The following is a 72,089-nucleotide window of genomic DNA, read 5'->3' as shown; positions in this document are numbered from 1 at the left end:
TATACCAGTGCGGCAGGCAAATAAATAATAAATGCCTTCATACATGAGCTGCTCCACGGCTAAGCGCAAGGCTCCGTTCGTGTAGTACCCGATAAAAAACGCGACAGCGAATAAAGCATAACAGCACACCATCGATTAAGCCAGCGGTGTTTCCGTCCCAAAGGGCACCACTTGGAGCTCCTTGCGCACAAATGCGCGCTTGGGCGAATTTATATAGTAAACGTGATGTTATCAACAAAAAAGGAAGAATAACATTTATTAATAACTGTTACCTGTCTTTAGTATGATGATTACATGGTGACAATTTCTTTGCTATATTCACGTATCTTGTTCTGTTGCTTTTGGATGAGTGGTGCTGTTGTATTATCAATTGTCAATGAAAATAGAAGAATATTGTGATTGATGGTAAAAAAAAATTGTGCTTCATTTGTGAGATATAAAAAGACGGCGGACTATTATTTTTTGTGCTGTGAAACAGTTTCTTTGCATTTCACAAAAAAAAAACATAACATGTTTCTCCCTTTTGAAACTCGCTCATGGATTGGAATGATACATTCCTGATTTTAAGTTGTGGAGAAGGTATGAAACATGATAAATCTCATAACAACGATGAGAATTTTTAAAGGTTAGTAAAATTTTTAATTTTATATTTAAAATGTTTGCAAAATGTCAACAAACTAAGTAAAGCCAAGTTTTTAATTATGTGGGCAGAACGAAGGAAATCGCATTTCTGAGGGTCTGAAATTCTAAACTTTTCCATGTGGCAAGCCTGTGCGTATTTTATGAAAGGGCTAAGCAAATATGTATTCTGTTGTCACCACCCAAACTAATGTGAAATCTAGGTAGTTAATTTTACAATGCCTGGTTAGCAATTTTGTTTAGATGTGGAAAACGATGAAATTGCACAGGACATTCTTATTGAGCATAGAACAGGACTTTAGATCAAAACTGTAAAACTAAATAACGGCAGGTAAGATATAGAACACCTAATGCTATTGCAAAAGATCAAAACATCAACTCAGAGTAAATTTGTTTTATTTTTTTATGAACCAGATGCAAAGATAACTTTGTGCACCTTGTCACCGTCCACCTTGCAGTAGGTGAAGAATTGTGTAGCCTTGTTCCTTTTTTGAATGTTACGAATGATTTGTTGGTCAACCTTGTGAAAAGAAAGTAATGTCTTGTTAAATTTATTCGGTTTTTTCTAATGGCTAGTATAAATCATTTACAAAAGAAAACGCAATTGTCAAAGTCTACTGTCGGTTTGTTTCTGTTAAGGCTTGGACATTGGTTACGTCCTAAAGCTTAGATTTCTTTATTCACCTTATATAGAAACCATACTATAAAAAATTCCCTCAAATTGAAACGGTAAAAACATAGGAAGGTCACAGACTTTCATTTCACTTACTTATCAGTATAAAAAATGATGGAAACGCGTTATGTCGTATTACGGTTTTGTACGAAATAAAGGCTGGAATGAAACAGATTTAGTTATTGCAACCTATGAAAATGCACTAGTTATGAAAGAGATCACTACAGCACCAGTTTGCTTAATTGTCAGTTTTATCGATACCAGAGAAAACAGCTGTAAAAAATGCATTATTCCCTTTTTTAAAATAACCAATATATTTTTTCATAAAAATAATATGCATGGCTTATGAGGAGAGAATACGCCCTCCCCAATAATTTCATGAGGGATGAGCGCTCAAAAAATGGTTTAGGTTTTGAAGATCTATTACTTACTGATATTGTAATAGATTGCGTAGCAAGCAATTAGCATCTTAAATTATTATGATTACTAGGTAAATTCCTTATTTTGTCTAATATACAGATTGTTTTACAAAGGAAGAATGTTTCAGGTGTCATGTTTGTACGGGAATCGAAAGTCTTTAAGCGCTAAATAGCCTCCAAACGATGAAAGAACAAAGTTGAGTTCAATAAATGGTGGAATTTGCTCGCACCTAAAAAAATTTATTCTGCTATTACACACACGCCTATGTCTTCAAAGCTCAAAGTTTATTTTATGACCAACATTTCAAAGTCAATTACAAAATCTTTGTTTACTGCTGATATGGAGGGGGCCCGGTATAGCAAAGAAACGTTTACATAACAATATATAACCCCGAACAATATATGTGCCCTCTAGGCAGTGCTCCCCCTCCAGGGGCGGATTTAGAGTATGTCAAATCCGTCGAGCGACTGATGTTAGAAATTCAAAAATTACCTATTCATATTAATTAGAAATTCATTAATTATTCTTACTTTATTATCGCATTAACTTCGTGATAAAAATCCAGCTTTATTGAATATTGAAAACTAATGATCAATGCAATGAATATCTCGTTGGTAACCAGATCAGTTGAATTTTAGTTGACCTGGAATAACCGACTGATAAGTGGGGTGGCTTGACTGGTTCGACGGATAAAGGAGTCTATGAACGCCAAAAACGCTTATTTTATTAGACAATGGCCAGATCAGTGGACAGTCTGGAATGGTCTCGACTGATAATAGGGGTGGCCGGACGTATAAGGGAGTCCAATTGCTATCTTACAATTGGTTCATTTGATTTTTTGTTTTATTGTGATTGGTTTGACGGATTTCGACTGATAGCCAACTGAACTAACATAGTCAAGTTCACTGTCTGAATTGAATGTTTGATCGTTTCATAGTAACTTTTATAACCATGATAGAAAATAAACTACAATCAGATGGAATTTATGGAAATCTTTTACAAATTGATATATTGACATGAATGCTGCTGTCCAAACTGTGAATTTTTTCAAGAGGGTGAAAAATTTATGGATAAATTGTAAATGCTTGGCAAAGATGATCTCGCGAGCGACATTTCAGTCATTGATATTCAAAAGAAAGCCAACATTGTTTTGAGTTTTATCAGCAGAAATTTACATCAAAAATCGTAAGTAAAGGACAAGTGAAGTGTATGCATGAATGTAATATATCAAAGTCAATTATGCGAGTGTGTGATGCGATTTATGTCAATATGGCGTATGGTAAGCAGATTGATGCTTCTAAAATTGTTGTTGATGAAGGACTTTTAGCTATGATTTCTTTAGTGCTTGGGGAATCGTGGCCGTTATATGGCAGCAAAATCCTACATTCCTGCAAATATATTTAAATGTACAAAAAATATGTAGCCATAAGGCGCCATAGTATTATTTACTTTATCATAAACAAATGTTTGGTGCTTTTCAGTTTATGATCATTGATCATTCAATCATTGGACAGTTATACTACATATTGTTTAAGATTTGAGAAAAATTACATTGATTACATGAGAAGCTGTTTACTATAACCTGTGATTTTGAGTATTATGATCCATGAAGCTTTTTATTTTGACAATTTGACTGGAATGGTATTAAACCTGAGTATTTCACATACATGAAATGTTGTCCCATGTCACATATTGTCCCTTTTCTAACTGAACACTTCATGTAGAGATGTAAAGATGTGTTAATCTACGGCTCATACCAGATTGTTTGCCATAAATTCCAAAGGGCTATTGATGTATGAAAAGCATTTTCTATAATATAGAAATGTCTTTCTATGTATGGAGACAAACCTTGAAATTTGGGGAATGCTATAACCAGGGCGATGATCGGGGACGCGCCTATTAACTTCCTGGTCAGCGGCGAAAGCCTTGACATAATAATCGCTATAAGTACAATATGTTTCTAGTATAAAATTTCATAACACAAATCAACACAAAGTATACAGCACAGCGCCCACATTGTATTATATGTTCATTTGGCTTTTAAAAAATATGAGCAAATTATAGATTTTATTTAATTGACAAAAACATTAAACTAGACAAAAAATAAAACTAGACAAAAACATTAAAGTCGTGATTAATTTGTTGGAATTATCCATAAAATCAATCTGACATTTGTAATGTTAAAAAGTGTGTGCTTGTTTACTATACCATAAGTAAAATGTGTAAAATTTATTTTATTAGGAGAAATAGTTTGGTATGCAAGATTTGCAAGATAGATGATGGTGAAGACTGGTTGGGATTTGATTCATGTGGGCAGTACTTTCATGCAATTGTTTGAATGTTGACTTTGGACAAACTCTGACAGAGTACTTTGCTTGCCCATAATCAGACATGACAATCGTATAATAATACAAAACAAAAATTGTAAGATTTAAAAGTGCCGAATAAAAAAGACTTACCGATTAGAATACTTTTGAGCATCATCAATATCTTTTAGAACATATTAGAAGCAAGCTCAATAACAAAGAATAATGCGATGCGCGTTTGCAGTAACATTCGTTATAAAAAAGACAAAAGACAACACAATTGTATTATATGTTCATTTGGCTTTTACGCATATTTTCTAAAAGCCAAATGAACATATAATACAATTGTGTTGATTTGTGTTATGAAATTTTATACATGAAACATATTGTACTTCTAGCGATTATTATGTCAAGGCTTTTGCCGCTGACCAGGAAGTTAATAGGCGCGTCCCCGATCATCGCCCGTGTTATAGCATTCCCTTTGAAATTTGGCAAAACAGCAAAATATTTTTCATGATCACGAGGCAATTTTTCTGATGATCATTATAATTTCTAAACTAAATTATTTCAGATTTACATTTAAACGAGCTTTGATCATATGAAAAGATATTTATCATAATCAGTAAGCTTGACACATGAACCAATTTTAACAATCATGTAATTATATAATTAAAGACAAGTTGGTTACATTCTGTTTGTATTTGATAATACAATGCTACTAGTGATTGCTATATAGCACACCTTGCATATACTTACAGGCGATAATAGTCTAGTGAAATGCCTAATAAACATTTATGGCATTAAGCTGTCCTTAACTGCAAATTTTCACTCTAATAATTTTTGCTTAATCTTTGGCAGAAACGTTTTGAGTTTTTTCTCATAAGGTGAATTTGCTGGCACTGATGTGGAGATGGGTAAAGGGTTACAATAAACTTGCATGGTTTGAAGTCTGAGCTTTTCTATATATATGAACTGTCACTTGTAGTACCAAATTTCTAACTTGTAGTACCATTACATAGAGGTTTGAATGGGGATCTCTAGGAGGGTCTATGCCTGACAACTTTGTAGAAATTTTTAAAGACTATATCTGTTTTTGAATAGCATTATTGTAAAATAAATTTTACGTTCCTAGACATGGTAATGAGCCATATATTTGGCATGATAATGAGCCTAAATATTTGGCAAAACATTCAAGTATTGTTCACTTCATTTATTTTTTGAAAAAAACAATAAGCAAAATGTGTTGTTTTTACGATAAAAGATGCCCACAAAATACTTTATGTATTGCTCTAAAAAACGCTAAAAATGGAATTTTAACTGCTCTGAAATACGAAATTTCTCAGTGGAGAATGCCTCAGACCCACCCCCCCCTAGGTATGGGTCTGAGGCATTCTCCACTGAAATCAGAGAAGCTTTTTTTGCTGGAGTGTTACAAATTTTGGAAGTCCTGCATTTCTCAATATATTATTACATTAATGTTCTTAGTTTCAACGATGCACGTCTTTCATTAATTACATCCAGCAGTACAAATAGAACATACTCACAAATGGTGTACGTCTTGTTTTTTGTATAGTGTGATTGACCTTCAGAAGTGTATTAATTAATATTTATTGACGTACAAAACGGACGTTTGGTTTACATGTATTATATTTTCAAATATTTTCGTAAATTGTACATTTTCCTACAGAAGCACGCTCAAAAGACTAAGATAAAGATAGAACAAACCTTAACAGATCATATAGTTGCGTTGATCTCTGCACATACAGCTTGAACTTTGAGTGTTAATATTTTATAAAGGCAATACAGTTATCTGCGTCAGAGCGATTAATTTTAACTAGATCAATATCACTCTGCAAATGAATTAATTTATTCTTTGATAAACAAAATAAAAGTTACCCATAATCAAACACGAATGTTTTACTTTTTCATGTCCTTAAATTACTGGTAAATTGAGACACGTATCTTTTTCAATAAAAGGCTATTAGCAAAATTTAAAGCATTCCCAATTTGCAGACGAAACGGAAAGTTTGTATACATAAGCGCACTGATGCTTATAAAAACGGCAGTGAGGACAAGAACATTTGGAGAGTAAGAGACGACAGAGACAACATATCAAGAAAGCATTGCATATGATATGAAATTTACAAAGGTAATATTATTTGCACAAATATTTTTTCACTACACAATATTGCGCTAGTATGTATAAATTTGCCGAATTATTTTGCAAAATATTTAATGGATGGTTTACCACATAAATTGTAAACTATTTTTTGCATAATTCTTATAAACAACTATTAAACCACATCGAAATACCTTTATCTTGTCTGTCACTGTGTTTTGAGCTTTTTTTCATCTCCAGCAATTCAATTTGTATTAACGAAGAGATTGTCAGTTAAAACGTCTCTCATTTTCCAATTCTAAAACATATTGAGGAGTCTTTCAGTTTTAAGATTTCATAAACATGTCTAATAGAAAATCCTGAACAGTTAGAAAAAACGTCTCTAAAATGATCAGCAGACTAGATCTGCAAGAACGTTTAGTGGATTAGTTAGTTGAATTTCTAATAGCTTGTCTGACGGTAAATTTTGTCAAATGAATAAATGTCTCTCATCAAAACAATATTTTCAATGCTCGTTTGCCATATTTTCTCACTGAACACATAATTATGCAGTGTGCACATGTAAATATGTCCACATGTATATATGTCGCACGCATTGTGCATTTTTGTAGTCAGGCTACGTCAGTATTTATCGATATAAATCTACTTTCTTTTTCAGCTACTTAGCGTTAAATATGCCTTAGGAATTTCTTACCAATAGCATTGTTAAAAACGAATTTAAATTTGAATTAAGATCCTCTAACAAAGGACGTCTAGGTTTGATACTTGCAAAGGAATAATGACTACTTATATTTGTAAAATTTCGGTGTTTGGAATTGAATTTTCGACGTTCTTTGTGAGATTTTAAAAATAAGGTTTCAATGAAATTTAAATAATTTTTTAGCTGAATAACAGATTTTGGAAAACCTTATGATTTTTCTGATTTTAAAAGGAGATTGTTTCGGGAATTGAAACTACCGAAATATTAATTTCCTTTGGTTTATTTTGAATTGTTTCATTACCTTACATCTCTGATGCAATTGATAAATTTAAGACTATTCATTTTATTTATTTCATCAATTTTAATGGAATAAATTTCTTAGTAAAAACTATTTCATCCTCATTTGCGACAGTGACGCCGGAACAACGATAATAGAATGGATATAGCTTCTATATGTGGCAAAAGTGAAGCTTAGCTATATATGCAAAATTTACTTTCGGGTACCACAATCGATACAAATTACTGTAGAAATTTATTGAGGATAACGTTTAAATACAGGGATTTTCTTATAATATTACATACAAACAATGGCTGTGAAATGTTGTATAAAAGTAAAACTGACTTAAGTATCTCTTTTTTAAGTATGTAAAACTCACAATACGACGACGATCTCGTTCTTATAACACTGTTTCTGTTTCATTAAACTTTCATGGCCAGAAACATATGCCGATGTTGTGGGAAACAAAGTCATCCTTATCAAAATGCTTAAAGCAAACTTTGAAAGACGACGAAGGTTCCAATTTTTTTTGCTATTTTTTCACAAAATCAAACCAAGCCTTTTTACGTTTATTAGCTTCTGGTCTGTGTTATTTGCATATGGGATTCTAAGGAGAGAAAACTCTTTCTTTGAGTTTAGTGGTTTGAACATGTGAGCACGACACATCTGTGGGGCATCTTATGGGAAAAAAATTTTTAGCACGATGGTCAGTAAATGAACGCGCTCGCCCCATGGCCGGTATTAAGTATTAACAAAGACATACTGCCATGCATTAACACGCCCTAACATACTTACTTTAATCTCATATTATTAATGTGTTTATGCAATTTGATTAGCGTCTTTTTGTATGTAAGTGTGATTTTTGTAAGCCACCTTTAAAATAAGTTAATCTCGCGCTGTTCGTTTATTTTAACATCACTTTGATGTAATTTTACATTATAGTGTATAGAAATTTTTAAAACGTTTTCCTGACATAACAGTAATTTATCTATCGTATAAAACGAAGCATTTAAACTCATTCTTCCTACGGATAAACATTCATATGAAATATTTTTTCTTGATTCTCTTCATCGACTTCTTATGTCTACCTGATGTTATCTTTGTGAATGGCAATGTTCAAAATTATGCTCGCCATGCATCGCTGCTATCAAACTTCCTTATGAGAAACATCAGTACTTCAAAGATTGATGAATGTCTAGAACCATGTTAAAAAGATTGTTCGTGTTTATATTTTCAGCAAGTTTGATGTTTACATCATCATCATCATCATCATCATCACATATATAATAAAATTTTTTTTTAGCCAATTTAATGTGTTTAGAGTTGAATTTTTTGATATGTTTGGACTTGAGTTGTCTGATGTGTTTACAGTTAAATTGTCTGATTTGTTTGCAGTTGAATTGACTGCTGTGTTTGCAGTTGACCCTTCTGATTCTGGTGTACAAAACAAGCTCAAATCCATTTTATAAAACAAACTTAACAAATATATGACACGTTAGTCCTTCAATGCATACAATTTCAAGCATGCAATAGATGATTATTTTACAAAAAATAACAAATTTCTTATAAATTTTGTTATTCATGTAAAAAAATATTTTTTTTATAAAAACCAAAATCATTAAGAAAATTAGAAATAAATCAAAAAAACATTGATTTATAGTGTATACAATTTGTAAACATACATTGATACTTCTGTATACTAGACATTTTTCCATCAATCTGTTTTTACATGAAAAGAGTAAGTTATATAAATACACATTTTCAACCTACTTAGCTAAATAAACTATTATTTTTTCAACATTACTGTTCATAATTATTTCATTTGTTCAAAATGTTGATGGTTATCATCATTTTTATCGAAATATTTTTTTATACTTTAATAAATACTTCAATAATGATTTTTGTTCCAATATATATTGATTTTCATATGCGTCAAAAATCATGCTTAAACTAATTTCTTGACATTCATCAATAACTTCAAACACCCCATATTGCTTTTCCAACTCAAAATGACATCTCAAGACAGAAACACTTTATTCAAAGTTTCATCATCATCAGTTATGAATATTGTAGTTGTACTACGCCAATCTGCCATTATCACCAGCAAAAAACGATACTATACATTTAACACTCAAATGTCAATCAGACTTTATCTTCTAGATCATTATTTATATATATATTATGGAAAACTGAAGCGATCTGGTTGTCACTTGATAATTGCGATAGTATATATAATACTTTATCCATCTTAAATTTGCATTTGAAAACCGCATCCATTTTTCCGAAATTTCAGCAATTAATACAATATTTCTGTACAAAACAACCATATTACCAGTAGGAAATAATATTATGCAATATCCAATACTTTTTCCATCTTTTATAGGTATCATATTGTTACTATTACAATTTTTTCAATAATATTTTTATAAAATAAAATATTTTAATTAAATCCAATTGTGAAATATGTATATAATTTTCTTTTTCATCATGATAATAAAAGAAGTCATTCATTTTTTCTATAACTATGTCAATACTATCTTTTTCAGTGATTATCATCCCTTCATCGTGTAATTTGAAATAAAATTTTCTTCCTTCTTCAATTTCTTAATTAAAAATAATCATTCCACCACCATGAATAAAATTAGATATATATTCTGATTTCATAATAATTTCACTTAAATCTTTTTATTATAAAAAATAAAAGTAATACTTTAAAAAAATAAAAGTAATAAAAGTAATACTTTAATAAAAGTAATACTTTGATTTGAAGATTTTCCCATCATCAATTAGACAGCAAAACAGTCAAATTAAAAATAATCTTTTATTGAAGATTTAACATTATCATTGGCAAAAAAATGTAAGAAATTCGAATTTCTTTAAAAAATAAAAAATAAGAAATATGATTAAAAAAGTAAGAAATTAGATTTTTTTATAAAAAAATAAGAAATATGTTTTTTTAAAATAAAAGATGAGAAATGTTAATTTTTATTAATTATTTACTACAAATGTAATATATAAATCCTTAATATCATTGTAGGGGAAGATAAGCATATTGGTATTAAATAAAGAAAGATGGGAAAATATGATACGAATGAAATGCATGACTCTTACAAAAATATAGGCGGATTATTTGTAAATCCGTCATTTGGAAAGTCGACATTTCGTAAATTTAATAATTTTACTTCACATCATCATCTTTCTCGTCTAAAATGATGTAAGCAATCATTATGTACAAAATGTATCTATTGTGAATTTGAATCTTCTTTAGAATCAAAAGTTTTTTTCTAAAATTAACAAAATAATGCCAATAATAGATGGAGAAATTACAAAATGGGAGAAAAACTTGCAAAGAAAATTGATGAATTTATAAATCTTTTAAGAATGGAATTTGACTTTAATATTGAAGAAATGTATGAGAAATTAGAAAAAGATATAAAATAAGATTTTTTTATTAATTTGAAATAAAATTATTACAAAATAATTATATGGAGTTGGTACTTGTAAAAAAATATTCCTTGTGACGCTTGCTTTCATGGTATTAGTTAATGATGATAAAGAAACTGAAAAATGCATCAAGACGCAATAAAAAACAGTTAAACAAAAACGTGAACTGTATTAACTATTTTGATTGGCATTATGAGAAATTTGCTAATGCAAAATGTTATTGCAAGAAGGATGCCTTAATAGGTTATTTTCTTTGGAGGGGAATATCGTTAATTGGTTACAAAATCAAAAAGAAAGAACTCAAAACCAGCATCTTTCGTTTAGCGAAAACGAACATTATCCACATCCATATATATCGCCAACAAGAGGTGATGTTGTTTGTTGGACTCCTAAATCTTTTTAATAATCGTTGATGCAAGAAGAAGATCATTATAATGATGTTTGCAGTCGTTTGCAGTCGTTTTTTAAGAAATAACTCAACGCAATAATCAACTGATAATAGTCAAAGTTTTAGTAATATCATATCAAAGAAACTGATAAATACATCAAGAAGCAATTTTCATGGAAGCGATAAAAACCCACTTTACATGATTAACTATTGTAAAATTCATAATAGGAAAGTTCCTAATAAAAAATGTGATTGTAAAAACTTCTGGTTATATGATGATTTTCGTTGTAGGGGAAATATTGTTCCTTGGTTGCAAAATCGAAAAGAAAGAGCTCAACGCAATCAATTGTTATTGCGTGAAGAAGATTATATTCATGTTTGCAGTCGTTTACCTTTTGAAATTTTTTAAGGGTGAAATTATTTTTATTTCTTATTTCCTTTACCCTTCTCGGTATGACGGCAATATTATACAAGTACTGACGTTATATGATATTTATAGTCCTTTTTTAAAAAATGACTCATTGCACTAATCAAAAAAAGTGGTAAAATCATAGTAATAGCTCATAAAAATAATCATTATGTACTGCTGGTCACCGGAGGTGTGTGGTAATCGTGTGAAGTGGAACAATACACATTGTGTATGTTTACAAATAAGGAAATGGCTTTATTTTTTTTTTATCAAGATTCTATTACGGAAGACGACTGGTATTTTAGATTTTTTAACAACACATTGCTATATTCAAATTAATATCATCGATAAATCCCTCAAGACATTGAAGTCATTTTTTAAAAAAATAACTCAACGCTTTTGGTATCAATATATTCATAATTAATTATACACCGAAGAGAAAAGTTAATTTGCCTTAACAATTTGAAGAAGACAATTCACCACCAAGAAGAAAAACAAAATATATTAGTTAACTACTACGCCTGGTTCAGAAAATCCTCCACTGGGAGACTATTCGGGGATTTGACTAATGAAATTGACGAAGGTGAGCACATTACTGAAATTGTCTGTGGAGATCCTAAAAATTATGCTTATACAGTTAGTAATGGTAAACAACATTGTAAAATAAGAGGTTTCACATTGAATTTTAAAAATAGCTTGCTTTTAAACTTTGATACGTTAAAAGAAGTGATTTATAACTATGTAGAAAAACCTTCAACTGTAGAAATGGAAGAATGTAAAGTAATCATAGAAAATTGGTCACACAAACCTGTAAATAGAAATCACATTAAAAAAATAGTATGTTGTCCTTGACAAACGAATAATAATAGACGAAGGTGCCGATACCATTCCTATGGTTATCATTGGTTTCCGAAACTTGAAAGTTCACACCATCAGACTTGTCCAACACACGATGCGGTGACGGATGATATTTTGTTTACATCCGTTCATCAAATTGTGCAAGAAAGGACTATTTGAAAGTCTATGACATGTAGATGGACGTCATTAATTGGGCTTCTGAAGTTAGACACTACTTTCGAACTTTTTACGACGCCATTATGACACTTGTGACGTAATAGTTCAACACGTCAGTTTCCGTCAATATAATAATGATACTATCACAGGTGTTTTTTGTCGATTTTCTTGTTTACAAACAAATAAATACACAAATTTTGATAAGATACAAAAAACCAACAAGAAAAAGTTTTATGAAGACTAATATCTTCAAATCATTGCTCAGATAATTTGCAATCAATGTCTGAACCTGTTTCTAGCTCGGAATCCGTGGGTTATTTATTTAATATATCGAGCAATCATATAACTTTGCGTACAACCCATCGCAGAAGCTGGTGATGAAGTACGCACTGCAGGCGATGCTAATGTAATTCTGCCTTTAACATTAGAGGAACCAATCGACGGTATAATTCTACTCAATGAATGGCGAGTTGTTGTTTATTTTACATATACTCTATTACTTCTTGTTTCTTCCTATTTATAAGATACCTAAGGTCATAGGCGTACGGGTACAAAAATTGGGGATGCTGTCATATTTTGCCCGACGGAAACAAAAAATGCCCGACAGAAAATTATCATATGACAATGTGCGTCTTAATCAGAAACCGACTATATATTTAAATACTTAGCTCACGCATATTATTGAAATAAATAACAACGCTACACTGTTCGAATACTTTCTTACCTATACATGAATTATGCTGTAGTTCATACATTTACAGTAGACATAATATAACATAACAAAAGCTTAAAATAACAATACTTATACTGACATTGGATTGTAAGAGCAACTTTAATGACTGTCGACAGTTTTACGGGCGCTTTTTCCTGGACAAATTTACAAAGCTCCTCTTATGTATTTTTTAAATTTTATACTTATTTTATACTTAATTTAATACTTATTTTCTTTCATACGCGATGTAAATCCCTTATGAACACGCTAATATTAGCAGCTCCATCAAAGCATTCTCCCCACGATATGTTCTGTTTTTAATTTTAGATTTTGAATTTGATTCTTTACAAACTGAAAAGAACTTCCCCTTTAGTGAAAGGCGTTGTGAAAAAAAACAAATGTCTCCAGAGTTTTCACCTCGAATACATACCTCAAACATAAGAATAACCGCTCTGATTTACTGATGTCTGACGTCTCATCGGCAATAATACTGAAGTGCCCACTGCTTATGATATTGTTGGTAATCCTCTTTGTAACCATAGCTGTAACAATTTTGATTATCTCATTTTGAATCCTTGGAGATGTCAACTGGGCGTGATCTTTATGTTTACTTTGAAAGGCGTCCTTCAACCATGGTAAATCTTTACAGCGAAGGTGAAGAAGCTCAAGAAAAATTTGGTTTTGGACAATTCCCAGAGATTATTTCTACATTCTTTATGAGCTCTTAGTGGTGTACTCTGTTGGACGTTGTGCATGAGGCATTGTATTATGATTCTTAGATACTTACGATTAAGGTCAACTTGCTCCTTGTGGACTGAATTAAGTTTTTGCAGCACTGACGTATCACGTGAGTGGTTACCTTTAAAAAAGCCCTCTTTATTAAAGGAAATGGTTTGAACCCGGGTGTATCGTTACATGTTTGTAAATGTAGATCTTCCAGGTTGGCATAGTCCTGAGAAGGAGTGTTTTTGTGGTTGTTGACTGACGTTTCAACAACCTTAGCGGTAGTCATCTTCAGAGGCAAATGAGGAGTAAACGTCAGGTTAGCCGTGTTTGTTATCTGGTTGTCACGTCATTGTATTGTGTGTACAGGAAATGTGTATTGTCATTGAGAATTAGTTTGAAGTGAAATATTTTTAGTTGTGATTTGTGATTTAGGTGTGATGTTTTTAGTTGTAATGTGTGGGTGTCAATTGTGTATTGTCATTCACAATCACAATACAATGACGTAAGAACGAGATAACAAATACGGCTAACCTTATGTTTACTCCTCATATGACTCTGAAGATGACTACCGCTAAGTTTGTCGAAACGTCAGTCAACAACAGCAAAAACAGTCCTTCTCAGGAATATACCAACCTGGACGATCGGCATTTACAAACATATAAAGCCCTTTTTGTCATTGCTCTAATGTGTTTCTCTGATTTTCCATGTTTTTGATGTCTTTTCGGTTTTCGCAAGTTACTATAGACAAGGAATGATCATTTTCAAACTTCCTCCAAGGAAAGCACACGCAGTGATCAAAATTACTTTGATAGCTAAGACAGTAGTACCTAGTACACCGATTAGGACAGAATTTCTGGTGAAATGACGCCGTCCCAAACGTTTTCGATGGGTACTCAAAAAGTATTGGTTTGCTTGGTTCATCAAAATCATTCCCAGACATCACTGGCAGCACTTCAACCTTTGAAACATTTGCAATGTCTCAGCTACCTAAAAGTCAATAACTCTGTACTTGTCTCTCCATCAGACATTTCCTTAGGATTGTCATTATACATCGTCCCATATTCAACAGTTCTTAGGTGTGCGCATGCATATTCGACCACACCTAAAGATATTTGCCATAACTTATTGCCTACTTCTGCATTTAACCTCGTTTGGTCTTCACTACAGTTCTGAGAAATGTCCATTGTATTACTAACATTGGAATTGGAGTGAATTAAGGCTCTTTCGATAATTTTGGTGGAGTTGTTTTCTTCATTAACGTTACAGCGACTTATCTCGGGCAGGAATTCTTCACCTTACTCCGTTTTGACAAAAACGTGGTGCAGTTGTGACTGCGAGCTTTCCACCACATGAGTGAACATCATCTTCTTACCACCATGGATATCTCTCGTGTGAGTTTTAGCATGGTCTATATTCAGCTCTTTCAGACAATCATAACATTCGAGTCGATGGAAACGATAAGCTCGTTTGCGACTTCCAGATTTAGAAGACATGACTTTTGTTAATTCTTACATTAATTGAAAAAATTAGGCATAAAAATGAAAGACCATGCAATTTACATAATATATAGTCATTTTAGTACCATTTTTACTTGACCATTTCAGTCTTAAGTGTTACTCGCACAATTTTCAAGCCATTTTCCTCATTCATTTTATTTTTGGAAAGTTTCTATTCCTTATTTACATAGAATTTCTGTTTCTCGCCGTGTTACTGGTTAGCGACAAGCTAGGAAGAAATGTTTGGCATCAGATTTCAAAATGAATTGACTAACAGTACTATGGACTTACTTAAATTAATAAAATCGGAATGATAGTAATTGTAACTGGTTAATATTGTTTGCATATCATGTTAAAAATTCGAGGGTAGTTATAAAATAACTTTGCTGTTTTGCATTATCTCCATCATAAGCAGTGAGACTTTTCATTTACATTATAAAAAAAGGGCTACATTTTCGTTAAATATTTATGTGCGCTTCATTCTCATAGATAAAATAAAGCTTGAAAATTTGAAGCTAGGAAGCTTTATCGATGTTACAATAATTGTTATTTCCACAACTACTGAAGTGTAAAATTAAATAAAATTTCTTGGACTGCATCATTAAAAGATCGTGTAACTTGTAAATTTGCATCGTTTATAATTTAACAATATTCAAACATTGTCAATAACAACACATCATGAGACACAAACCCTTTTTTCCATATGAAAATCACAAATCACACCATTTTAGTGAATATTATTAGAACGTTCACTCCTCTAACAGTTTAAAAATAGATGGCATGTATACTGTGTATACTGTGTCCAATTTTTAAAGTAGAATACCACAATCTCAATGCTCTACCCACTCTATGCCATATTGAGATTGAGTGGTCCATGTTTGTAAATGTAGATCGTCCAGGTTGGTATAGTCCTGAGAAGGGATGTTTTTGTTGTTGTTGACTGACATTTCGACAACCTTTGCGGTAGTCATCTTCAGAGTCAAATGAGGACAATACCAACGTGGACGATCTACATTTACAAACACCACGATACTCCCGGGCTCAAACCATTTACTTTATTGAGTGGTCCCTGAAACAGAGTGTGCAAAATCAAAATTGATTTCAAGTTTCGTACATAGAATGTCATCCAGGTACTAATATTTCCATAATTTCGTAAAAGCACTATTGCCAATGCACATTTAATATAAACGACAAGTTTTTTGAAAATAGACATGTTTCGACATCTCATGATGCCATCTTCAGTATGAGTGAAATAATAGGTGCAACAAGGCTTATAAAAAAATAATATGATACATAAATTACAACAATAAAAAAGAAATAAGATAAACTAATTGGGAGCGTCCGAGCGTATTATAAACTAAATATGTATTGAATTTAAAAAACTTGAACATTGAGGTCAGGGTTAGTTTTCTTAGTGTGGAGTGTTTCTTTGATTTTAAGGGCGAATGAAGTGTCGGCAGTGTGGATGATTTTGAAGCAAGAGGGTGAATAGTTAATTTCACATGAGTGATATTTAAGAAGGTGTAGGTAGATATGAGAGTTCTTTGTTCGTTGTGGTAAGTTCCTTGATTCTGGTAGATAAATGGCGCGAAGTTTCGCCAATGTATCGGGAATTACATCACGCGCAATTGAATTCATTTACCACCATAGATTTAATTGAATCAGGGATTGGGTTTTTGAATGAGAAAAGGTTTTTGATTTGAAATCACATCATTCAAAGAAGCACTCCACATTAACAAAACTAATCCTGACTTCAATGTTCAAGTTTTTAAATTCAATACAATATTTGGTTTATAATACGCTCGGATGCTCCCCATTAATTTATCTTATTTCTTTTTTATTGTTGTAATTTATGTATCATATTACATTTATATAAACCTTGTATCACCTATTATTTCACTCATACTGAAGATGGCAACATGAGATGTCGAAACATGTCTATTTTCAAAAAACTTGTCGTTTATATTAAATGAACTAATATTTCATATCAATACTTTATTGTCGATTTCAGTTAACTTTTCAAATGGCGGTTGCCAAGTTACTTTCTATTGTTGCCAATTACATTTCCAAATATGGAATGTTCGTTTAGAACTTGTCAACTTAAATTCACAAGTTGTGTACTCGAGTACTGAAGTTGTGAACTAAAGTGGCGAAGTACTAGCAAACGCGAAAGTTCTATGTACCCTGTAGACATTTGACAATGAATCCGTTCAGTAAGCAAGGAAAAGCTTTAGCAATTGTAATCCGTTTGAAGGCACTCTAATAGTGCCACATTATGTAATAAATTTACAGTAAATGCGGCACTAGAAGCGCATCGTTCGATTTCAAATACAGGAGTACCCTGCATACTGTGCCTCGACGACTGTTGCCACTCGTAACAACTACAGACGACTCATCAAACAAATGCATTCGGCTGCAATCAATCAATGAAATATTTGCTACGTAAGCTTCTCTACTTCTCCATAACGCCCGGCCGTTCTTTCTCTCGAGTAATTTGACTTATTATCTTGTAAGTGTAACCAAGATCTTTATTCAAAATTCTATTAATGTATGACCTGCTTAGTATGTTTGCTGGAAGGCAAACTTTGTTATTTTCTAGGCGTTGCTGAATCTCTTTTGCGTAAATGGATGGTTTATTAATTTTAAGAAATTCTGTGTATACAATAATGTCATCTGTACACGCGGTTCGAACATCACGTTCGCTCTGGCGAGGTGCAATAGAACCAGTGTTTACCCATAGATGTATTATATTTGATATAGTCTTATACGGTAGGTTTAGTTGTTTCGAAATGTTTGTCAAACGCTCGTTATTTAACCACATTTCAATTGTTTCATTTCTTACTTCTATTGGCAAAGCTTTTCCTTGCTTAATGAACGGATCATTGTCAAATGTCTACAGGGTACAAAGACCTTTCGCGTTTGCTAGTACTTCGCAACTTTAGTTCACAACTTCAGTACTCAAGTACACAACTTGTGAACTTAAGTTGAGAAGCTCATAACAATTATTCCATATTTGGAAATGTAATTGTCAACATTAGAAAGTAACTTGGCAAAGCCAATTGAAAAGTTAACTGAAATCGACAATAAATACATGCTCTTTTGCAAGTATTTGCGCATGATCGTGACTAAAACACCACACGAGTACATACGAGTACATACGAGTAACATACGAGTACATACGAGTGACATACGAGTACATACGAGTAACATACAAGTACATACGAGTAACATACGAGTACATACGAGTGACATACGACTATTTTCTGGTCAACAAATGAGAAACAACACAATTTCTTCAATACATTGTTATTTGCGTTTATTTTTCCTTGTATTTGCGTGGACCTTGGGGCAACCATTTGATGGATTTAAATGCTGAAAAGGTATTTTACTTTAATACTACATTCATTTGTATGTTTTAGTTGAATTTGTTATAGATATTTTGTCGATGCGATTTGCCAGTATTTGAGCGCTTTTTGACACACTTCCTCCTAGGAAATACATATTTATGAAAGCGATTAAATTAACAACGTATAAATAATGCTTTCAAAACGTGCTATATGAAATAAATGTACATTATATATATTTGGATTAAATGAGAGTTGCAGTGTGTTACGTATATATATCATATTATGCGTACAATTTCAGCTTACTTTTAATGTTTTTAAAGTTCTAGCTGATATAATTCAGTCTTTTAACTGCAAAATCAGTATCTTAAAGACCAAAATGAATGTATAATTGCTTTCATAAATATGTATTTCCTAGGTGGAAGTGTGTCAAAAAGCGCTCAAATACTGGCAAATCGCATCGACAAAATATCCATAACAAATTCAACTAAAACATACAAATGAATGTAGTATGAAAATAAAATACCTTTTCAGCATTTAAATCCATCAATTGGTTGCCCCAAAGTTCACACAAATACAAGGAAAAATAAACGCAAATATCAATGTATTGAAGAAATTGTGTTGTTTCTCATTTGTTGACCAGAAAATAGTCGTATGTCACTCGTATGTACTCGTATGTTACTCGTATGTACTTGTATGTTACTCGTATGTACTCGTATGTCACTCGTATGTACTCGTATGTCACTCGTATCTACTCGTATGTACTCGTATGTACTCGTGTGGTGTTTTAGTCACGATCTTTGCGCATACGATAGAAATCACAATTAAGTAATAAGTGGAAATCAAATTTTTGCGTACGCCGTTTTGGCTGCCACCAAAGTTCACGAAATATTTGAAACTGGCTTTAAGTTACAACGGGAAGAAGGAAACGTCAAAAAGTTATATCTGCTAATGAGTGTAACTGATGTTATGAATTTGGTAAATAATATTCTATTTGTTTTTCTTTCACCTTCTTAACTGCTTTTACCAATCACATGCTTGGGTATTGATCATGTAAAGGATTGCGAGTTAAAGCAGCATAGCAATTGGTTTGGTACGATTTTATATATGTTGCAGTTTAGCACATACTTTGTAGAAATAGTATAAATATATTTTGACTCTGAAGATAACTACCGCTAAGGTTTTCAACAAAAACAGTCCTTCTCAGGACTATACTAACCTGGACGATCTATATCTACAAACATGTAACGATACTCTCGGGCTCAACCAATTTACTTTATTACGATCATTTGGACGACAGAGCTAACTACTTGCTAACGACTACATACGTTTTGCAAGCAACGTCAGACTCATACGCCAACAACTCTGGTTCAACCACCGCTGCAAGGATTTTGGTCTCGTACAAGCAGGACTTAGAATTAAGTCGCCGTTGAACACACAAGAGGCTATTTGGATTGTCAAATCCACTAGCAAACAATACACAATTGACACCCACACGTTTCTTGTACACAAAATACAATGACGTAAGAACCAGATAACAAATGCGGCTAACCTCACGTTTACTCCTCATTTGACTCTGAAGATGACTACCGCTAAGGTTGTCGAAACGTCAGTCAAAAACAACAAAAGCAGTCCTTCTCAGGACTATACCAACCTGGACGATCTACATCTACAAACATGTAACATTCTTCATTTGTAACTAAAATTACCGAGCACTTTAGAATTTGTCTTTCTGGCCATGAATGAATGATGAAAGCTGTGCATAAGTGCAAGGCACAACGAAAGCATCTTCCTCTGGCCAATTGTCATAAATGAAATTTTGCTAAGCTATAGCTCTCGTGTGCGACATAAGTCATAGTATTTTTTTTTGAAGATTTCGCGCGATGCAAATCGACTATAAGTTTTTTTATCTATGTTTTATCATAACCATGAATGTTTATTTGCTCACTATTAGCGTGCTATACTTTGCATTTTCGACACGGACGAATGCATATTGACAAAGGTGTCATTCGCCTTACCTAATTTTGCACTACTCGGAGAACCAAATACCCAAATAATCGCTTGAACAAGATGGTTGCAGACGCAAATTGACAAACAGTTTGACACAAAATGGTAAGTCATTCGAAATTGTATCGTCAAATTGCTATATTTATCAAAAAACTTTCTTTGTTACTCTCGCAGAGCATAATATTAAATAACGATTGAAATATTTACGACAATTACTTTCACCACGCAACGGAATGTTCATTAAAATACAGCAGTATTTTCTCGTATGTAACTGCATACAACAATTTATGTCTATTTTCATCTTAATTTCTATTCAGTATACCAAAAAACGTTTTTTTCATATTAATTTGTCGTCAATGATACTTATCAAACATTTTATGCGACGTGCGTGTATAACATTACCCTGTTCACTTACGACACACAAGTGACACGTTGCTTATGCCTGTTTCAAACGTCGCATTTTACATGAGACGAATGCATTTAAAGTGCTACTGAAGTTAAATTTTCATACTTCGTTTTTTCACATAAACATTTTCTTTGTATTTACTGATCATTTTGAGTTATTGCACACTGAATTTGATTTAGGGGAACGCATTGAAATTTGTGTTCAAACATGGCACTTTAATGCGAATTTGCTTTGAGCGCGTGACGTCATTTAAAGGACGGAGTTCTATTTTAAAGCTATCACTTAATAAAAATATATACGAACCAGAATATTTCCAGCATGAGTTTTACATTTTTTATAACTTTTTTCTCCAAGAATCAAGTATAGCTGGTAAAAAATGAGTAATACCAATAAGAATACAGCATATACAACCATTATAGTTTTATTAACTTCTACAATAAACTTATATTTCTCGATGAACTGGGTACTGTTTCCCTGTCAACAACAGCGAGATTACACATAATATAAATATTAACACGGTTTATTTTACCGTCACATGAAAACATGTGACTTGGACGAGATTTGAACTCGCACCTTTGGGATACTAGTCCGCCGCTCTACCTGTTGAGCTACCAAGCCCACAGGGATTGGAGACGAGTCAAATATTTTAAAACTACGTATGGACGAAAACTAAAATGGCGGAAAATAGTAATACAAACATTGTTGATCAAATTCTGCCAAATTTAAACGAACATTCTTCAAGAATCTCGCCTCAAACAAGTGCAGAAACAAAGCTAAAGTAAGTCACATTTTCAATTCTAATACAGGTAGACGGCGGTCTACATCAGTTGTACCAACTACGAACACTACCGAACAAAATGTGCCGAGGAGGAGTTTTGTCACGACGCGAAATTTTACTTCACAGCGCCCGTCTGCTTCTAAGCGAAGAAGGATTAGGGAATCTAAAAAAAGGCATGGTGCTATAGATAATAGACCATTCTTATGCGAGCTTATTTTGCTGGGAGGACCGAATGCTTCTGTCGTTTCTCGTCATAGAGCATGCCTTGCTCTGATGGAACGGAGTCACATGATGTCAGGCTGCAGATTCACCAAGGCAATGAACGCTGCACAAGTGGAAATTGCCATAATGGAAGCTTTTGTTGACAAAACTCCAGCTGGTGTGGATATCGAAATATTAATGTCAATGCACACATCTCTTGTTGTGCCATTTTTGGCTCATGGTCAGATTGGCATTGATGGAGCAATTTTGCAACGGCTCTTTCAGAGTAAACCAGTTTAGGTGTGACCAAACAAACAGATCATAACTGAGCATCATGTATGAGTTTCTGTTGTCCTCTTCCGTGGTTTAAAAGCTGCATCAACTGTTTTACTTGCACATGTGTATGTTAATGCACCATATTTCAGCATCTTGATTGGAAAAACGAAATAATTGACAATATTATACTCATCATATATAAATTAAATATGCAGTCAATGTGGAAAAATGTGTAATTTAATATAATACACATCACAGGAATAGTTTGTGAAGTCCCTGTTATATTTTTAAATAATGATTTGTTTGGTGATGTGCACATTTCCAGAAGCTCTACTGATGCCAATCATAAGCCATTGGCTTTGCCTCGAGATACAGCACAATCTCTATTATCACTGCCTCCAGAGACAGCACACACGCTTCTTTACAATCAACCACTGACCTTCATACAATTGGTGTACAGGATACATCAGGTTAGTTACATTAAATATTATATTGCCACCATGCTTTATCTTATTGCTAAATTATATTATTTTTTTTACAGCACAACCTCCGTTTTCATTGCCTTAAGAGACAGCACAAGCTTCTTTTCAATCTACTACTGATCTTCATGCAGTTTGTGTACAGGATACATCACATTATTGCCACCATGCTTTATCTTATCGCTAAGTCAATCTAAAGATGGTGGATTCTCAGGTTAGCAGTCCGATAGATGCGTGAGTCGGAATCGTATAGATTATAAGTAAATAATTTTTTCTTCGATCTAGTAAATAATGATATAGTGTAAAGAACAAATGTGCAGTTTAACAGTATACCAAACGAAAATACATGAACTCACTTCTTTGCCGGGTCCTCACGATCTACATTAATTTCAATACAGGTTAGCCGATATAATAAAGTAATACAATGATGAAGCTTTCGCCCTGGTTAGCATGTGGTAACTGTCAGCTGCACTATAGACTCAAATCCCTTTTATCCCAATGAATATTGCGCGTCAAATTACGCGTCAGTTAAAACATGCATAAATTAAACTCCAGTGCTAAATAATTATATCCGTGCAGTTTGTCAGCAATCCATCCTCCCCGATAAAGAAACATTACTTATCAGTTTATTTCTTCTGCTGCTTGAATCACAGCGATCTTGGTGATTGGTCTCGAGTACTCCCCTGAACTTGTTTTGACCTTTACGTTTCGTACCTTTCCATCCTCTCCCGGGTACCCTTCTACTATCCGTCCTACTGTCCACTTTCCTCGTACAGCATTTCCGTCAGCCACTATTACCACATCATCGACTCGCACATTTCTTTTCCTGATTCCATTTTTCCTGGGGACAAGTAATGGAAATGTGTCTCTTGTCCATCGTTTCCAAAACGAGTCCACGATCTTTTGCACAAACTCCACCATTCTTCTGGGGTTTTTGGTTTCTTGAAATGGACCTTGTGGTACTTGAACAGATGCTCTACCCAGGAGCATATCATTGGGGCACAAATATGAGTCGTCATCGGGATCATTCGGAGGTCGTCCAATTGGGCGTTGATTTACTAAGTTCGCTACTTCCAGTAAACAAGTATACAGCTCAAACGGAGTAAGTATGTGTTCTCCAATCGCTCTCTTCAGGGCTCGTTTGCAGCTTTTCACCATCGCCTCTGCACATCCGTTTTGATGTGGTGCCGCTGGGGTGCTAAGCTTCCATTGTACTCCCTTTTCCGCGCAGTAGTCTTGAAGTAGCCTTTTGTCAGCTCCTTGGATCATTTTGCGCAGATTGGTCAATGCACCAACAAACTGCGTACCGTTATCACTCAAGATTTCTGCTGGGTATCCCCGAATTGAGAAGAATCTTCGCAGAGTCTGGATAAATTCCATCGCTGAACAGTCGGTGGCGATTTCTAGGTGGACTGCTCGAGTATTTAGGCACGTAAAGATTACTCCGTAATGTTTCGTTCTCTTGTTTCTTCCCACTTTGACAGTCAGTGGTCCAAAGTAGTCGCATGCTGTGTAGTGGAACGGTGGGGAATGGGGTTGAAGTCGCTGTGGTGGTAAGTTGGCCATTATCTGTGATTCAGTTTTTTGGGTTTGCTGCTCGACATGTGACACACTTTGCCTTGATGCTCTTTGCTAAATCGTGTGCTCGAATGATCCAATACATTCTTCTGATTTTTGCTACCGTAGTTGCCACCCCGTGGTGACCTTTTTTGTGAAACTCTTCCACTATCAATTTGGAGATTCGGTGATTATAGGGCAAGAGAGCAGGATGCTTGGTTTCGTAAGAGACTAATGAGTTATCAATTCTTCCGCCAACTCTAACAGTGCCTTCTTCATCGGTAAAAGGGCTCAGAGATCTTAATTCGTTAGATTTCAATTGTGCACGAATCTTTGTTTAAGCTCTTTTAATCCAGAATGTCCTACTTCTTTCGAGTTCTGCCGGTGTTAAGCAATCTCCTCTTGCTGTGTCCTTCGCTGTCGACCGTACCTTTGCTAATAATGTTTACTTAGCTCTCAAAACCCAAGCAGTAACTCGTACGAGCTTTCTCCAACTTGAAAACCTTTCACTGTCAATTACGTTTACTGACGTTGTGACTGCACCTACCAATTTTCAACTTCTACATTCCCTTTCAACTTCTTTTGCATCGGGTTTTGCGTTTTCGACCGGCCATTCTTCCTTTGGCAAGTACAGGAATTCAGGACCGTTTTTCCATCTATCCGACAGCTCAACAACACGGAGACCACGGGATACATCATCTGCCACGTTCTGATCCGTTGGGATGTGTCTCCATTGAGCAGGTTGGACGTTGCTTTGTATTTCCCCTACTCGACTTGAAACAAATGGTTTGAGTCGTCTTCTCTGGCTGCGGATCCACGCAAGAACAATTGCGCTGTCGGTAAACAAGACACTCTCTTTTAGTGGTATACGGAGTTCATTTTGGATGGTCTTGCATAAACGGCTGGCTAACACGGCTGCTTGTAGTTCTAATCTGGGTATTGTTAGCTCTTTCAATGGGGCGACTCGTGACTTTGCTGCAACAAACCGTACGTTCACTACTCCATTAGGTCCTATACTTCTCAAATATGCACATGTTCCAAATGCTTCTCGCGATGCGTCGGCAAAGGCACATAAGATCGGTGGCTCAATCATTACAACGGGACATAGACATCTTTCCAACGATATTTCGTTTAACTGATCCATCTCTTTAAAGTACGTCAACCATTTTGTTTGATCACTTTGCGATAGTTCATGGTCCCAGTCGAGTCCTTGCTGCCACAGTTCCTGCAAACCAATCTTTGCCCTTATAAGGTAAGGTGCTGCAAAGCCTATTGGGTCATATATTCTAGCGACTTGGCTTAGGATCTTCCTCTTTGTGAACTTTGGCTGTTGGGTGTGGCATATTTCTACTTTTACTTTATACTTAAGCACATCCTCTTTCTTGTTCCAGGCCAGGCCGAGCACTTTTGACTCTTGTTTTCCATGAGGAACATCAACTTCATTACCATCTTCTTGCTCGTCTTTCCTGTTCAACTCTCCGTTTGATTGCCATCCCTTCACATGAAACCCGCCATTATCAAGGATGCTGTCGATTGCTTTAGTCAACCCGATTGCTTCTTCATTTGTAGCAACTGAATCCAGAATATCGTCCATGTAAGAATTGTCCTTTATAACTTTTGCTGCTCTCGGGTTCTCTGATGCTCCTTCATCTGCAGTTTACCGCAAGGCAACTTGGGCCATCGCAGGTGCAGGTTTGTCACCGAACGTAAGTACGTTCATAACGAAAGTGTCCGGAGGTCTATCAATCTCTAAATTCCTCCATAGGAATCGGTGTACCTGCTGGTCTTCGACAGGGATAAGGACTCGGTGATACATCTTTGAGATGTCCGCAGTGAGGGCAACTTTATTTTCCCTAAAACGGAGAATAACTCCGAATAGAGAGTTCAGAAGATCAGGCCCCTTTTGCCAATAATCGTTCAGCTTATGTCCTCGGAACGTAGCGGAGGAGTTGAAAACGATACGAACCGGGGTGCTTGTACTGTCAGGTCTTAGAACTGCAGGGTGGGAGATGTAATGGACTGGTTCTTTGTGTTCCTTAACTTCCTTCTCGGATAACTTTCGAGAAAACCCCATGTTTTCCATTTCTGTCATCTTGTTGTTGTACGCTGCTGCTTGCGTAGGAATTTTCAATAATCGACGCTCAGTTGACTCTAGTCGTTTCAATGCCTGGATTCTGTTATCTGGTAAGTCTTGGGGGTTTTTCTTCCATGGGTATGGAATCATCCACTGCTTTCCAACCTTTTTTGCAGACTGTTCAATCACTTGCTTTTCTTCTCTTTCGGATTGGCTCAATTTTTCAGCTTCACAGGTGCACGGCTTTACTGTTACTCCCATAGCTTCGGTTGCCCAAAATTCTGATAAATCAACTGCTTCTGGGTACCTCACGTGTAATACAGTTGTTGTTGCAATGTTTGACTGTCCCGTTGATGATACGAACAGAACCCATCCGAGTGGCGATTCTCTCGCGACAACATGTTCGACTTGCTTTGTTTGACCCGTGTGCATGTATGCATGATCGATTCCAACAAGTAAGTCGACTTGGCCCTTTCCACGCTTCACCTTATCCTTTGGTAATCCGAGTTTTTCGCTTGCATTCCCGGTATTGATTCCTTTGACATCCTCACTGATAGATGGTATTCCAACTGCAGTGATTGTATACTTCTTTGATTCTCCGATTCTGCTTACTTGAACTTTGTAGCTCTTTGTGCAGATTGACTCTTCCTCTCCACCTATTTTTATGATGTTAACGGAGATGTCTTTCCCTTTCAGACCGAGACTCTCCGCCGTTTCGCTGCGGATTAGACTTATCTGAGCTCCAGAATCCAGAAGAACGTTGCCGCGCTTGTAGAGACCATTTGATCCGCAAATGTTAGCAGAAATCACTGGTAGGATTGAGTCGTTTAGACCAGTTACTGATGCAATGGTTGCACCTGTTTTGTGCAGCAGCGGATGGTGACTGGATGTGCACTGGACTCCATTTTCATACTTGGTGCATTGCTTTCGCCTGTTGCAATTTGCTTGACGATGATCCCGACCCGCTTTCTTCAAACAGCTGAAACACACGTGATTATCTTTCGCAACTTTTATTCGCTCATCGACAGACATCGCTGCCAATTTTGACACTGGTCCGGCCAATGATTTGAGTTCTTGCAGAGCCAACACTTGAATCGGTTTTTACTTTCTTCCGTGACTGTACCATTGACATGATTGACTTTGCGTCGAGTGAGAGACGTACCACTCCTGACTGGGGCTGTTGCACGCATGCGCGACTTCATCTCAATTGTCATCCAATTCATCAACGCTTTAAGGGTTGCGGGCTTTTCTCTCTCTAAGTCTCTCGACCACACTTTTCGATCATCTGGACACATCTTTTGTTCAATTATGGATAGCATGTGGCTGTTATCCATGTCACTCGGAACCCCTACCTCTTTCAACGTGTTGAAACACCGCCTAACCAAATGAACTAAATCACAGAAACGCGCGTCCTCTCCTGTTTCTAGGGCTTTAAATTTAACGATGTCCTGCGTTATGGTGTCTGATACGTACCGAGGGTCCCTGTAAATGGAATCTAAGTATTCCCACGCTGCATCATAATCAGAACCAATACCTTTTATTAATTCAAGTGGTTTCTCTTTCAAACAAGTTCGCAGTAGTGTTATTGAATCTCGTTTTGTATATCTCGATTCAATTGTATGCTTGAAATCCGCACGAAATATTGCATATTCACGTACGTCGCCCGAAAATTTTGGTAGCTTTGGTTTTTCCATTTGAAACCCGCAGGGACTTCGTGTATTTTCAGATTCATTTTTTACTTCAGATTGGAAAGTAATTTGATTCGGAAAATTTTCCTCATTTGTTGGGCTTATTTCGGTGGGAGCGTTGACAGATTCCTCGGAAATTACCGCGTGGGAACTTTCCGCCACATTGCTCATTTCATCACCTACGCTGGTCGGGTTTTCTTCAATAGCTGCGGGGCTCATATTACTTGCGCTGTCAACATTTTGCATTCCGATCATTCCAGACGAATTTTGCTCGTTTTGACTGATGCTAGTTTCTGAAGTTTTCACTGAAACCAATTGTTCGATATAATATTTTGCCTCAATATCAAGTTTTAAAATTCGTTTTGGCACTCATCTAACCAATGCTCTTCTGCTTCAAAAGCTTCATCGTTCATAATCAAATTTGCATAGAGCTCATGTTTCTCTACCACGTTGTCGAACGCTTGTTTTACTTTGACGAGATAGTCGCTTACCTCGTTTGCTGGTCTTTTATTTATACACAGATGATTCAAGGCCTTTCCCAGTCTTGTCAATGTAGACTTGGCTGCTCGGCGTTTGAGCTTAGCAGTCTTCAGTGCCTCGTCTTCGTTACTCATGGTTCAGGTTCTCCACGCGATTAATTTTTCTTCAGAAATCGAATGTTGTGGATTCTCAGGTTAGCAGTCCGATAGATGCGTGAGTCGGAATCGTATAGATTATAAGTAAATAATTTTTTCTTCGATCTAGTAAGTAATGATATAGTGTAAATAACAAATGTGCAGTTTAACAGTATACCAAACGAAAATACATGAACTCACTTCTTTGCCGGGTCCTCACGATCTACATTAATTTCAATACAGGTTAGCCGATATAATAAAGTAATACAATGATGAAGCTTTCGCCCTGGTTAGCATGTGGTAACTGTCAGCTGCACTATAGACTCAAATCCCTTTTATCCCAATGAATATTGCGCGTCAAATTACGCGTCAGTTAAAACATGCATAAATTAAACTCCAGTGCTAAATAATTATATCCGTGCAGTTTGTCAGCAATCCAGATGGACTTAGATTAATGAGACCAATACCGGTTAATGTAGATCTTTAAATTACCAAGTCATACCAAAAACTAATTTAATATAAAAGCTAGTTGTTGCTGATATGTTTTCAAGAATTAATTTTCATATCAATATATTCTTGGCTTAGGCAGTTAAAAATTTTTATTGCAATACGCGCACTTAAAATACAAGAGTAAATCAATTTTAAAGTTATCAATAGCATCATAGTTCACCAGTTCTATGCACATTGCACATTTTAACAAAATCAATTTCCTTTTTAACGTGTTGCAATAGTTTACGAAAATTGAAATGGCATACCCGACAAGCCAAGTAGCCTATATGTACTGTAGAAAAGCTATGCCGAAATATATTGTAAAATACATTACAAAATCGAAATTTCACGGCGCATAATTCAACTTACGCTGCTAGAATACAACCTGTGAGTGCCAATGAAATCTCTTGCATAAAGCTTCTTGTGACTTGTTTCGGTACTGTGTTTGCCACTAGGGACCACGCACAGTTAATATCCTTCTTTGTTTCGATTAGTATGGCAACACACATCATAAAGCATAAGTTTTTGTTATTTAACTCTTTGCAAAATATGATTCAATTGTGCTTTTGGAAAGCGTTAGTATGCATTTGTCTTACATTTACGCTTGCCTTTGTCATTTTTATGATCATTGCGAGGTCAGATGTTTTATTTACCTACACAAACCAGTTTCCGAAAAGCTTCTTGAAAACATCCTTTGTATGCCAATTTTTTTCTTTGACAGAAGAGCGCACTGGAAGGTTTGGCGACGTATTCGCAATTTTGAAGTTTGTTTAAAACTCAGAATGAGTATATAATGAACAAAAACTCCAATTTACAGTTATAGAAACTCTTGTAAAAGTTTGGAAGAAGTTCAAAATTGCTTGAACACACTTACACTATGCGGATTTGCAAGACATTGCATGATGAGGGCTGCGTTTTCTGAGTTGGAAGGTCAAAACTTTGAACTCAGAACAAGACATTTATAATTGAAATAACCCAACATTCTTTATCATAAATCGTGGATTTATGACCGTTTCGCTCAATGTCGGAGCTCGTCAGCATGTCTGGGAAAGTCGCAGAGAAATATACGTTAAGGGCTTCCAGCATAGAAGGCCTGGTTCGTTACAAACTTAGCAAAAAAATTATTTACGCTTCATCAACTTTTATATGGAATTGCACTTTTTAATGGTCTTGTCATATCTAAATGCTGATTTTTATGGAAACGATTTTATGTCAATATATCAAATGAAGTTGTGGACTAAAAGCAATTAAAATGTGTGTAGATGTTGATCGGTAGTTTATGGCTTCATTGTGAAGTTAAAAGTTTTGAGGTCAGTTTTGCTAATACTGACATTTCTCCTTTAACATAATGCCATTCATTGTCCTGTGTACAGTCATAAAACAAAAAGTTACCTTAAATTTACTATGGGTGAATTTATTAGGTGCATAGGGCGTGGCTCTGTATGCAATAGCATTACAAATTTTTTTGCCAGATAAGCCACTGCTTTGAACAATTTTACAAAGCCCAACAATGTTCATTCGACATTTTGGCATCGGACAGAGGTCCAACTTGAAATAAAATGGAACAAATTAGAGCAAATAAAGAGAGGTCGATTGTGCACTAAAATGAAGACACTAGACGAAATAAAGTTTTTGGTGCGATTTTACAGCCAATAGACTCAGGGTCATTTGGATTAGGCCTTGTGCCATGCCATTGTCTGGAAACAAATGAAGAAATAAATAATATTGGTGCCTGCCATATCTTTAAGAAAAGCTCAAAATGTCGATACAACATCTTGTGTTTACCCCAAGTCATTGGCAATACGCGATTTAATAACAACTGGAAATCTAGTTCGACTTCAAAAACAGCAGTTTTACAATTAGAATCCTTTGATATTCAAAGATGTTCGTGGTCACCATACAGCTCTTCAATATCAATGGAAATAGAAGAAAAAAAAAATGCAAGTGAAGGATTTCACGATCCGTTCCACGAAAAATGCAGTGATGTCTCATCTTCTTTTAAAGGCGATTAGGTAGTGAAAAAGTATTAGGAAAGCTCCATTGAAACTGTTCAGGGTATATTGAAAATAAGTGTTGAAGCGCATACCCGAAAACCAGTGCAAATGCAAAGCGTTGCTCGAAACATAACTCGACGCTTTGCATCAAATGTCTGGAGGAATCCCCGGGAAACCATTTTATTTCGGAAAGTGTTTTATTCAGTACTTGAGAACATGCCTGTCACAGTTGAGAACTATATCCATGGGGAATTCTTTAAGTACGTAAACAACGATGAAGAGTGCTTAGTTCCTCCCAATGAAAAGTCACACGAGTTTTTCTTAAAAGCACAGTGTCTTACTCATTTCAGTATGAAAATAGCAACGAAGAACTTATGCTTTTGCATCTTCAAGGTTCCAAATATTCACTCTACGATCCACAAATATCTACAACTAAGCCTTATGATGCTTTAACGTCTATAAGCAAATCAATTATTCTTAACAAAGAAACTTATTTTGTGCAGGAAATTTATCATTTTATGTGAGCAATGAAGTCAAACGGCAACATAATTGTGCAAGTTTTGCGAAAGGATGGGACTTAGCAACCTGCCTAGATGTTATGGTTTCTCTTTTTATGACACAAGTAGCTACATACCAACAGAAGCTAAAGTCCTGAATCTATAATGAAGGTACATACTTTTTACTGCTACAGACAGCATTGACTATTCCATTTTATGTATTATATATTAAAAGGATTGTACTTTTGTTGCTATAATGTTTACATAGATTGTAGTTGAAAGTATTAAGGTTGAAAAAATATGCTGGAAATAACATTCTCTTGTGTTTTCTTATGTCTAACTCTGGTCACAAGGGTTTTGTAACAAAATCTATAAATGTTCTGTTAATGCTTTTAGAACAATTTGGATTTGATTAATAAATGTTAACAACAAAATATTGAAATCAACATGCCCTTTCGAAAAATTCTAAATTAATGTCAGAGTTTTTTATAGAGTAGTACTGGTAGTAGAATCTTTTAGAACCTAAAGACGTTTTAACTTTCTTTGGTAGTCTCTCGATAATTTTCAATCCATGTTCTACAAAGTCAATATTGCTTTTCCACCACACAGAAAGGAAAGACATACTAAATGTCATGTCAAATGTCATGTCAAGCTGAGTGTTTGCGTTATAATTGCAAACTTTGCTTCAGATAAATATACGCTTATGTTACTTTATTCAAATCCAGATTTTCAGAAGCAAGCAGAAGTCTTACACATTTTCTCTAACTCCTAAATGGACGCATTGCTATATTGAATCAACGAAACTTCGAGACTTCTGCAACCTCCTTCAAATGATCTGGAAATATTAAAACACAACAATGTTCTCCAACATATTAGACAGCTTTAGCAAACGCAACGCGACGTCAACTAAGACGTCTAAATGTTGAGGAGAACTGGGTCGAGGACGACGTTTGTTGTCAAAATATTTCGGCTTAGCCTTTTTGAGACAGGAGTCGTGGACGTAAAAATTTATAGTTCACGTTCAAATAGTTTATTTTCTTCAAAGGGACGAGTAAAAAACAGTTATTTTTACGAAATACAAATGTTTGGTAAAAAAAGAGTGAGATGGAATTCAATATATGTTTGATTTTCAGTCGTTCACAGACGTAAATCGCAGCAAAATTTTGGAAATCAAGTTAATTAGCTTATGCACGTATTTTTGATGAAAATCTTCTGTTATTGCGTTGTTACATTAGAAATTTTGAAAGGATTTAATATTTGATTTTTTTCGTTTTTGACACAAACTTTTTATGTGAAAACATCATGAGAAATCTTTTATAAGTGTTCAAAGGAACTAATAGTATTTTTTTCAAGAATTTAATAGACACATGTGTAAAAGACATAAATTTCTAGGGATGCATGATAAGGATAATTGTTATATTGGTGGAAAAGAACTACTAAACCAATGGTTTTAGGCTTGTTCTCTTACTGCGAAAACATTTAAAAAGTAAAATTCCATACATGGAATCACTCATGCCAACTTATTTGGGTATTGCACGTATACCTCATTTCTTTAGAAAAATTTAATTCTTAAAATCAGGGTTTGTAATGAAGACTAGTTAAATTTCCTACCATAAATAGCTTTCGTACTAGAGCCCTCTATTTATAAAAGTTGGGACAACGGGTCTGGCGCGAGCGCGGAGCCGCCGTTTTCGATCCTACTTACAATACGAAATAATATTGAGTTTGTGTGATATTGGCTAAATGACCTAAATGACCAGCAATTCCGCATTTTTTAATGGAAATTTTAAATATATCATAATCGGCAATGAAGCCTTTGGCGTTTTTGTGAATAATTACTGCAAACAAAACTCAATTTTATGGATTTGAGCTACATTCGCGCTTGACTAGTTCGTGCTTTGAAACTCTTAGTGACCCAATTTAGGGTTTTTTTTACGTCTCCGAACGTATATTCTGGCAGTTTTCAACAACAGCACCAGTATATTTGTTTTCATTGCTTATAATTAACGTGCGATGAAGAAAATACTAGTTATTTCGAATGCATATTCTTGATCAGGAAAACGCGTAACTATACCTCAGATCTGAATGAATGCTTTGGCAGGTATAAAGTAAGTCAAAATAAATCACTGCAGCTTATTTTTGGTTATATTTACATTTCGAAACCGTAGAAGCAACTTAACTGGTAAAAATGTATTCTGTAAAAATTCTAGAATAATAACGTAATTCTAAAACTAAAAGTAATTTGAATTTACAATTGAACTGCTATAATTTATTTTAAATTAAACTGTGCTTGGAATTGTTAGTGTTATCCATGGCTGGACAAGGCTTTGTTTTGAAGCACTGTAGTCATGAAATTTTGCTTAGGTATTACATATTTTGCAATGTGCTCCAAGCATAAAAATTTAATGCACACAGATTACAATGGTTTTGCTGGAAGATTATGACTTAAGATATTTGTTATTATGCAATAGTTCTTTAATAATCTATTAATCAAATGTGAAGTTGCTTATTTCTTTATTGCTTGTGAAACTGCGATTATAGTTGAAGTGTAATTCAAATGCAGAATGATATAGGCTTCTATTTGGTGAGGCATATGTTCAAAATGAACTTATTTTGTTCAATATAAAAGAATTCTGTTGTTTAAGAACTGTCTTGTTTGTTGCAATTGTTACTGTTTGTACAGACTTTGATATTACATATGAGTCTGATCCAATTTTTAATCTAGCTTATAAAAGAGTTGAGTCGAAAACAATCATCGTCAATGAATCTTTATGTCAAGAGCAGTTTGAGAAAATAGTCACTGCGCGCAGTCCAATCTATGGTAAAGCTATTTCTTTCATGCTTCCCGATTCCATGATTCTATCGATATGTTGTCATATGAACTAGCTATAAAATAATTAATTATTATAGCCCATATCTCCAGAAAATCAAATGTTTTCTCATAATACAAGCAAACTTGCTGTAATCGCCATATAAACATTAATTCAAATTTCAAACGTAAGAACGAAATAGGCGGAAATTAATCAAATGACGGATGTTGTCCAATCAACATTTGCAAACAAGAAGCAAAACATGTCCCAACTTTTACAAATAGAGGGCTCTGTAACGAAATAGTCAAGCACAAGCTTTTCTTACACGATTTTTCCTGTCAGGAAACTAAGATTTATTTTTAGTTCCCACAATATGTGCTTTTTGTGTGTCAGCAAAATGGTAGCGAAACCTGGCAAGTTGCCTTTTATAATGCAATGCGGTTTTGAGTGTTTATTCCCTAGAAAATTTTTTTTATTTTATTATGTATTACTGTAAATTATTTTAATTTTGTTAATGTTAATAAACCCAAAGGAAACTTTGCATTTTATATGTAGAGATTCTGGCTAACTATTCAGGAAAAACATTTTTTCAGCTATTCTCTAGATATACCACATTTTTTTTAGTTCATCCCACCTATACAAAATTATCTGATTTTGTTGTTCACACTTCATTTTGTACACTTCTTAGATTAATTTTCCATATTAAAACATGTGCACTTGATTGATTTACTTCGAATTATTATTTATTGTACTTCCGTGTACAAAGTAAAAAAATTACATCACTATTTACAGTTGATTGTATGTGCAGCATTTTCCTCGAATACTAATCACAGAATTTTTTCTTATCTAGAAAAATTTAAAAATGCTGATTTTTATTGTTCTGGTTTCAAGTATATTGATTCAATTATGTTTGTACACAGGGTATTTAAACACTAAAGGTAATACTTGATGTAGGTAGTATTTTTCCAATATTTAAAAAGTTTCTTTGAAATTTGAGGTTGTATACATTTAGTTTACACGTAATTACTTTCAAAATTTATTTTAGCAACCGCTTTTATAAGTTCTTTATAATGTCAATTATATTACCATAGAGTAATTGTTATGCTAATAGCAAAATAGTGAATATTGTGATATGTTTGTCTTAAATAAGAGAAATAATAGAACTATTTTAACAACAGAAGTTTAAGAAATGACATTGAAGTTGTAAGGAAACAAAAATAATGCCACTTTACCTTTTCATTCTAGGGTGTAAATATGGAGAGGGGTACTAATCAAAATAGGCAGGATGGTACAGCGGCTTTTCATAAATAAAATTACTTCTAACACATTAACAAAACAAACAAAGACAAATAACGAGAATTCAAGGCTAAAAAACTCTAAGAATGCACAACATAATAATTATTTTTGATACCATTTCATCCCAAACTATTATATATAACAATGTGGCTAACAATATAATATATGCATATGGTGTAAAAAAGCAAAACCATATAATATATTTTTTTGTTATTACAAAAACTAACAAAACTACCTTTTATCTCATTAAATCACCATTTTCACTCAATAGCAGGTACTTGGTGTTTTTTAAAATATTCTCTTTGGACAAAAAGTGTTTGTGAGATGCTTAAGCTTGTTGCAACCTAAAATTACAACTTGGTCAAACCTTTTTTATGACCTGCAATGTTTTCATACACAACAAAACAACATTCAACAACTTATTATAATCTACTCTTAAATCATTCTAAAAGAAGAAAAGATGTGCCATTCTTGCTCACCTCACAAATGCAAAGAGCATTTTCGAGTGACTATTTTGGGGCATCTACTATTCTACTCAAACTTATTAAGCACTTACGTGTATTCATTTGTTAGCGCATTTGTAGCTCTTATCATTTTTGTACTTAACTTCACCTGTCCTTGTTGGTGCTACGTATGCATTATTTTCTTCTGATTTTTCTTCATGAACTAAAATAAAAAGTGCAATATTAATCTTCTAGATTATTCATCATATGGACAACAGCCAAAACTAAAAATGTGGGCAGAGAAACTCTTCTCACAGATTGCACCTCAAACGCTGCAAATCATAGAAAGTAAGAATTTTATATAGCATTGGTTGTAGTGAAAAGAACAATAAATTATAACAGCCCATTTTTAAAAATATTTGAATTTTTAATGTTTTTACAGAGGTTTGATTAGAATTTTAAATTCATAAGCAGTAGCTTGCTTATGACATTTTATAGCTTTAACAATCAATTGAGCTACTGCAGTCTAATTTTGAAAACACTGGATCATCTTTTTTGTATTTTTTTTTGTCTTTTGAGTAACGTTTTGCAAAATGTACCATGGCATTTAAAGGATAATATGACTATGAAAGAGGATTCAAAAACAAAAACAGATGTCAAAAACTGTTCAATTTCACCTCCTCTCCCCCTCCCCCCATGAGGATGTTTCTGAAAAATATAATATGTAATTGGTGATGCCTGAAAGTTTGTAGTACAACGAGGTCTTTCGAAAATGATTGTAAAATGTATTCAGCTTTATGCTTCTGCTCATCACTAGGCTTTTTTGAAATTCATATAACTGTCTACAAAGGAATAAAGTTTTTTTTTAATGAACTATAATTTCACTGATTGTAAAGGAAAACTTTCATGAAATCCATTCTTATTTTCAATAGTATAACCTTTTTTCCGTTTAGTTGATAAAAAAGTTGTTAAAAATCCTATAAAATTTTAGAGCTTTAAAGTTCCAAGTCTTTAAATAACATTTGCGAAATTGTTGGAATGCAGCTGCTGATTTCTAATATAGAAATCTAATTCTCTACTGACAAATTTCCTTGTTTGAATTGTCTTAATCTGTGTTGTATAAGGTCGCAATTTTGATACTGCAAAAATTCGGACATATATGTCGAGAATCTTGTTTCAGGGGCAAAAAAATTAAGTTACAAGGCAACAATATAGTATTTTACGTACGAATGTTCAAAGTTCCTTTTTTCATTTTGCTTTATTCGACGACTACGTTATTCTTAAGACTAAAGGGAAGAATGCTACTTATCAAGTTGCTTAAATGAGATAAAGTGTTATATACCGGTATAAAATAAACAATAGGTTGGAACGCTCATATAAGTATATGAAACAGGTAAATGAACGTATTTCAAATATCATTAAAACCCCTGTTGGTTTAAATACTTTATGCTGTCAACCATTTTTCATAAAAATACGTTCTGCAATGCATAAGATGTCGTTTACTATACCAACGAATAAATTTGCTTTTGACTCGTATTCATTTATATGTATTTCTATTTTTTTAAACAGTTTGTCTTGTTTATTGTTCTTTTTTGTTATAATAAATATTACGAGGAAAACATAGAAATTTTGGTTTGATTAAGGTTTGGAGCTTTATTGTGGTATTACATGCTTGTCAATGATAGATTAACGCTTTATTTCTCTTTTTTTTTGTCTTTTGAATTTGATCTTTTCTTTGATCTTGCTATACGACAAGGCATTGAGAGCGTTAAAGAAAGCATCATACCAACTTTACATGTATAACATTAATTACAGCCCAATCACTAAAAATAAGTAGAACGGTTAATGATAAAGACATAATTTGGACATCATTCTTGAGTTTCAACGGGACAGAATTATGAAAAAAACTAAAAATTAGCTTAATTTTGTTTAATTCTTCTGTAGAGACACACAATAAACTTTACAATGAAAACTTAAAAACTTTAAACGTCACACAGACTTAATGGGAAAGAAGAAAAGCAAAAACTTTTAAAAAACTAAAGATCAAAATACACCACCCTGTGTTCCATTGCTCTTCCTTCTCCCTTTAAGGAATTCAACTTTAAATCATTTTGGGCTTAAACTCAAACTTTCCACAGATGTCATAATTTCTAGTCGACACGCTCTTTTATTTGCAACAAACCTGTGATAAACAAGAAAAGAGAAGCCAAATTTTTACCCTGGTTGTTTGTTGTGGTTTTTAAATTTTAATGTCTTTTTAATGCTTATTTTGACTTTCTGTGCGTATAGCAGATATTGATTCTTCTGTTTTTTGGGCTACATTCTCACAAGGTAATTACTTTCAAATGGTGTTTTTATTTGCCAAAATTTCTTTTCCTACTGCAATTGCCAAATTTTGATGTGTGATGAAGAAGTTGAAAACAACTTCCGTAGCTAAAAGCGATCTAATACGATATCAACTGGTTAACTATAAAACTCACGTTCAACATCACGTAAAAATGCATCCTTCCGCCGACAATTTATAAGCATTTGAAACTAACAAAAAAGTTTAGCAAAGTTTTCCAAAAGATACGGAACATTAATTATATATTTGTTTTTGCAGAAAATAATGATAACAGATATTTATGTATTTTTAAACTTTTCTCTTTTATAATTTGTATGTAATAAAAACATTATTTACTGACAAGCATGCATGACTGAAAGTTTTGGGTGAACAAATACGCTTTTCCTTTGGTCTAGGTCGCTAAGTGCTCGATGTTAAGACTTCTACCATTTGGCATTTAGTAATCAATCTCCTAACCCTGAAAAGAACTCAAAACAACTTTCCTGTTCCTATAATCAAGTTAACTTTTGATAGAAAGTGTTTTTTATTAATGTTTAAATTACAGATTTTGGCAGTATTTTTGATGGGGACTTATCAAGCAACCTCACATGGAGGTTTGACTTTAGTTATCTCACGCAACGAAAATTTTGCTACAGCTATAAGGAGATGACAAGTTTTAACCCTAATGGAAAAAATGGGGACTTTTCCAATGCAGTTGAATTTGCAAAAGGAGGGCTTGTTTTGTTCGAGGATTATGGTTCTGGTGTATTTCAACGTTTGGCAATGATTCACAAACTAGAAAAAAATGACCATGTTTTCTTTGAGGTAAGAATAAAAATACCTTCCAATCAAATTGGCTAATACAAGTACTTTAAAAGTAAACTCGAAGTAAAATTTCTAATGAATTCAGTATAATGCGTCAAAATAAAAAACATTATTAAGTATTTCATGTCGTCGAAATAAAAAAACACCATTATGTGAGCGTCAAATGTTTGTTGCTCGATGTAAGTTAAAGAACATGTATTGTTCTCTTTATGAAATCCATCCTTTTTTGGAATATTTTTGTTTGCAACAAGCGACAGCCAATAAATAACGCTAAATATTGAATCAATTGGCCTGCTTGCAGATATTAATCTGGGCCACAAAATATAGAGCCTATTCATCGTTAAAATGCAAGTACATCCAATGATTACTGAATATAATGAACAACTTCAAACCTCTCTCAACAACACCGAACGCCGCTGAACACCTCTTAATACCTCTCAACACCACTTAACAGAGTGTCCAAATTCTCTAAACACGTTGAGTCGACAATGTTGAATATATGTTGAGTAAACAAGTTGAGTTCAGCTTTAAATCCCACAACATTTAATGAGTTTCCTTCCCTTGGAGACATAGAATATAATAACACTGGAGGCTATTTAGCCGAGTGGCTTTGGAAATGTTTAATTTACGCAAAAGCTGTACTAAACGACTTTATTTCATTATTTACTTTGGTAGTTATGTACTCCGTTATTTAAATAGAAATATTTTCTCTGGAGAAAAAATTTGAAACGTGATATTGTTGCATGCTTTTCGACTTTACATAAATTAAATATAGATGAGTGTAAAAATACGTCATGTGTGAAGGTTTAAATAGGTTGTGTGCATTTATTCTCCTGGGAAAGTGTAGAAAATAGGTAAGCAGTATAGAAGAGTCGTGTTCAGAAGAAAAAAAATCGTAATCAACAGGGGAGTTCAGTTGGACAAATGTATTGATAGTTAGAAATATGTTAAGGCAATTGTAAAGAGTGCGATTAATAAGGAAATGGAAGTGTGCCATGTTTCTAATGACAGGATGATAAAGAAATAAAAGTATATTCGTGATTTAATCAGGTAAGATAGATACTTATCCAATTATCGGAAAATTAGAAAACGATCATCGACGTAGCGTTTAATATCGACGACGATAAATAATCATCGACCCAACGTTTAAGCTAGGAGATAAAGATATTAGCCTATTAAAGACGTAGAGGGTAACCCATTCTTCGTATTGGGCTTTTGGAACGGCTCATTAGAAGTCTTATCTTTGAATATCATGTTCAAATTAAAAATTCGGTTTCTGCTTGGCAAATCTTCTGCAACGACTTTAATGAAATGTTTAAAAGTTAAAAATTTGTATGTTTAATTTCCCAGACATTGAGCAACTGTTATCTATATCAATTTTACTTTATGTATTACGTTATAAGAATCATTATTTTTTACATGTAGTTTGCATGAATTTTGAACCCACTCAAATGATGTTTTACACATTTAGTGTTAATTAAGCACCCTCGCTAAGAAAATCCAACACTATTATTAGTGGTAATAAAACATGCTTGTATGTAAAAGCAAAAGTGGCACTATTTCAGATTTGGTGGTGCTTAAAGAGCACTATTATCCATGATAATGTAATGCCTCCTCGTTGTTTTAAATAAGCATCAATAAAGTTGTTAGTTTGACACCTTGAAAACAAAAAATTAATTTTTTTTTCTGTTATGAATGTTTGGGTATTTATTCGAAGAAGTACTTTTATCAGACAATTTTTTGAAAATTCACCTCAAACGAGAGCAAAATTTAATGATTGAGCCCAATTGATTTGTTAGAAAATGTGAGGATTCCATGCTAATCTCTGCTTTATTTTAGTATGATTTCATTGTATGGATGGGTTTCTTTTTCATGTTGAATCGATAAAATGTAACACCACTGGTTTCCATTAGACAGTCGAGATAAAACATACCTAATCAGTAGACAGGGTACAGGTATAGAACCGCCGACATCAGCATTTTTCACGGAGCTCTTACCTGTGTCAAATAGTTTCAAGTCTTTCAAAGTCCACCGGACGCCGCGTGTCAACTGGAAACCGACTAAGAATGCTTTTGACTGGTTTATTTGATGAATGGGAAATGAGGCATGGATTAATTGAAGGGAAAGATTGCTTGTTACTGCTAAAACATACAAGTATTATATCATTTTTTGCCGATATAGAAAAGAGGTTACGATTTTATAAAGTGACTAGTTTTCTTCTTACAATAAAAATAGCTTTAAAAGTTGACATTTAGTTAGCAAAAAAATTTAAGGAAACATTTGATATTGACGAAGAGTAACAAACTTAAGGGAAACGTCAAAAATTATACAAGATAAATTGTTGAAGTGTTATGCCAAGAAATAGAGTTCATAATATCCAGCCTTGTTGCTAAAGACTGTTACGGCTGCAGTGTTAATCACCCTTCGCAAGGACGCCATGATTGTTTGATGATGGCGAACAATGAAAGAATATTATTTTACATTAATAATGCCGTATTGAAAATTTATGAAGAAGATTTAATGAATCGTTCTTCAATACTTTAAGTGCCCTTAGTCCTAAGTAAACGGGCTAGAATTGATCAAGTATATACATACAAGGACGGAGCAAAAAAAAAACCAAATGAAAAACGAAACAATGAACTTTTTGAATTAGATTTATAAATCTTTACTTTATTAATCAGTCATTAAATAGGTAATGAAGCTTGTCATAAAGGCTCTGAAGATAAAAATAAAAATTACCACAACGTAAAATTTTGAACAAATCTTCGTAAAACATAGAACTATAATTCAACAACATTCGATAGTTAAAAATGCTGTCAAAAATATTATCGGCAATTCTCCCTCGCTTCAAGGCATAATGGTTAATCCTTATCAAGAATAGGGAACCGTTATAGATCACCGTCTAAAAATATCGAAAGTCGTAAATTTTTAATTAGTTTTGCTTAATGAATAGTTGGAAAGAAACAGAACAATCAGGTGCACGTGCTGGTCTATTGTGCCAGAAAGAACTTGCTCAATACTGTTTAAGTCCTAACTGGTGTTTATTCTGGTGCATGTAGCAATTGCCCGGCATTTTGAAATTAGAGAATCGATGCACTTTCGAGTTTTGTACACTTTGACAGCACTAAAGCAACATGGCAACCATGAAAGACGTGGCCGTTCAAGCAGTTCTTTTAAAGAAACACAAGATTTTGGTGGATGAAGGCGTAAGCGGAACTTCGTCTTTTTTAACAAAATGAAAATTTAAGCTTTGGCTGTTGCTGGCTAGTATCTGTGCAGTGTTTCAATTAATATGCCGTTAAAAGTACCGTCGGTAATCTCCGTCTTTTCAGTGTGGCATGGTTAATCCTTAACCGCTATAGATCACCGTCTAAAAATATCCAAAGTTATAAAATCTTAGCGTAATAAAAGACTTCCAAAAATGTTTTCTGTATTTTAACACTACTTTAAACCATTTATGTTTTAGCATTTGTAAAACTTGCAATCGTAATGATTTTGTCAAAGTTTCAGGGAAAAGCATCAGTATGCCGATTGCTTCAAAATTTGTCGTTCACTATCTCGTTTTTATGCGCACAAAATGTCACGTTGGTCAAAGGGGACTGATTTGCATTAGCTTGTGAGAAATCGTTTCGATGTCATAGTGTTCAAACGATCAACGAATGTCTGATATATTTACCGCAGTTCGCATCATCGTGGAATATCCGTTATGTTTTTAACACAAAATCTATTCCTTCCTGGTAAACAGTGAATTATGTTTTTAACACAAAATCTATTCCCTCCTGGTAAACAGTGAAGAACGATTAGTCTTAAATCTCGTTACATGAACATTTTTAAAAACCCAAGAGATTGTTTGGGTATTTCAACGTTGGACGTCAAATGTACAGGAAAAAATCCAACTATCTTTTGGAGACATTCCAAGACACCACGTGCCGCCCTTATGACTATCTTGTGCTGGATATGCATTAACACCTGATAATATGCGTGTTAGAACAAACATTTTACTAGGATGAAAGCATATTGCCTATGTACTTAAACGATAAAGGACCACAAGAGGATTCATTTGAGCATCATGTCTCGAATAACAAAGAAAAATCTTTTCAATCAGAAGGGTGGAAATGTACTGACTGCGTTACTACCACCTTTTTTTAAATGTGCTAGGATGTTTGCTGACAAAATGAAGCGTGCCAGACGTATGATTTCAGTGCCTAAAGAAGTTCATAACATGCACAAGCTTACAACAAAAGTAAAAACTAGAAACTTCGCTCATTACAATGAATATCTTACATAAAAATTGCTTACATTCTCGTGTTCTTAAAAGCAAAATTTTTCAATATCAACTTTGAACAATTCCTCACTTAAAACAACAAAAAGATAGTGGAATACCTATGGTACGGGTAACGGATGCAGTCGATGGCAAAGAAAAGGAAACTGTAAAAAGGGACGAAGGACAGAGTTTAGCTGACTCCACAATTGTTGAAAATGTTCCAAAGACAGTGCGTGACTGTGCGACAGCTATAATGCATTGTCTTACAACGCACCTGATGTTATTGCAAGGGATGCATATGGACAAATGAAACTTGATGGTATCACTATTTCTCAATCAAACATATCCGACTTAGTTGGAGACGCTCTGAGAAGAAGAAGGAATTCCAAACCAAGAGGTTCCAAATAATTTTTTCGTATATTGTCGAAAATAAACATTCCTCGGGATCTGATTCAAAATGAAACAAGATGCAACGAAGCCCAAAGTTTATCGAGCGAAGAAGAAACGCGTAGTCTTTCAACTTCAACAACACCAAAAGCTTCATTTAAACCTAAAAAACTCATTTCCGCTTGTTGACCTATTAACTTAGGATGTAATTGATCATTTTTTAATTAATGCTACATTTGTTACTAATCTCCTGAGTATTGTTACATTTATTAGGATAATGTAAACACTCACAAAAAATTAAGTCACAATAAAACGTTTTATTCAATTTACATTTTAGATAATGCATGACTGATTGTTGTTATTACTAGCTACATTTTAATAAGAAAATGTTCGCTTACAAAACGCGATACCTTGCTGTCGTTTAAAATAGTATATCAATTAAAGGTGTGTACAATTTTATTCATACTATGCACTCGAACTCTTTGGCTGAGGTGAAATACGCAATACTGTCCACATACATCTGTCCAAATACTTTGTAATTCACGTTTATTAAAATTCCAATTAATGTTTCAAAGAATCCCGAAAAACGTACGACATTTTTCAGGTGGCTATCCATAGCTATCAAAAAATGCTGCTGTTTCCTCAAAGTAAAAAGCCACCCAATGTGTTCCTGGTTTTCCACTGATATCTGTGTTTGCGGCAAAATCTATTGGGTAACTGCTGATTTTTTTTTGGGACGACAATCGGCAGGAACCGAGAATTTCTTGCTCGCAACAGGGTCGGATCTTAATGCAGTCAAAATTTGCAAGTTGTTCATTTAGCCAATATAGTCATGAGTGAAGTTTCTTTCGGAGTTTATGCGTATTATATACTCAAAATCTCCATAGCAAACAAGACAAACTGTATCAGTTGGCGGTGCTGAGAACTGTAGGTCAATAGCAAGGTTTCCATTAAAATGGCTCGACGAGCTACTCATATCAGGCGTCAGAGCAGCTCCAAATAGAGTAAAACACTTAGGATAATCCTAATTGGGATTTTATTGCCTGTATCGTATCGATGCTCGTAAAGATCGAGAGTAATACTTCAACAAATCTGGGATTGTCGCCAAAGGACAACTTGATCGGTTTATATGGTGCAGATTCTCCATTCACTGAAATAGCTAGCGATGATATGTTGGAATGTTCAAAATTGAAAGGGTTTTTGTAACCCTGCTAAATTCTGCCCTTTCCACAAGACCAATGACAATTGATTTAGGAGCGAGACCATTTAAAGGTTATCTTTTTGCAGCAAAGGGTTTCCTGAAGGAATAATAAAACTCTTGAAGTCTACGTGACGTATGCGGTAAATAGCTGGACCTTTTTTAAAGAGTAACTTTGTTACCCAAAGACGCACTAGGATTCACTATAACTTTGCGAATTTTAAGATACACCTCTACCAGCTTTACTTTAAAAGCAGTGTCGACAACTGACGACATAAGAAAAATATCGTGTACGCACGATAGGCATATTTTTCTCTTGCTTGTGTGACAAACTTTGTAAAAAATTATTCATCTGCCCAACTTTGGCGTCGGCATCAAGATTCTGCCCGTTGGCTTTGGTCACTTTTGCTCTTACTACCAACATCGTTTTAGACAAGTCAACGCAATCTTCAAATCCTGGAGATTTGAAAGTAAGCGGCCCGTTGTCAGACATATTAGATAGAGGAAGATGATCAACCCAATGCCCTTTTTCTATAGCGGTTTGTGTTGGTGGCATATAGGATAGATCAAGTTCACTTTTTGTACATTCTTATGATTTCGGATAAACAAATTCCATCTTTTTATCAAAATTATCTTCTTCTATAGTTGTTCTTCGTCTCTTGGGCTATCGGCGAATGGCCCTGGAAGGTGAAGGTTTACTCTTTTTAGGTAAATGTTTGGTTTGTATCACGCCTGGTACTCCACACTACTATATCGTACTTAATTAAGTTCTTAACTGTCTATTCTTTTGAGCAGCTGATGCATAACTCTTTGTAATTTTTTGGTTAATGAAGATTTACCAAATGGAAGAAGATTAAATTTGTATTGACTAAAAGGCGTATTAAATGTCGTAAGATAGCTTGAAGGATCATCCAGCGTATGTCTGCCAAAATCTGCATCCACTCCATCGAGCACTAAGAAATATGTAGGTCGAAATTAGCCTAGATACGACTTCTTTAACAGTAAAGAGAGGGTAATACTCTCGTTGATTGGCTTCGTTAAGAAGATGTCTTTTCCCCTGTTACCATGTGCAAAAATCATTTTTTTACTTTTTGTAGATGGTTAATTTTACCAATTTTCTGCATTCAATCTAATTCTTCTTTAATTTTCATTTTAATAGTTACAGGAACACGTTGCAGCGAATCAACCTTCGGCTTTACAACTTTTTCATCTTTTCATTTGATGCTTTATAGGTAAACAACCAATATCGGAATATTTATTAATAGTATTGTCAGTAATGGAAATAGGATTAACATCTACAGTTCTCTTCACCATACACAAACGCTCGGTATTGGGTAGACAGGAAATAGGCTTCCCATTATGTTTTGCAACATAGAAAAGAAGATTGAATTGTTTGTCTTTGTAAAAAAATTTTATCACTGCATGTCTCATGCTTTGGATAGTGTCTCCAATATATGATGTTAGATTTTTATTTGATTTAGGAATTTATTGACCACTTTCTGTGATTTTGTCAAACAATTTTTGTGGAAGCACATTACACTTAGCTTCGGCGTGAGGGTGTCCACCTACACCTTTACAGAATGCTAGCCAATCTTGAGATAGGAATGTTATACGACCTTGCGCTTTTGTACTTCTTTCATATTCATTCGATTGCCGACTTTTAAACATGTAATTTGTTGTTAGGCGGAAGTGCATGAGCAGTACCGACAAACAACTCATCATCTTTAATTTTATTATACGTTGGTTTTAAATTTTTTGTAGACTTCAGACACACCCATGTTTTTCGTATAAAATTGTCGCAGACTTTTCCAAAAGCTGGACATTGCTTTTGAAGAATTCCCCTCTCCCACATACGCACACCATTTCTACCGATCTTATTGATACCACACACAATGCGATATGTAATAAGTTTGCCCCCCCCCCCCACCCCATGCCTCCAATATCACAATTTTGAGTTACGTTTTCGCAAGTCAGTAAAAAAAGAGCTAACTGACTAAGACGGACATTGTTTTCTCTTAGGAAATAAATGTTTTTTGAATGTTAAGTTCATAAGCGGTGCGCAAATTCCTTCAAACTTCTTCACTTTAGTATCTGGGTAGTCTTTATGCTATTCTTCTTTTTATACGTAAACGAATTGTATCTTTTTATTTCGACTATGTCCATCAGTAACAATATATATTTCATAGTTCTGTTTGAAACCACACCAATTTTCTGAAATTTATTATGAGGTCTTGTGTTTAATGCCTCAAATTTAAAAAGTGCAGGCTGCATACATGCTACATAAATATTCTACTTCATTAATATTTATGTTAATACATAGAAGTGACGTCGCAGGAGTTTTGATTTCATGTTTAATTCTTAACTAAATTCTTCTTTGTTTAGGAATATATGTTTAGAAAATAAGCGTAATTGGTTCTTTTCGAAAATCAATTCCTTTGCTTCAATGAATAAATGGTGCATTTAGGACGGTCAAAATTGCCTCCACATAAAAAAGGAATAAGGCCTGTCAATGTATAAAACTCGTTTGAATACTTTTGAAATACAGTTAAATTTATGCAGCTAGCTAAATCAGTATATGAGCATGATTCTTCATGTTCATTTTTAGACACAATGCATAATAGCTTTGTTAATTAGAACATGTAAAATCTTAAATGGAGAAAGTTTTCCTGCTATAATAAGGGAACTGTAATGTTTTGTTAATAATGTCCCACAAGTACTAATTGAAAGAAGTTTCCCTATCTTTTTTTGCCGATTAAAAACTAATTACTCTTGAAACCATTTTCATGCAAATAGATTTAAAATTGGTCTTTTCAGACCCAGTATAGGCCGTCAGAGCGACTCTTTACACTTAGTGTGAAAAATATTTTAAACGCCATGTTTGCTAAAATGACTCCACGATCAGTACCATTCTCAGCATTTTAATTAAATTTTGTTTAGCTTGTTGACTTACAAACTACATAAACGTCATTGAACAAATATATCGATGAAAACCTTTGAACACAAAAACATCTTTTGGGATTGAAATTTTTTCAATATTAATTCAATACAAAAAATACAATGATAAATTAACTGCTTGCAAATTGAAAAATCGAAATATTTTTAGCGAATAAATCGTAAGGAAAAATTTTACTTCATAAATATTTAAAATGACTTTTAAACGAATTATGTGTCCATGTATTAATATTTTTGTGGTTTCCAAGCAAACTATATTATTTGGCTGTAATGTTTTACATTTACAACGTGTTTTCTTTGTAGATAGATGGTGAAGAGTTAATTGAAATTCCAGTCTTCGTGAATAAGTCATTTAATTACCCATTTCCAAAGATTTTTTTGCGGCTAAATGATAAGGGAAGAAACAGAGCTGGCTTGTACGTAACACATCCAATATCTTATGCCAAAAGTTTTCGCATTATAGTAAGATGGCCAGGAAGTGATCATATTGAAACAAACACGGCGTGGAACGAATCTTTTGTATGCCGCACAACGGGAGCACTATGTAAGAATGTTTTCTACCATTCGGTTATTTCCAATAAATTGGCACAAGGAACAGAAATTAAAACTCATTTCAAGGACTATGTTTCACAACAGGATTTACAAATGCACTTTCAATAATGGCAAATGATCCTGAAAAATTTGCTCCCGGATTAGGAAGAAAATGTTCACTATTTTGTCGAAGAGTTAAACCGGGAGAAGACATCGTCTTATTTGAAGCTAACAACGGATCTTACGTAATTCACTCACTACGTCTTAGAGTTTATGATATGTTAAATGGCCAAACTGTAATCTCACAAAATTGGATGCGAATTCTTATAACCATGACATGGGACAACAAAGAGCCACAAGTCAAGGACATTCCATTGGCAGGAATTTTTAATACTGGTCTTGATTACATAAGAGAAGTGAAGAGTTTAACAACAGGACTAAGGAATATGACCTGTGAATTAATGGGTGCAGAATCATATAGAATGAAAACGTTTGACTGGACGGCTTATCTTTATTATGAAATGCCATTCTGGACGTCTGCAAAAATTATTGTCAGGATACCTGATGGATACAAGCCTGCAATAATTTGTTCGCAGTTCTCAGTAAAGGAGTTGGACTTTAAAAAATATCACCGGCAATTAACTGGCTACTTCAGTGCGCAAGTAACTCAAGTTAAAAAACTTAGCTTGAAAAATATAAATCTATTTCACTTAAAAAAGCAATGGGGACATGTTGTTGCTGTCAACTACTTTTCAAAAATAGTTGGTTTTAAAACAATAATAGAAAATGATGTAATGATTGAAACAAATGGTGCTAATTCCCCAATTTTCCTGGTACAGGACTGGAAGATTTTTCCACTATTTCTTTGGTTTTAATAGTGTTAGAAACAGCTCATCTCCTTTCAATGGTAACCCTCTCTTCATAAAATATGGTCGACTGTTTTAATAAATGCTTATCGACAAAACACATTGGATCCAATATTGTTTACTACAGGCATTCGCATATATATTGAGGCTAAGTGTAACCAACTACCAAAAAGCTACAGAAAGTTTTCGGGTACCTCTTCATTTGATCCTAATATTCCAAAAAACTCTTTGTTCACAGTTGTTTTATACTACGGTAACAAAGGAACTGGGGGTAGTTATACAGATAAGGTAGTATATGGTGATGAGAATAATGGTTTATCTAGAAGAGTTCGGTTCATTCCAAAAAATGTGAAATCATTTTTCATTTCAAGTATGTTTGAAAGTCAAGTGGGAAAGTTTTTTAATAGAACTGTAGTTTCCTTAGAGCCAGGACAGAGTGTGACTCATTCACTCGCTATTTCTATTAACAATGTTGGTGTTATTCTACGGCGTGAGTATCACTCCATGGTTCCAAACCAGAAAGCAAGTGTAACGGTTGATGGCAATGCGGCTGGTATGTGGTTATGTCCCCAAAGAGCTGCAAATAAGGAGATGTCATTGCGAGTTAATGATTACCTTCTTCCAATTTCACAGACTAAAGGAAAGGAAGTCATCAAAGTAACGCTAACAGCTATTACAAAATGGGAAAGTGTTTCAATTGAAGTACTTTCGGCAATTTTGACAATGTAGGAATAAAACTTATAATTTTTGCATTGCCCTTTATGATATATCAGAGCTTTTGTAATGCAATAATTAGTCTATCTTAATTATATTGATATTGAAATATTTTTTTATTCGTTAATTGTTCAGATTTATGCTAGAAAAAAGTTTTATCCTCTTGTATGTGTAAAAATATTTATGCATTCTAACGTTAATAAGATGCAATAAATTGATATTACTACGTAAACATATACTGCAAAAGGAAAAATCTATTTAATGCGATCGAACGTTTACAGATTGATAATATTTTATTGAAAAAGCTTTTGGCTGCCTGTCTTCAGCCTCCTCCATTACCGCCATGCTTTTAAAAACCGGGTCCAGTCTCCTTCCCTCTACAGGTCTTATATAACTCAATGAACTTATTAAGCATGTAACAATAGCAGTATTGATATCATTGTGATCCTATAGTGCATCCATTACCCACTCTACTCCGTTTTTGTATATCTATCACCCCAATATTCTAAATCGGCTTTGAAAAAAAGGTGCAGTTTTTAATAATTGTAGTCGCTTTAGCTCTCACAATTTTTTCGCGCGGTCATAGGAAAAACGTTACATTCAAGATGGACAAACATATGACAATTTATGCCATGCTTGTGTTCAGGCGTAACATCTAAAGTTTGTGCACATTTCTGATAATGTATTGTTTTCCTCTTGGCAACATATATTTTTGCGTCCTGTACTCATGGCTATAAAAAAGCTACAGTCGCACCTAAAAGATATAAACATCTTTTTACTTAGGGAAAAACAGTGAAGCATCAATAAAATGCAACTAATTATCGAACATTTCCAATTCTGTGAATGTATTCATCTTCGCTTTCCGATGTCGTTGAATTGTCATCATTATGATCATCTTGTGCGTTGGCCAAGGCTCAAACATGTAAGGTTGTACCTCGTTGTTGATAACATTATATAATTTTTGAGCCTGCAGCACACTCAATCTAAGTTCATCACATTATGGTCACTACGTCGTCTAATTTAGCTAAAATTATAGCAAGAAAACATCAATTAAAAAGTTATCAAGTTTGTAAAAATTGAAAACACGTCAAAAATGTTAATCTCCGAATCGGATTTGGCTTTGTCTTTTCTTTTATCATATTTACGAGTCGGGTGTTGTTAAACTTTCCGTTTTAGCATTTTAGGCTTAGAAAACAACGCTATTTCAAATCTAAAGATTATAAAATTACTGTTTTAAAGTTTTGTTTGGTTAAAATTCCTTGGACAACAAATAATAACATAAGCTAACATTTTCGCGACCCCAAAAATGTCCGCCGTGATCAATGGGCAATGCATTTTGATTGACACACATTCTTTAAAAGCCCCCCAAATATTTCGGAGGCAACTTAATTGGTAGAAGTTTATTCTTTCGAAATTAGTTACAAATATTCTTATTTTAAAACTATTTGATTTTAAAATTGGTATAGTTTATTTTGAATTAAACTGTACATGCTGATGAGACAGTGTTATCTATACTTGAACAAGCTTTCATTTGGTAGATCTGTTGACGTGAAATTTTGCTTTTGGGAGATTTGTATTTCATTTTTTTATGCAATTTTAGTAATGATTTGAGCATATCTTGCAATGTGATCCTACAATGAATATTTAAAGCAAACAGATTACAAAGTACTTTTCTGGAGAATTATGGACTTTTTTCATTTATTAAAATAATGGTTAGATGCAGTAGCTCTCCAAATTAAGTTCTATTGATCTGATGTGAAGTTGATTTATCACATTGCCTGTGAAATTGTAAGTATGGTTAAAGTTGAATTCTAATGCAAATGGTATAAGATTCTGTTAAAGTGCACATAACGGGAAAAGTTTTTTGCAACATATAATCTTGGCATTGTTCCTGTTATTATTGCGAGAACAAAAATATAATTGGTCATATCGATAAATTTTATTTTACTTTAAATTTTGCAAAAAGCGGCTTTTGAGTGGATCATGGCAGGTAGAAGCAGGAAACGAGTAAGTTTTTTGATGTCATTCAAGGGAGTCATGGAATACAGTTTATATTAAGAGTATTCCTTAAATAGTTTTGATTCAACACTTGATAACAGACAAATTGTATCTAATGTTTGATGGCAAATATAGTTTTCTAGATGCTAAATTGACAAATAAATGTGTGCCTTAACCACAAGCAGCAAGAAGGAAAGAGGCTAAGAAGAATATCAGGCCCTGTTTACATGAGACCGGAACATAGTCAAACCGTACCAGCTCGTGTCGGTTATATTAGCATTTATAATAGATGTGTACATGGGACCGTTACGAAAATAACTCAGAGCGGTCTGAAGTCATACCGTCTGCTGAACCTATCCGACTGAGTTCAGAGTGGCATGAATTAAGACCGGCATCAATGTAAGCTTAAATTAACGTTCAGACCGGTCTGAAATGGCAGCAACGCATGAGCACAATAGCGAATTATAAAAACAAAATGGCCAGCAAGTGTAAAACTAGCCTGCAAAGGAGGCATTACGCAAATAAGAATTTTTCCTGATTTAGTGCCGGTCCTATGTAAACATGCAACAAATGTTGATTTTCATTCCGGTTTCACTTCGTTCCGGCCTCATGTAAACAGGGCCTCAGCTGACTTTGATAAGGCAAAACGCGTGTTTAAACCGTTTGGAAGGCTAAAGTGCATATTATGTGTATTTGAAGCCTACAGATTAATAGCGTCGTTTTTCAACTGTTTCCTGATGAAAAGAGAGTAAATTATATACAGACCGTTTGAAATAAAATGATCGTTAACAACAACCTTTTAAAATCTAGATTGTTTATTAGTCAGATGACCTAGTGTAATAATATAATTCAAATTAATATGGTTATATTAATACGTTCACTAAACTAAGTTGTTCATTTTGTATCATTTTTAACCCGTCTTAGCATTTTTTCATAAGCTTATTTTGTCTGCTAACGATTTTTGTTAGCAGAAGCTCTATCTCGCATATGCTGCTATTCCATTTAGGGATTGTTTTCCCCGAAATGTAGTTAATGTTTGAGTCATCGTTCTTACAACTTTGCAATAATTGTATTACTTATAAAGATAATGACAACAACGAAATTCCTCTAAAAAGCAGAAAAAAATTATAAATTATACGTCATATTTCATCACACTTCGTCCAAAGCAACTAATAGCAAAACATTGCCGAGTCCAGACTCCCTTGCATGAAGTCAAAAAGAAAGCTAGAGCCAGTCTATTTGCCGTTGCAAAACACGACGTCCATCAAATACTAAATATAAATAGCAATAAAAATCAAACAATTGGACGAAATAAATTTCTGTTTTCGCAAAAATACTAGAACAAATGTTTCGACTTCATTTTGCCAAAAAATTGGGGTTTATAGTTCCATTAAACATTTTAGTGAGGCATTATTGAAAAGAAACTTATTGTTTTTCCAATGGCTATAAAACAATTCTATTTTGAAGTAAAGTCTTGTTGTCTACAAATGTTGGTAAAGACTTTAATACCGCATATGTGTCGGATCCAATTTTTAATCAAAATAAAAAATAATGAGTTTAGTAAGACAAAACTTCTGTATGTTTTCCCTAGTTGTATTAAAAGACCAAAACATTTATTTATTCATTGATAAGGTAATTGACTATATTCTGGTTTAAGGTACAGAAGGCATTATATTATAAGGAATATATTTTACCAAGCTGCTTTAGCAAAATATTTATTTTGATTTATAATTTCAGACACTGCACATTCAAATGATGAGCAGAAAATTCAGGGCACAAAATTCAAAATGAAATAATCGAATGGTATTTAGGTAATTTGGTTGAAGTAGTTAAGGGCAAGTACATTTGGCTCATTTCATAACATAGTGACATGTTATAATCTTTCTATAAAGCACAAGCTTTTGATGAAAGAAAGCTATTGAAATATTAGCAAAAGGACGCATTTTTCCAGTGATTTTTGACTCGAAAGCAATCTTGTTGAATCAAACTTATGTCATGAAGAGTTTGGCAAAATGGTCACTAGACTTACTTCATAAAATAGAATCTATTGTAAAGATATTCTTTCTTCTTTTGCTAATCCATGACTTCTGGCAGGAATGGACAGAGACTAGTGCCCCAATTTTCCAGAAACTAGTCAAATTTCCAAAGGAAGAAAAGGTTTTCTTAAATTGAAAAATTGCTCAATTTAATCTTTTAATTTACTTATGCTTCTTATCAAAGTTTTAAAGCGTTTGCTCGTAAGTCAAGGTTCGAGGGTCATGGAGGTTAATACTACGGGAAACCAACCTTGAAAGTTGTGTTAAGTCCATAGACTGTGTTTAAATTAAATGTAGATATGATCTTCGCACTTTTTTGGACAATTTAAGTAATCGTCTCATGAACCTGAAAAATTCAGGTGACTCAACGGGACTCGAACCCTCTGCGGTGCCGGTGCAGTGCTCTGACCAACTGAGCTATGAAGTCACACAGTGGTGAGCAGCTCAATTTTGTTGGGTTCACGTTTTCTCGTGAAAGGGATGTCCTACGAAAGAATGTTTTATGCAGTGCGGTGTTTGATGAAATTAAATGTAGATATGATCTTCGCACTTTGTTGGACAATTTAAGCAATTGTCTCATAAACCTGAAAAATTCAACGGGACTCGAACCCATGACCTCTGCGGTTCCGGTGCAGTGCTCTGACTAACTGAGCTATGAAGTCACACAGTGGTGAGCAGGTCAATTTTGTTGGGTTATGTTTTCTCGTGAAAGGGATGTCCTACGAAAGAATGTTTTATGTAACATCCCTTTCACGAGAAAACATGAACCCAACAAAATTGACCTGTTCACCACTGTGTGACTTCATAGCTCAGTTGGTCAGAGCACTGCACCGGCACCACAGAGGTCTTGGGTTCGAGTCCCGTTGAGTCATCTGAATTTTTCAGGTTCATGAAACAATTGCTTAAATTGTCCAACAAAGGGCTAAGAACATATTTACATTTAATTTCATCAAACACCGCACTGCATAAAACATTCTTTCGTAAGACTGTGTTTACTTACTTTAGTGTGCACTTAAGTTTGCACGACCCACGAGTGTGCATTGAAAACTCGATCCACGGAAACTTTTGAAACTTGTCTATGATTGGATGGATTATTTGTGCATTAGTCAAACACAGCTCTGGTTCGCTATCGTCGATAAATAAGTCCACGGAAACTAGTCAGGCACAAATCAAAACATATAAATACAGCGAGTTAATTTTGTGGGCTTTTGTATTTCCAAAGTATTTCATCGTTTACCAAAATCACACGGTCAATTTTGGTTTATGGCTACGTATTCTGTTCCTTATGGTGATCCTGTATTCTTAGAGGCAGTTTGCTCAACGTTTGAAATCGGCTTACATATTTTACTATATGTAAACTTCAGATTCGAAAACATTTCGTCTTGTCATCGAATAATAACAATACCATTGGCTATTCGTTCCTTTTGCGTTGTCTGTGACAGGGTCCAGATTGAGATTGATTGGAGTCATGAACCAGTTGTTGCAGCAGTCCTCGGCCGTGACAGACACTTCCGTGCAGTACGTCTTTCCAAAAATCTCTTGGACCAAGTTGTAGCCTCTCACGTAGGAACTTTTATTGGGGTCGTAGAAGTGAGTGGCTACTGTTTGGTTAGTTTCACCCTCGCTGCACTGCCACGAAAATTTCAGGGGGTGATCAAAGAGGTTCGTCTCGTTCATGATGATGCGGAGCTTGCTTAAATCGGCTTGGATCATAGCCAATCGGTTGCTGGAGTTTGCGGTGGCATTGGAGTAAGTCTTGGTGTGTCTCCAAGCCTCAAATTGGTGATGAAGAGAATCATCTTCCTGGGGATTGGGGCATTGTTTAGGAGCTCGAGAACGCCAGCGTCATTGTTTAACGACTTCTGAACTACCCCGAATCAACACGTGTGAAAATACAGCTCCTTAGCGATGGAGACCTGGTGTCTGTAGTTTTTTGTCATGCGATAGGTGGGTTCTATACGTATTCTGCAGTTCTATACGTATTCTGCTGATAGCGTCTGCGTTATTCGCACCGCACCCTTTGTTAGAAATGATCAAGTAGCGACTGAGATCGCCCTTTGGGAGGTCGACGCGAATCTTCACCTGTTTTTCTGGAGGTAGCAAACTATCCCTACTGGAGAAGAGGGAGAGGAATGGGCGAAACTTATACTAAAAGTTCCCGCTGAGGTCACGGATGATGTTTTCTTGCACCGTATTCGAGAAGGCTTTGATTGAAGAGAGCTGAACACCAGGCACTCTTTTGGGGGTATGATCGGTAGTAAAGACAGGGTCTCCACCTCCGTCACCTGCTGTATTTGTCGCAAAGGCTATCCAACGCTACGGTCGACTCCATAGGCGTAGATCTGCAAGGGGAGAGCTTTCAAAGCCCTCTTGGATCCAGCTTCTGTAAGCCAAATAAGTCATTATCTGCGTATTGCAACTTCCCGATCGAGCTCTCCATAAGACTCGGGATGTGCTGAACCGGCTGCATATCAGCCACGACGCCACTTTGCGTGACCTCTTGTCCGTTGAGCTCCACACGTTTTTTTTTACCAAACTAAAGGCTGGGCTCGTAAGAGTTATCCAATTTGGATAGTCGCCCGTGTTTGGTTGGTTGCGATTATCTTGTACCTCGTACTGCATCTTGACGATGAAATACGATTCCGAAAGCGCCATAAAGTTTTTTGCCGAGCTGATGTCTATCCCAGTCGAGAGAGTTGGATTGTCCAGAGAGAGAGTGACGCTAGCTCGCCCTTCAAACAGGGAGACCTTATTTTCTGTCCCTTCCTCGATGGCATCCTGGACTACCTTCACAGGTGACAACAGACCACGGAAGGGCTCGGGGATTTGGGATGTGTCAAGAGTCGTCGCCGTTAGATTATGAACTTTATTCAAAAAAAGTATTGATTTTACAACAACAAAATATATATGTACAGGAAGTATGTAAAATCGTACAATTGTCACGTGTCCACTGAACTATAACGAAAGAACTGAAATTACATTAACTTTACAAATTAAATATTCTATGTTATTTGTATTATGTTAACACCCCCACTCAGACTCAGCTTGCTCATGATGAGCTTGCTATGTAGTTAACTAAATCCTTAAAAGTGTTGCTCGATGTTTTCCTACTTTGACTCGAGATAAAGACTTTGTAAGAATGTCTGCTGTCATTTCTTCGGTTGGAACGTAACTGATCTTTATTTCCTTGCTTTGTACTCTTTCTCGAATGAAATGTAGTTTCGTATCAATGTGCTTTCATCGTTTATGCAATAGGGGATTGTGACACATCTTTATAGAAGGTTGGTTATCTTCTCCAATGTTGGTTTGTTTCTTCATTGGATAACCTAAATCTTTCATTTGTGCTCGTAGGTATATTGCTTCTAGTACAGCTGCCGCCGTATTTTGATATTCGGCTTCGGTTGACGAAAGTACTACAGTTGCCTGTTTCTTCACTTCTCAGCTGATTGCACCTCCGTTCCCTTCAAATTTGAAGTAATATCCTGTAGTTGATTTGCGATCATTGAGATCACCACTCCAATCTGCGTCTGAATCACCAACGATATCGAGATTGGAATTCTTCAAGAATGTTAATTGTAAATCGATAGTTCCTTTAAGATATTTTAATACGTGCTTTGCTGCTTTCAAATGTGAAATGTCTGGTTTATATAGGAATCTTGATAGCTGATTAACAATGTGAAGGATATCTAAACGGGTTTGTTTACCAATAAATAGTAATGAGCCAACTAAACTTCTGTATAACTTACCATCAACTAACTTCTGATCGTCGTTGCTTCTGATTCGCTTCAGATTTACTTCACCAGGCGTTGCTCCTGCTTTATAATCACTCATGTTGAATTGTTGAAGAACAGATTCGATGCATTTCTTTTGGTGAACGGTAATGTTGTCGTGAGATCGTAGAATTCGCATTCCTAAGAACAAGTGCATTGTGCCACGGTCGTCCATCTTGAAATTTTTGCTCGACATTGCTTTGATATTACTAACTGCTTTTCACTCGTACCAGCCACTATAATATCGTCTATCCAAACTAATAAGTATGAGGATGTTCCATCTTCTTCTTTTCTCACAAATAAACAATAATCGTTGCAGCTACGTTTGAATTTTTCTTTAATAAGTAGAGTAGCCAATGCTTCATACCAATTCTTTGCCACTGGTTTCAATCCATAGAGTGATTTGTTTAGCTTGCAAACTTGCTTTCGTCTTGATTTTGCTTTCTTGGTAAAACCTTGTGGTTGTTCTAGATAAATTTCTTCTTCTGTTTTGGAGTGAATGTATGCTGATTTAACATCCATCTGGCCAATATGTAGACCTTTTGTGCTGTCATTGCGAGCAGGATTTGAAGAGTTTCGGGTTGGAGCGTAAGTATCGAAAAGTCTAAGCCTTTGACTTGAGCATAACCCTTGGCTACATATCTTGCTTATATTTGTCGATTTGATCATCTGCTCCATACTTTACTTTATATACCCATCTTCCTGGTAAGACTTGTACATTCTCTGGTTCGTTCACTATTGTCCATGTGTTATTGTCTACTTTTTTGTCCATCATACTTTGCTTTCTTCGCTTTTCTCCAGTTTTCAGCTAGCGGTGTAGTAATTGCTTCATGATAAGACTTGGGTTGTTGTACACTTCCTTCATTAGTTGTGATCAACATATAGTATAATCCATACCTTTCTAATGGCCGCCGATTTCTGCTTTCTCTAGGAAGCGAGATTTCTTCCTCTGGATTTTCTTCATCCTCTTGCTGATGTTGAACAGCGGGTATCGGCGCATTATTTCCCTTTATCTTCAATCGGTTCCTTTAGTTTCTCATCTTTTGAAAAATCATCGTCGAAATCCAAGTTGGGGCTCATAAGACTTGGTTGTTCTAGATTTATCGTATCTTTTGCTAAAAAGGTTGAATTTCACTTTCTTTGAAGACAACATCGCGTGCTTTGTGGACTTTCATTGATTCGAATTCTTGCAGGATGTAAGCCGTGCTTTTGTCATCGTAAACAATAAATTTTGCTTTCACAGATCTTGAATCCAATTTCTTTAGGTTGATCTTCCTTTTCATGACATATGCTGTGCACCCAAAAGTACGTAGATGATTTAATCTTGGGGTTTTTTCGGTGAATATGTCGAAAGGACTTTTCCCTTGTTCGCTGTTGGCGGTAACGCTGCGATTTCTAATATGAGATGCTGTGGATAAGGGCTCTTACCCAATAACGTTTTGGTAACTGTTCTTGGATTAATAGACATCGTCCCATTTCAACTAGAGTTCCATTATAGCGTTCGGCAACTCCATTTTGTTGCGGGGTTTTGGGTACTGTAAATTCCTGCATTATTTTTGATTCTATGCAGTAAGCTTTGAATTGCTTCGATGTATACTCTGCTCCATTATCGCTTCTCAATTTTCGAGATAATCCTGATTCTGCTACGTACTCTTTAAATTTTTCGAATGCTTGTGCTTTCCTGCTCATGAATTTAACAACTGCATACTTCGAATATTCGTCCACAAAGGTAATTGTATATCTGCATCCACTGAGGCTAGGCACTTCAAAGGGACCAAGAATATCTTTGTATACCAATTCGCATGGTTTCTGGGACTTATTGTGAGCTTCTTTAGGTACAGGTTTGCATGATTGCTTTCCAAGTGCGCATGTTTCACACACTTTCTTTAATTTGTCTTCGAAGTTAACTGTGCGTTTGACATCATCTTTGTTCAAATGTCCGAGGCGTTAACGCCACCTTTGAAAATCTCCTTTGATTTCTCTTTTATTCTGGTTGCTTGTAATGGACTTACAGGAACTAGATCTTTGGAAAATGATCTCCAGATAATATAAACCTGCATTTTTGTTTAGTGCAATTTCTGGACCATGATTTAACATCAACTTTGCTTCACGCTCTTTGAATACGAACTTATGTCCAAATTTGTCAGCTCGGTTGACAGAGAGTAGGTTGACTTCATATTTGGCACATAAAGGACATTTTGCAGTACCATCTCTACTTCTTTCCCATCTTTCAATAGAAGCTTTACTGGTACGTCACCAATACCTTCAATAAGTGTTAATTTTCCCTTTGGATCCTTAACATTTTTGGCATTGCATGGTTTTAAGTTGTCGAATAGTTCATTTTTAGTAATGATGTGATCTGTGCAACCTGTATCAACGGTGATATAATTCAATTTTCTACTGTTACTATTTATTCCAGTACCACTGTTCATGCATTGAAAGTATGATGAGAATGAATTTGGTCCTCTTGTTGAAGATTCTTCGGTTTTACTCTGACTCCTACATGCTCTTGATAGATGTCCCTTTTTCTTGCACTTTGAACAGAAAGCTGAACTTCTTATACTACATTAATTGGCAAAATGACCAGGGAGTCCACAAACATAACAAGTCCCTTTTGCTTGATTGAGGCTTTGTTTTACCTGATGCATTTCTAGAATGCATTGCTATTGCGCAATCTTCTCCTTGGATTCTTTGGATCCGACTATCCTGGTAATTCTGTAGTCAAGTTCGCAGTTCTGAGAAGTTAGCTGCTGGGTTGAAACTTTCTTGAACCACGAAGTGTTCAAATTTTTCTGGAAGTCCGTTAATGACTAGAGCATTAAATAATGTTTCTGATATATTTTCTCCGGCTTCAGTGAGTCGAGACATTAATTCTTGTGATCATACAAAATATTCGGATATTCGGAACTTTTCACTTTCCCCCTAATTGTAATCGAGATATTTTTCGAACTAGACTTACTACAGTTGGTTTTTCTACGTTAGAAAATCTTTGTTGCAGTAGACGCCACTTTTTTGCTCCGTCTCCGACTTCATCTGGCGACAAGCAGTCATGTCGTCTGTATAAAAGGCTGTTGTTGTCAAGAGCTAGTGCAATATGACACCATAACGTGTTGTTTCTTTCTTTGATTTGATCAATTTGTCGATTTCTCTCTCGCACTTTTGTTTCCCATTCGGCCCTTTGCTCACTTGTAGCGTCGACTGTTAACGGTGTAACTTCTTGAGGTATGACTCCTCTCCCAAGGAGAGCTTTGTACAAACCTTTCGTTTGCATATATGCAGTAAACTTTGTGCTCCATGCCGGATAGTTCTCAGCTGTTCCATCGAACACAAACCAAATAATTGTTTGACTATCCATAAATACGGTCTTGTACTATTTCTGTACTATTGCTGAGCTATTTCTGGGCTATTCCTGGGCTACCTGGGCTACTCCTGGGCCTATAACCTGTTAGATTATGAACTTTATTCAAAAAAAAGTATCGATTTTACAACAACAAAATATATATGTACAGGAAGTATGTAAAATCGTACGATTGTCACGTGTCCACTGAACTATAGCTAAAGAACTGAAATAACATTAACTTTACAAATTTAATACTCTATGTTATTTGTATCATGTTAACAGTCGCCATGGTTCACCTTCGGTAAATGCGTCAGTGGCTTGTGCCTCCAATTGGATAGAAGGGGGTTGTTTGCTCATGTTTAAACATGGCAGCAGCAACAAGCGTAGTACTATCCGCGGTGAATAATTTGCCAGCAGTCAGCCGCGGCCTACTCGAGCCCAACTTTACGATGCGGGTTAAGGACCTAAACACTGGGGGAAAGAAGATTTTCGTCGAAAGTACCCGGTTTGAGCTCCATTATCACAATGTCGGGCCTGAAAGCAACAAGCTGTACGTTGTTATTGGTGACATTAAGACCGCGCTCAGCATCCTCACAGGGACATACACAGAGGTCGGGCACCTAATCAAAGTTGTAAACCAGACTCAAACCAACGCAGGTCATGAAGGTATAGTCTTTAGCTACGTGCGGGCTCAGAGTCAAGTTCAGAATACGGTGCCGGCTGGGAAGACCTTGAAGATAAAAAAAAAAAGACAGCTCTTCCCTCATCCTCGGCTTAGGCAAGATTGTGGCAGGCAAATTGTGGATGCCGCAGGTGGCTCCTCCGGAATCGTGAAAACCCTTCCTTATGCAGTAGACCTGATCAAGGTTTGGTGGGCAGTCTTCCTTTACACAGATTTTATCCATCCCGCTGTGGAGTATGAGGACAACTCTGACAGCCGGGTCCTCAAGACCTTTCTCGTCAGACACTCGACGGCATTAACAATTATGTGCTTGCTAAGCCCGACTTGCGGCGTCCACGCTCCTACCAACAAGTGAACGAGGTCTCATTTTGGTTGAAATTCAACACTGGAGAGTACATTTCCAAAGGGTATCTGATCTTTTTTCATCTAAGAACTGTTGATATTAATTAATTTTAATGAGAGATTTAATGTGCCAAAAGATATGAACAACATATCAAGCTAATAATGGGTCTTCCGGAGGAGCTTTGAGTTGCCTGCCATGGTGTTGCTGCAGTAGCTCACCACGATCTCAGGGGTCAAGCTCTGCGAGGTTTCCCACAACTGGAGTTCAGCGATATTGCCGATGTCTCAATGGAGGGATAGAGAGCAATGTCTCGGGAAGCGTTTGTTGACATGGGAAGAAAGAACCTATTGTGCGCAGTGATGGCAAATGGCGGCATTGCTCATTGCGGTCGCTGCCCACTTGTCTGCGGGTACTATGCTGTCCTGACTAACGGCTGTTTATCGAAGAGGGTTATGTAGAGAGGCTTTTAAAAAGATTAAGTATGGTATTCGGCAAAGAACCTCTAGCCAATGATCACAAGGGGCTCGACCTTGTGCCTCTGACTACTGGCTGTCGTCCTGACGATTTCGAAGCTGAAAAGAAGTCGCCTACGACACGTAGTGTCAAAGCCGTCGTCCCGATAAAGCATGGTCGCGTTTCTACTGACAGAAGCGTTGAGGAACGCCTCACAGAGTCGTACCACAGCCCAGCAGGGTGCTGGCGCGGCTCTGCTGCTATCCTAAGGCTGGCTAAAGAGGCTGGCGTCGGCGAGGATGTGACTCATAAATGGATAACAAAACAGGGCATCTGGCAGATCTACTTTGCCCGCACCAGCGCGAAGTACTATCCCCCAACCTAAGTTTGACATCAACACCACGAATGAGGTTTACCAGGCCGATCTTTTGCTTCTGCCTTAAGATCGAGTCGGAAGACGCACATTCAAATACGCACTGACGGTCGTCGACGTAGCAAGTCGGTATAAGGAGGCCCAGGCAATCACAGACAAGACAGCGACCCCGGTTGGGAAGGCGTTAGATTGATGCCCGTGGGCCTCTTCGATGTCCTAAGGTTTTACAAGTCTACCCTGCCTCGGAGTTCCGCGGAGATGTGTAAAAAGCGTGTGAGAAAAAGGGTATCACGATTCGACGGGGTAGGGTCGGAGTTCATAGAGATCAGGATTTCGTAGAAAGATTTAACCTAACCTTGGCGGAGCGATTGTTTGGTTATTAGTATCATAGCGATTTGACTAAGCTCGGAACTCGGAACAAAGAATCGGTATCAAGATTACCTGAGGTGGTTAAAGCGCTCAATAATGAAGCTACTCGTTTGACGGGCAAAAGCCCTCGCTTGCGACTCGGAAGAAAAGCGTTAAGGCCAAACCCGTTGCGCCGACGCTTTGTCCAGTTGGTTTTAAAGAGCGACGCTTGCCATTGGATGTTATTGTGCGGTACTTTTATTCCCCTGGCAAACTAGAGGGTGGCAAACGGCGTAGGGTGACCGATCCTATCTGGAGTGTGACCTCCCTTCAGGTTGAGCGGGGTGTGGTTGAGGGCGGGAAGCCTGTGTTTTATATTTGAGCGATGGGCACAAGTGCGCGTTTGTGCGCGAGGAGATCCAAGTGATGCCCTTTGGGACTGAAACACCAAGGGATTAGTCCATGGGTCCTCTCACGCTTTTATGAAAGCTTTCACTAACAATTAGTATCTTGCGCTTAGCCGTGGAACGGCTTTTCTACTGTGATTATCAGCATAATTACCCATGTTATTTATTATTTATTTGCCTGCGGCACCGGCTTCACTATGCCCGTATGCTAGGGTAGATATCCCATCGGCCGCGATGCAACGCTTCGTGTCCAGCGGGCTTAACAATGTCTTGTTGACATGCTCGCCGAAGATCTGATCCCAGGACTGCGCAGCATATCAATACCGAGGCGGAGTCGCTTTGCTTCACAGAGCGCCTCTTTTTACTGGGCATGACTGATATGCTTTTCCACTACGGCCTTTTTAACACCTTTGGCTTTGCGCTCCTCCAGACCATCGGCTTTTAGGATAGAGTACATCTTGGGCCTGAGCCCCACAAACTCAGCGATAGGCGCCCCAGCGCACTCTTCCTTAGCTTTCCCCAGCACCTTCTTGTTGGCTGTGCTGAACAGAGAATGGTCTTTGGGGTAGTTGCTGGTGTCGTACTGACCGGCATTTGTTTCAAAGTTGACACAGCCAGGAGTGGCTACGGCGACAAGCTCCCGGTGTTTACAAAATGCTCCTTACGGCGTGCGTCTCAAACAGCCTCTGTCAACAAAGTCCAACTCCTGGCCTGCTCGTGTGGCTTTACTTTTAGCCCGGCGGAACTGCTTTTACCGACAGGAGAAGGGGCGAAGGCGGGTCTCTGGTGCCTTAAAATCAGATGCTTTGGGCAGGTGGTGGCTCGTTAACCCAGGAAGGAAGCTCACCTAGGGGAAGGAGAACCCTGACTCCAAACCGCCGCCGCCTTGCGGTGTACTCGGTCACGGGAAAGGAGACGGATACTCCGAAGAAGAATGCTGCAACTGCTGGGGCCGCTCTACACGTGGCAGCTTCTACACCTGTGGAGCATTGAGCGTCAGTAGGCGAGAGGGTGGAGACGGCATGCACATCCCCTCTTCACCTAAAACATTCACCTGTGCTGGTCAGGCAAGCAGGTTTGCCGGAATCAAATGATGCAACCATTCCTTTTTTGCGCCAGCTATCTCAAGTCCTGTGGCGATGGAGAAATGGAGACGGGAACAGGCCGAGGTTGCTGCTGTAAGTTCTTAGCCACGACTCTGCACGCAGGCGGCTGCGAATTGATGGCCGTCCGCCGTAAACCTAGGGCAGATAGGGCGCCTGTATCCTCTTGCAGTGACAGAGCAGCCCTCATTAGTGTTAGACACTGCTCTCCCCACTTGGGGAAAGGGAAATAAAAGGATCCCTAAACAAAGCCTGCCCTACTTACACCTGGCAAGAACCGCACCTGCCTGGGCATCAAACTAAGCGGTCGTACAACTAAGGATAACAAGACAGGAAAGCACTTAAGCATTGGGGCATGGAACGTGAGAATGCTGTTCGACAGAAGAGACAGACAAGAGCGACGCACTGCTCTAATAGCAAGGTTGCTTAGACAATACCAGGTGGACATAGCCACATTGAGTGAGACCAGACTTGAAGATGAAACTCAACTGGAAGAAGTAGGTGGTGGCTACGCCTTCTACTGCATTGGGAAACCGGAAAATGCCCCAAAACACTCAGGCGTGGGATTTGCCATACGCACTCAGCTCGCAAGGCGACTAGTCAGCTTGCCACAGGGCATCAGCGATCGCGTCATGACCCTGTGGTTGAAACTCTAGAAAGAGTGCAACGCAACAATTGTCAGCGCCTACGCCCCTACAATGGCAAACCCAGATGAAGTGATGGAAGCCTTCTACGAAGAGCTCAACCAGCTACTCTCAAGTGTTGACCGCAGAGACAAACTCATCATCCTTGGTGACTTTAACGCACGAGTTGGAGTTGACTACACCATCTGGCCAAACATTCTGGGTCGCCATGGAGCTGGCAAGTGCAACTCCAATGATCTGATGCTACTATCTCTCTGCGCACAGCACGAGCTAACCATCACTAACACTCTCTTCCAACAAGCTGACAAGCTGAAGAACACATGGATGCACCCTCGCTCCAAACAGTGGCACATGCTGGACTACGTAATCGTCTGCCAGAGGGACCGCAGAGATGTGCACATCACACGCTGCATGTGCGGTGCCGACTGTTTTTTTGATCACCGCCTGCTACAGAGCAAGATGAACATCTAGCTAGCCAGAAAGAACAAATCAGCAAGAAAGAAGCCACTGAGGAAGTTGAATGTAGCTCGCATTCTACCCAGCAAAGAAGAGCTGCAAGAGATGCCAGAGGTAGCCCTGGGAAACATTAACATCACGAGGAGGATATAGATGAAGACTGGACCACTTTCAAAGAAGCCGTCTACAACTCTGCATCGAGTGTCCTTGGATACGTTGAGCGAAAACATCGAGACTGGTTTGACGAGAATGACGCCAAAATCAACAGGCTTATTGACAGGCTCCATAAGGCTCACAGTGAACTTATAGGGACAAATCTTGCGAGAAGAAGAAGCAAGAGTACCAGCAAGGGGGGCAGCATGTGCAACACAAGCTGTAGGAAATTAAAAAGGCCTGGTGGGAAAAGAAAGCCTAAGAAATCCAAGTGGCAGCTGATGCTCACGATTCAAAAAAGGTCCACGATAGGCTTCGCGTGGTATACAGTCCAAAATCGTCAGGCTGTACCCCCATCAGGTCTGCAGACCGAGCGACACTGCTAAAAAACAAAGTTGACATACTTTCACGCTGGGCTGAATACTTCAACAAACTGCTGAATAGAGAGTCACAGATGAACTAAGAAGCCATTGAGTCCCTCCCCCACCTGCCAATCCCCCAGCTTCCAATCAAAGAGGAAATTCCCGACCCACCCACCAGAGACGAGGTTGCGAAAGCCCTCAAGCAGACAAGGTCTGGAAAGGCTCCTGGGGCTGATGGCATTCCAGCTGACGTCTACAAGAACGGAGGCCAGGCACAGCTGGACAAACTGACATCCTCATTCCAGGAGGTTTGGAAAGTTGCCAAGGTCCCCCAGGACTTCAAAGATGCTGCCGTCGTGCACATCTATAAGAGGAAGGGCGATAAGACCTCATGTGACAACCATGGAGGATATCCCTCCTCTGCATCGAAGGCAAGGTTTTGGAACGAGTAGTCCTCAATAGGCTAATCAGAAATGTTGCGAGGCCATCGTCCCTGAATCTCAGTGTGGTTTCTGGGGAACTACTGACATGGTTTTCGCTATCCGCCAGTGGCATGAAAAGTGCCGCGAGCAAGAAAAGGAACTCCACATGGTCTTCGTAGACCTAACTAAGGCTTTCGACACCGTTAACCGGGAAGGCCTTTGGGGGATCCTGGGAAAATTTGGGTTTTCAAAAAACTAGTCTCTCTGGTAGCCCCCTTTCACGATGGCATGCAGGCAAGTGTCCAGGAAAGTGGGGAGACATCGGACCCATATGCTGTGAAGAACGATGTGAAGCAAGGTTGTGTTCTTGCCCCCACTCTCTTCTCCATCCTGCTCACAGCGATGCTGCTCGACGCCTTCCGTGACTTCGACAAATAGGTGTACATTCAGTTCCGTACTGATGGAAAGCTCTTCAACCTCAGAAGACTTCAGGCCAAAACCAAAGTCTACGAGGCACTCTTGCGTGAATTTCTTTTCACAGATGACTGTGCACTAGTCACCCACTCCCATGAAGCCATCCAGTGAATAACAGACCGCTTCGCAGCTGCATGTGATTGCTTTGGGCTTACCATCAGCCTAGGCAAGACGGAGACCCTTGTCTGGCTTCAACCATCCCAGACTCGTGACACCTCACCACCACCTCCTGTCATAATTAACCACACCAACATCAAGACTGTTGACAAATTCTGCTACCTTGGCAGCACCATCAGCAACATTGATTCCCTGGACGCAGAGGTAACGCCGCGTATTGCAAAGGCCAGTGCTGCTTTCGGCAGACTAAAGAGAAGACTCTGGCAGGAACACGTCATCAAGATCGTCACCAAAATTTCTGTGTACAAGGCTGTGGTCCTGAGTGTTCTGCTGTACTGCTGTGAAAACAGGGCCACTTATCGCAGGCACCTACAACAGCTGGAACAGTTCCACCAGCGCTGCCTGAGAAAAATCCTCCGTATCATGTAGCAGGACAAAGTGTCAACCTTGAAGTTCTTGAAAGGTGTGGACTTCCCAGCATTGAGAGCTTGATCATAAAAAGCTCAACTCCGATGGACAGGCCATGTCGTAAGGATGGATGACAGCATAATCCCAACGATGCTGCTATATGGTCAACTACAAGACAGGAGCCGTGTCCAAGGAAGACCAATGAGGAGATACAAAGACACCCTTAAAGGATACATGAAGAGCTGCAACATAGACCCAAACACCTGGGAGGAGTTCGCGGGAGACAAACTGCAGTGGAAGCATCTATGCTCCCAGGGCGTTTGGAACTTCGAAGCCAGTAGAGTAGACGCCATCTAGGAGAAGGTGGCCCAAAGGAAGCAACGCTCTGCCCCTCTTTTCTCGTACCCCTGCAGCGTTTGCATGTTAAAAAATCGTAAGACATAGTTCTGACCTTTCTTTTAAGAAATGTAAAGGGCACAAGTCATCTTCGCTAATGTAAATTCTATGCTCATACTTTTGTGTCGTGTTCGTACATGTTCCAAAAATAATAGAGATCAAGGAAGCAATTTTTACATAGTGCTTTACATTACTGCACGAGGAAAGACAAGGAGAATGGAATGTTTATTAATGATTTCGAGTAAAAAGTGAAATCTTAAAAATCAATTGCTATTAGCCACTGCTTACTTGAATTATTTGGCTTTGATTTTCCTGCTTCATAAGACTGAGCAAAGGCTGCGAACGTACTTTGTACGATTTTCCTGTTTTGCTTACTCCAAATATTTTGCCATTATAGGTATCAAGTACTGATAAAAAAGGAAGAGGCTTTAATAAAGACTTGGCTTGCTTTTTCCTGCAGTATGAACGTACATAACAACAATTTTTGAGTGGTCAACTAACTTAATTAAATTAAAATCACTTAAAAATTCAGTAAAATCTTATTTTCATTGAAGAAATCAGTAAAAATAATGTTCAATGATGTTTAAGAATGAAGGAAATGCCGTAGTTTTATAATACCAAACGTTGCGATGTTCTATAATACCAAAATTCAGCGCTCGGTATTAGTCAGAAAAACTGCTAGATCCACCACTGATTTCTGGCAATATGTAATTACATACATTGGCTCTCAAAAATAAATTATCGCACATGCACCAGCAGCAAATCAAAAGATTTTCTCAAAATACAAACAAACTTGTGATAATCGCAAAGTAAGCACTAGCTTAAAATTCAAAATAAGGAAGTGAAAATGGTGGAAATCGATCACGTGACGAGTATAGCCCATTAGCCCTTGCAAATCAGTGAAAAAAACATGTCCCATCTATTCCATTAGAGGGCTCCTGAATGCACCGATGAGTTCTATAAAAACTGAAGGGGCTAAGTGGACTGAGGCGATGACACCAAAAGCATAGATGCCAATTGACGAATTGATGCTTGATGAAATTTCTATTCACAAACATGTAAAATGGTCATGAAATTTCTGTTTCTGTGAATATTGAGAGCGAGATGGACGATAACTCGCTGCAACTGGAGTTGTCAACCAGTGAGTTGATTTTCGTAAAGTCATATCATATATATTTTTCCTGTAATATTTGAGTACGGTGTTGCTTAAATGTTACTATTATGTATCTAAAGCATGCCATATTGAAGCCTTAAAGAATCAGCAATGAAAGTTTCAGTGCTATATATTGCTTCTTAATTTCAGTTGTTCCTTAAAGAACATTTTGAGCTTATTTACCTGTTAGAGTGCGGAATGGACATTTATCATTTGCTTTAATTTCTGCTTTTTTTAAACAAAGAACCTTTTTTGTTTTCTCGAAGTTATTTCTTTAATTTTTTGCTTCATAATTCTTTTCATATGAATGAGGTAAGTACTACAATTAAATAAGTTTATAATTTCTGAAAATCTGTTAAGCTTCTAGTATTTAAGTGCACAAAATGTGTTTAATTTTATTGGCTTTACCCCCTTACTTCATCATAAGTACATTATTAGTCAATCAAATTAAATCCTACAAATTCTAAGTAATATCCTGTAAGTTAATTGCGATCATTGAGATCACCACTCCAATCTTCCTCTGAGTCATCAACGATATCTAAATTGGAATTTACCAAGAATGTTAATTGTAAACCTAAAGCTCCTTTAGGATATCTTAATACGTGCTTTGCTGCTTTCTAATGTGACATGTCAGATTTATTTAGAAACCACAATAGCTGAATAACAATGCAAAAGAAGTCGATATCGGTTTTGTACCAATAATTAGTAATGGAACTAATAAACTTCTGTATGAATTTGGATTCACTAATTTCTTGTCGTGTTTGCATTTGATTAACTTCATATTAACTTCTCCATGCTGCAGCTGCTTTACAGTCACTCATATTAAATTGTTGAAAAAGTCAATAGACGTATTTCTTTTGATCAATGATAATCTTGAGAAAACTCTATTGTCTATGTGGAAGGCATTTATACTGATATAAAATTTCGTTCCATGAAAATTCGAGGAAATTTTAACTATATATGGCAACGGGGACTGAATCTTCTAGGTGCACAGATGCCATAAAACAATTTGGTATCATAGACAGGTCACAGACCACAGTGTGTTCACCTTAAAGTAATGATATTCCACAAATGTGTTAAAATATTTCAAATTCAAAATCATACAATGACTCCCAACTTTCTTAGGGCGGACAAAGTTGGGGAGTAAATTCACCATGCTCATGGGATGATAGAATTAATGAATTATGATCTTTTGGCCAACAGTTTAGTTATTTCATAATCATTAATTTGTTGTTTAGATTCTCTGAATGTATGATTTACTTTTTTGCAAAAAGGAGGGGTCCTTCAAAAAGTTCTATTGTGTAGCACTGAATGTAACAATAATTTCTGTGTCGGATATTTTCCACTCATCAAGAAATCAAGTTATGTTTCCGGCAAAAAGTGTATTAATCTTTTCTGCAATTCGTTTTTAGTATTAAAAATCATTTTGTGATTGAAAACTCACTTTTTGAAACAATGGATATTTAGGCTGGGTGTTACTGATGTTTTTTTTCTGTGACAACTTGCGGTACCATGACCTCTGATTTGGCCATGGTTTCTTCTTCAATAAAAAATGCTTTCTTGGATTGTTCTGGCGAGGCCCAGATTTCAACGCATTACAGGCGTGATTGTAATTGTTTTATATCCCATGTATAACCTCCATATAAGCAAGAACCGGTCAGAAGTGGGCCTCTGTGTTTACCCGAAAAACTCTTCTTCTATAGCTGGAATGTCATCCTCCTCGAGATCTGATGTATTATGGTTTATTTCGATATTAAGTGATTGTTAGCTCGTTACAGATATGTTGTATCTCTTAATGTATGCTCACACAGCAAAGTGTCTTGTATGACGGGCAGCACAAATTGTGTCCACCCAAATAAGTATTTTGTCGGTACAATTTACCATTTTCAACAAAGTATAATTCGCGTCTAATGTGAAGCAGAATCAAACGAACACTGATGATGTGAACAGGCGAGTGCTATCTCATGTGACTTTGTCACGAAGTCACCGGTGACGAAATAAAAGCAAAATGATACTCACGTGTAAACAATCTACAAAGGCTTTAAACTATATTTCTCAATAATCAATATACATATATTGTCTTTATATTGTAAGCGTTAAGGTATTTAAGGCATTTATAAACTGTAAACATTTTTATGTGATATATTTCTTGCATTTTTCATGTATTGATTGTAAGTAATAATGTTGCAAAATATTGACTATTCAATTTTATGATCGATGCACTCGCATTATTTGCATGATCCTGAATCCACCCCTGGCGAAAAGCAGTATATTTAAAAGTATTTGGGGGTGTGAATATAAGCTGCAATGGTTTT

General features: G+C 36.1%; 3 protein-coding genes and 1 long non-coding RNA gene across 6 annotated transcripts; 1 reads left to right on the top strand and 3 right to left on the bottom strand.

Moving 5' to 3' along the window:
* The first annotated feature begins 20,587 nt into the window (after positions 1 to 20,587).
* On the top strand, positions 20,588 to 49,538 carry LOC124456576. 3 transcript variants are annotated; one of them, XM_047006992.1, is made up of 5 exons: positions 31,841 to 31,898; positions 35,388 to 35,475; positions 36,532 to 36,624; positions 39,165 to 39,424; positions 48,529 to 49,538. In XM_047006992.1, the coding sequence occupies exons 1-5, from the start codon at positions 31,893 to 31,895 to the stop codon at positions 48,883 to 48,885; spliced, it is 804 nt and encodes a 267-aa protein (XP_046862948.1). In that variant the 5' UTR covers positions 31,841 to 31,892; the 3' UTR covers positions 48,886 to 49,538. The 3 variants fall into 3 exon arrangements, with proteins under 3 accessions (XP_046862951.1, XP_046862948.1, XP_046862949.1); XM_047006995.1 differs by lacking the exons at positions 31,841 to 31,898; positions 35,388 to 35,475 and adding an exon at positions 20,588 to 20,779; XM_047006993.1 differs by lacking the exon at positions 36,532 to 36,624.
* LOC124456563 lies at positions 24,925 to 25,965 on the bottom strand. The gene has a single exon (XM_047006982.1). The coding sequence runs from the start codon at positions 25,963 to 25,965 to the stop codon at positions 24,925 to 24,927; it is 1,041 nt and encodes a 346-aa protein (XP_046862938.1).
* Positions 25,913 to 28,747, bottom strand: LOC124456562. Its single transcript, XM_047006981.1, has 3 exons — positions 28,512 to 28,747; positions 27,608 to 28,362; positions 25,913 to 27,533 (listed from the first exon to the last, which is right to left on the bottom strand). The coding sequence occupies exons 1-3, from the start codon at positions 28,745 to 28,747 to the stop codon at positions 26,029 to 26,031; spliced, it is 2,496 nt and encodes an 831-aa protein (XP_046862937.1). The 3' UTR covers positions 25,913 to 26,028.
* Positions 38,007 to 69,069, bottom strand: LOC124456577. The gene is made up of 4 exons (XR_006952338.1): positions 68,910 to 69,069; positions 54,364 to 54,496; positions 38,334 to 38,458; positions 38,007 to 38,099 (listed from the first exon to the last, which is right to left on the bottom strand). It is a non-coding gene; the product is annotated as an uncharacterized LOC124456577 (long non-coding RNA).
* Positions 69,070 to 72,089: the final 3,020 nt, after the last annotated feature.

This window comes from Xenia sp. Carnegie-2017, unplaced genomic scaffold, assembly GCF_021976095.1.
Source record: "Xenia sp. Carnegie-2017 unplaced genomic scaffold, XeniaSp_v1 HiC_scaffold_56, whole genome shotgun sequence".
NCBI classification, from domain to species: domain Eukaryota; kingdom Metazoa; phylum Cnidaria; class Anthozoa; order Malacalcyonacea; family Xeniidae; genus Xenia; species Xenia sp. Carnegie-2017.
This window is presented reverse-complemented; position numbering and strand designations above follow the sequence as displayed.

Coding starts and splice junctions, on each gene's coding strand:
- LOC124456563 (XM_047006982.1), bottom strand. CDS start 25,965: ATGGACGATATTCTGGATTCAGTTGCTACAAATGAAGAAGCAATCGGG.
- LOC124456576 (XM_047006992.1), top strand. Junction 35,476..36,531: donor AGGGTATTTAAACACTAAAG/GTAATACTTGAT, acceptor TTAATCTTCTAG/ATTATTCATCATATGGACAA. Junction 36,625..39,164: donor AACGCTGCAAATCATAGAAA/GTAAGAATTTTA, acceptor TTTAAATTACAG/ATTTTGGCAGTATTTTTGAT.
- LOC124456562 (XM_047006981.1), bottom strand. CDS start 28,747: ATGAGTAACGAAGACGAGGCACTGAAGACTGCTAAGCTCAAACGCCGA. Junction 28,363..28,511: donor TTTGAAGCAGAAGAGCATTG/GTTAGATGAGTG, acceptor AAATGTTGACAG/CGCAAGTAATATGAGCCCCG. Junction 27,534..27,607: donor AACAGCCCCAGTCAGGAGTG/GTACGTCTCTCA, acceptor AACCGATTCAAG/TGTTGGCTCTGCAAGAACTC.